This window comes from Acipenser ruthenus, chromosome 17 (genome assembly GCF_902713425.1).
Source record: "Acipenser ruthenus chromosome 17, fAciRut3.2 maternal haplotype, whole genome shotgun sequence".
In the NCBI taxonomy this organism is placed as follows: Eukaryota; Metazoa; Chordata; class Actinopteri; order Acipenseriformes; family Acipenseridae; genus Acipenser; species Acipenser ruthenus.
This window is the reverse complement of record NC_081205.1, coordinates 29,872,764-29,944,852: the sequence shown is the minus strand read 5'-3', so window position 1 is coordinate 29,944,852 and position 72,089 is coordinate 29,872,764. Positions and strand designations below refer to the sequence as shown.

At 37.2% G+C, this 72,089-nt stretch overlaps 3 protein-coding genes across 13 annotated transcripts in view; 2 read left to right on the top strand and 1 right to left on the bottom strand.

Moving 5' to 3' along the window:
- The window catches only part of LOC117423593 (schwannomin-interacting protein 1-like), a 183,984-nt gene extending 143,919 nt beyond the window's left edge, over window positions 1-40,065 (top strand). For 6 of the 8 annotated variants that reach the window (XM_034039645.3, XM_034039646.3, XM_058990349.1 and 3 more), the window contains 6 exons: window positions 30,313-30,431; window positions 32,791-32,908; window positions 34,027-34,224; window positions 37,008-37,131; window positions 38,929-39,022; window positions 39,350-40,065. In XM_034039645.3, the coding sequence (XP_033895536.3) occupies window positions 30,313-30,431; window positions 32,791-32,908; window positions 34,027-34,224; window positions 37,008-37,131; window positions 38,929-39,022; window positions 39,350-39,401 (705 nt within the window). In that variant the 3' untranslated portion in view covers window positions 39,402-40,065. Of the gene's footprint in view, window positions 1-15,309; window positions 15,622-21,780; window positions 21,913-30,312; window positions 30,432-32,790; window positions 32,909-34,026; window positions 34,225-37,007; window positions 37,132-38,928; window positions 39,023-39,349 lie in introns of those variants that run through there. The other 2 variants (XM_034039650.2, XM_034039649.2) reach the window with 2 other exon arrangements.
- Window positions 40,066-47,191: 7,126 nt separating this feature from the next.
- LOC117423220 (interleukin-12 subunit alpha-like) lies at window positions 47,192-51,267 on the top strand. The gene is made up of 5 exons (XM_034038724.3): window positions 47,192-47,323; window positions 47,797-47,898; window positions 48,170-48,211; window positions 48,306-48,431; window positions 50,664-51,267. Exons 1-5 carry the CDS (start codon window positions 47,192-47,194, stop codon window positions 50,811-50,813), a joined length of 552 nt encoding a protein of 183 aa, XP_033894615.3. The 3' UTR covers window positions 50,814-51,267.
- Window positions 51,268-53,227: 1,960 nt separating this feature from the next.
- si:dkeyp-97b10.3 (NACHT, LRR and PYD domains-containing protein 1b allele 3) lies at window positions 53,228-70,024 on the bottom strand. 4 transcript variants are annotated; one of them, XM_058990347.1, is made up of 16 exons: window positions 69,625-70,024; window positions 64,024-64,052; window positions 61,849-61,902; window positions 61,405-61,431; window positions 60,939-60,974; window positions 60,811-60,831; window positions 60,202-60,245; window positions 59,863-59,915; window positions 59,547-59,764; window positions 58,875-59,125; window positions 56,698-56,832; window positions 56,285-56,420; window positions 56,113-56,166; window positions 55,822-55,896; window positions 55,161-55,445; window positions 53,228-54,746 (listed from the first exon to the last, which is right to left on the bottom strand). In XM_058990347.1, exons 1-16 carry the CDS (start codon window positions 69,672-69,674, stop codon window positions 54,700-54,702), a joined length of 1,515 nt encoding a protein of 504 aa, XP_058846330.1. In that variant the 5' UTR covers window positions 69,675-70,024; the 3' UTR covers window positions 53,228-54,699. The 4 variants fall into 4 exon arrangements, with proteins under 4 accessions (XP_058846330.1, XP_033894243.1, XP_033894244.1 ...); XM_034038352.3 differs by having other exon boundaries at window positions 60,787-60,831; window positions 69,625-70,022; XM_034038353.3 differs by lacking the exon at window positions 60,202-60,245 and having other exon boundaries at window positions 69,625-70,019.
- Between the last annotated feature and the right edge of the window lie 2,065 nt (window positions 70,025-72,089).

Genomic DNA, 72,089 nt, shown 5'->3' with positions numbered 1-72,089 from the left:
TGTGCATGCCATACAAACTGCTGTTTCGTTTACTTTTGCTCAGTCAACATTACCATATTATTTTTGAAAGCTAGAAATAATTGCCTTACAATGACAGGTCTGCAAATGTAATTATGTATTAATCACAGACTCAGGTGTGTCACAATGCTTTAAACAACCAAAACTGACCTGGTTACTTGAAATAAGGGTTCTGTTTATGACGGTTTCGTGTTTAGTTTTTTTCAGTTGTAATCCAAAGAAATCCTCAACAGCTTTATTGACTTGAAGTTGTTTGTTTAATTCGTAATAGGATGTTTACTTATTAAATAAATACATGTCTATTGCCTTACTGCAGGACCAAGAGACAATAGGCCAGTGTCTCTTTCAGTGTAAAACAGCGTGCAGAAATTGTAGACTTCAGTAGCTGCCTGCAGATCCAGAAATCTGGACTTCAGCATCTCTGGGAAAATTCCTTTCTAATCCTTTTTCCATGTACAATGCAGTGCCAGCTACCCAACAAGCACAGCAGAGTTTTGTTTCCCTGATCAATTTTGGCGTCTACAGATAATCATTCAATCACCATGCTGAATAATTCTGTGAGTTGTGTTGTTATTTGAAATCCTGTCCTGCAAGGATATTAAATCAGTCGATTTAATATTTTGCGATTTAATATTTTGCAGTTCAAACAGTTTTGGGCTGACTTTTAGCATGGTTATGGTTTCTAAAGCATACAGAAAGGTGCAGGGTGGGTCTTAGGCAGCTCACAAATTTTCAAAATGTTTCAACACTATTGCAGACCAGAAGGTCACTTCAGACGAGCAGTGATTTCTTGAAATATGTCTATGTTCTTTAAAGCACCGCAGACTGAATATTCCAACAGAAAATGTTACAGAAGGTGTTTTATCAGAAGATTGAATCCATCTCCTTTTTCAATTGCCTGTCCACTGATTAAATATTGATCAGCCAGCTAAGAGGTGATGGTTTGGGCTAATGCACTGTAAAAGTTGACGAGTGCTTGTTGAATACAGATCAATAGAAAAGGCTGTGGATTTAACATTAGAAACCCTACTAATTAAACTCTGGATCCAGATGTGCATGCCCACATGTTTTAACCAGAGCAATAAAACACACCATTACCTTACAGTCAATTGGTGTTGTTTTTATTTTATATTAGGGTTTGCTAATTTTGAGTGACAATTGAGAGAAAAAATATATACAGTATACAGTATATTGTTAAACAGGTCAGTGAAAATGACCTTGGTTATACTCAATGCTATTTGAATTACAAAACTAATTAAAGTAGACAAGCTTTTTGGCTAATACAAACCTTTCAGCTAGTGCCTTCACTGGTTCACAATGATGAAGGAACAGTAAGAGATTGGTTTGATAAACCTATATCCTGCCGAGATTAGCCACAGATGTGGATTTTTAAATTGCCCTGGATTCAATGAATCACCTAACCTTGGTTATCACAGGGTTCCCCTTTAAAATAAATGGTTGATGCAATCCAGGGGTCTTGTCTGTTGACTAAAGCAATCTGAGCCCTGCCTGCCGTGTGGTTCTATTAGCATATGAAACCTTACATTTTGACTGGTCCCTCCCCCTAGCGAAGCTGACCAATTCTCTATCTGTTATGCATACGATGTGTTCTAAATATGTGTAGTCTGATCGGAACAGTCTAGCCCAAAGCATCCCTTCTCCTTGGCAGCTTGGAAAAAGGTGGCAGTAAAAGGAGTTTAAGAGGTCTTGAAGATTTTCCAATTTTATTTTTCTTTTTCAAATGTATTTTATTTAACCAGGATAGAACCCTTGAGATATACATCTCATTTTTCAACGGGGTCCTGGCAAGAGAAGGCGGCAAGATATAACATTATAAAATCAATGGCTAAACTGGACAAAAACACTTAAAACAAGCTTTAACATGGTAATACAAAATGAAAGCATAAACAAAATCCATTTTCTGTGTCGTAGTAAAACAAGCAAAATCAAAACAAACAAACAAAATAAAATCATAATTTAAGTCATCCACAAAATTCTCTGTTTAAATATTATGATTAATGGTCTATTCCGTTATTACAGATTTTTGTATAAAAAGTTTTTCATGTGCCTGGAAGTATTGATTTTTTCCTGTCTTGTGTCTTGTTTTTACATTGGGAAAGAAAGGCTCTTAAAATGTTTTTAAAAATGTACGTTTTACACAAGAATTTGGTGTTTGCTGAGTGCAGCATACAGTAAAATATATTTAGGGCATCGTAGCAATTGCAGCAGATATGAGAAAAAGTAAAACATTATTCCAGGTAATTTAACACACATTTATATCCATTTATTTTTCTCGTCAAATCAGCTTTTTTTTTGTAAAATATGGAATGTTTATGAAAATGTACGTAATGGTTTCTGCAGAAAATCATTTTCTGTTTAATTTATTATTTTTTTTAAATGTAGTCGTCACCAATGGTTTTTATCCCGGTTCACTGCTGCAACCCCCCGGCAACTTGGGAAACGGAGGCTGAAACACGCGTCCTCCGAAACATGTTCCTGCCAATCCATCATTTTTTGCACTGCGGATCCATACCGAAGCCACCAGACCTATAGTGCCGGAGGACAACACAGATCTGAATGGCTCCACTGCAGACCCGCAGGCGTCCTATCAGCCACAGGGGTCGCTAATCCCTCCCTACCCGGGCGATGCTCGGCCAATTGTGCGCCGCCCCCTAGGAACCCTGGTCACGGTCGGCAATGACAGCCTGGATTCAAACCTGCGATCTCCAGGCTATAGGGTGCATCCTGCCTTTACTGGATGCGCCACTCGGGAGCCTGTTTAATTTTTTAATAATGTGAAAGGCCCATGTGCACATATTTTTTATTAGTCAAACAAATGAGAATATGCTGCTACTTTCTTGCTGCTTCTTGTCCAAGTGAATATTATTTTGTTCATGTAACCAATTTTTGTAGTGTTTTAACCCCCACCCTGCTTTTGTATTCAGAGTCAGTAGGTCATTAGCTCCGCTCTCTGGTGAGAGAAGACAGCAGCAGATTCTTCATGGTCAAGTCAGACCCTTTGCTTGGTTTATCTATTGAAGGTACATATACTGTAGGAAACATTTGTATTTAGAGATCTGTAGACACAAATAAGACGATAAATAACCCTCAATCTCTCACACATATCTGTGCTTTTAACTAAAATGTAGTATTTGTTTCTAGGGATCATAGTCTAGTATTGACAGTATTGTCTATCAAAATTGTCTATCAAGTGTAGTGGCAGTTTTACTGTAAGTCTTCAGGACAGCTATTCTTAGGGCAGTACAGTGTACCCATTTTAACTACCTTCTGATTTAAGGTATTTGAATGTGGTTGCATCAGGACACATGAATCCTTAATTCTGATTGGTTAACTGGTGGCCGTGTTATGGGCAAGTGCTCATGTTGTCAAAATGGGAGATATACCACAGTCACTTCGGCAAGGGTCAAAAGGCTTGGCTTCTCAGACTGCTTATATTGCACGTGTGCAGTTCCTATGCCTAATGAGTCTGTTGGTTTAAACCTTTATGGGTGACCTTGTATGTTCTTACCGGTAGATTTTATTATTAAAAATAATGCAAAACATGGATGCAAAAAAAACATCCAAGAGAAAATAACCTGCAGCATGGCTATAGAAGTAATTTCTGTCCAGTCCTACTTGACTGTAGTTAAGCATTCTTCAAGGCTGCTGCTTGCTGCTGTGATTCATGATTTTCACAGTGGGGGTCAGAAGGTGTGGGGGGTCTTGTTCTTTGCTAAGGATAAGTTGGAACATCACGTAGACTCCTACATTAGTCTACCAAATCAAAATTGAATGCACTACAGCATCAGTATGATGAACCTCCATAGCAACCATTTATTAGGCATACAGGGAAAATGTGATTAATGATACTTTAAAATATGAAATGTGGTAAGTTTAATTAGGCTGGTGATTAATCCTTGACAAGAGAAGAAACAGATGCTGTTCTTCTGTGTAGGCTGAAGAGCCTGTGTGCAGCAGGAAGCATCCCCACACTTTCCCATCCAAAAATCCACATCGTGGTCCTTAACTGCCAGACAGTGCCCTGTGGGGGTGGTTGGGCAGGAAGCCCAAAGGGCTGAGGACCCTCAGCAATCCACAGGGCACTGCCTGCTATTTAAGGATCAACAAAAAAGGTCATAAACTGCTTATAAACCATATTATAAGTAAAAGTTACCAGTGAGGTAAGACAATATAAAAGGAGTGATCTTTCTTCTTCTGTGCTGTGATATACAACATAGATTGAAGGTCCAATTCTGTTGTTAAATGAATATGATCAAATCCAAGAAAATGGTTCAAGGTACAAGCTCCCCATTATCTCCATTATCAGGGATATGCAGTCCCACAGGGGATAATAATATTGTAGAAATGGCAATAATAATAATAATAATAATAATAATAATAATAATAATAATAATAATAATAATAATAATTTATGAACAATCAATCAATAATACATATCTTAAAGCTCTATTAAATGTTAGTTCAACGTCCAAATTTACATCAAGCCAATTAACTAAAGTTTAAAGTCAGTGCAGTTCTCTGACCTGTTTGCATGTGCGACAGAGATGAAATGTAATTCTTTGAAGCAGGAATCTCTCTCATATTGTAGATAACCAGGAATTACCACCTGTTTTTTTTTTTTTTAACAAACTCAATGAAAGAAATCTAGGGGGGAATCTAGGGGGAAATACTCAAATTTAACAAATCTACAATAAATCTTGTTGAAAAGTGCATGCGCCTTTTACAACAGCATTTGTCCAGAATGAATTCCCTGAAGGAGCCCTTGCATGGCTTTGATCTTGAGAGCAGCCCTGGTGTTCATTTGCCTACACAAGAATCGGCCTGAAAAGGCATTTAGTACTCAAAACAAAAGAACAATTATTTGATCACGCTTTTCCAAAAACTTCATAAACAATGGTATGCATTTTTTAAAGCTTGAAGAAATGAGGGGGAAAAAAACTACATTCTGTATCATTTGTGCTCCCTTACATTTTGAACTATTCATTCACGTTTTTACTTGTTATCGTACAATGTCAGTAAATAAGGCATGTTACCCATGAAATGGCATCGGTAATCATTTAAAGCTGCCAGTTCTCTACCCTTCTACATTGTATATTCTATGTGCTTTTGTAGGGTTCGCTGCAAATAGGAGGCAAGCTGAAGCAAAGCTCTTTTTGTCAGACTGTAAAATGAGTGTGTCCCTTGAGATGAGAGACCATTACCGGAGCAAGCAGTTTACTAGAACACGAGCAGCCAAAAGCATAACTGTTAGTTTACAGCGTGCATATCTGAGTGGGTCTTGTACAAAGTCAATACCCCAGCATCATAAAACCCTTCTTTTTGCCGCATAGTTTGCTGAGTTGTAAAATTCAGATGCAACATTACTAAGCATGTTTCCTTCCCACCTTGAGTTTCCTCTCACCCAGCGGTCTAATTTGCTGAGGCTGCCTTTGCGCTCCCCATGGTGATTTATAATTGACTGCAAGTGCTGGCCAATATTATGACTAAGCAAAAGAACAGTTACCTGGGAGACTGACCTTTCTGACGACAGGGATTCTGGAGAGGAGGATTACATCGGTTTCATTTGCTTTTGGCAACATTTAACATTTGGTTGATTTTTTTAAACCTTAGAATGTTCCTGTCACACACTTTCCCAGAGTACACAAGTGATTTGCTTTCACATTTTGGATATATTTGGATATGAGCAAGTTTCTTTTAAAGGACAAGGGCCTGTAACATGGGAAACAAAACCATCTTTTAATATTTGTGACATCTCGCAGTGCTAAATAACATCCTGAAGACAAAAGCTGTTTAATGATACCAAAATGGGTGCATTGTGAGAAAAATGACATTTGCACAAATACTCTACATTGGATTTGAAACACAGGAGAAAAACAAGAATGTGGCAATAGACAAGTTAATTTCTGCCAATACACCCAATGGTAATTCCATAAAAGTTGAAACGAGTTCCATAGTAATTATTTATTTAAGTATAGCAACATTTTTCTTAATGGAATCTCTATACCCCCTCTCAAATACTGTACCTTAATAGTCACAAGACTTTATTTTAAAAGAAGTTCCTCCATGCTGTAGTAGCCTTGAGAACTACATTCACAAACTACCCACAGAGTGGCATACATCATGGTTTCATTCCCTGTCTGGAAGGAGACCCTACTACAAACGCATGTAAATAACACAGATTGTTAAGTAATAACATCATACTTGGCCCTTGCGGTCATTGGCATTACACAATTTCCAAATCATTTTCATACATGACTAATGTGCAGCTCAGCAGAACTTGACCCTGCAGGGCATTGCTTTTCAATAGGGTGTTGCTCAGCGCACACACAAACGCATTACACATCCCCTGAAGAAACACTCTGAATGCTGCAAGATGATGTGTTGAAACACGTTTCAATACCTGAAGTACCTTGTCTTTTTCGACCTTGTCTTTTAACTGGAATTTGAATTGTGTTTTTTTATGCATTCAAATTGCATTTTGTTTTGTTGTCCCATAAAACAGAATACAGTAATTGTTTTACTACTGCTGAATGGTCTGGCTTGAATGTATAATGCACTGAAATAAGATTTTTTTTTAAGATGTTTAATGTCAAGGACTTTGAATTAGTGAAGAGTCCTTTTATGGTAAAGTAGCAGTGTATATTAATGCAATGTCAACATGGACTAACCGTGAATTATTGAATGGTGAAATGACCAGGGAAGTGCTGCATTATCAAACACTGCCAAAAAATGTCATTCAAACTATAATTATCATGCAAATGGAAAAAAGGGAGATTACAGAGGGGTCTGAACGGCTTCCAGGAATAATGCACACTCAGCTCTCCATCTGCTGTTTACAGTATTTAACGTAAGTAACAGTCTCAGAGGTTCATAATAGTTTATCATTTGAACCAGGATTGCTTTCATCTTGGTCTGTGCCACTCAGTCTGCAGTGTGTAGGAGAGGCATGTTGTCTGGAGGCCAGAACAGGGGAAGGCTGGCCTCTCCAGGTGTGTGTTTTTTTAGAGAGTGGAAGGAGGCTCTCTCCCTGCACTGGCTGACAGTGTGTTCTCCCTGAGTGCCTGTCGCATTGTACTGTACTGTACAGAGTACACACAGCATTGCTGAGCCCACAGGCTAACCTCACAACAGGGCCTGACCTGCGTCGGGTTGGAATTTCCTGTCAATTCTTCAGTCAGCTGTCTGCGCTTTGATTCTGTCTGGCTTCAAGTTTCTGTGATTAGACTGTGATCCTTCGCTGTGTATTGGGCAGAGACAGCAGGTAGTAGGAGCATTTGCCTTAATGTTCTAATACATTAATTATTTTGATTGATAATGATGTGTTATATGTTTAGAATTTGAATTAATGTCTATTTTTGTTTAATAATGTAATAATAGATTTTATGGAGAATAAATTTGAGTGTATGATGTACAGTAATGTTATGGACTTTTTTAAATATGTTATCGATCGAGCATTATGCCATTTTAATACTATTCAATCTGTGGGGTTCTGTTTTAAAAAAAACAAATATACAAACTTCTTTAACAAATCCAATTGCTAATGAAATGCTGGCATGCCTGGGTTGCACAGACTTTATGTGATAGTTTACTGTCTTCAGCTAGATTTGTTACAGCTGGTTTACCCTGTGCATTCTGTCTTGTGCTGGAGGAAACAGTAGAAAACCTGTTCACCTGTTCATCTGGTGGTTACACTAATGCGAGAGAAAGAGAGAGAGGAGAGAGAGAGAGAGAGAGAGAGAGAGAGAGAGAGAGAGAGAGAGAGAGAGAATCTGAAGACTTTCATCCACCCCTGACCTGTTTATGGAGAGTTCTAAGCATGATTTAAGCAGCTCAGTTTATTTAAAGTGTAGACACCTAAACAATCTACTGATAATAGCTGATTTGCAAGAACTTTTTTTCTGCTAATATTTTTAAAGACGTAGTTATTAAGCTTTAGAGCTGTGTCGTTTGTTTTGGAATGATACGTTTTTCAGTAGAAATTAATACAAATATATATATATACAAATATATTTTCATGTTTCCAAAAAAGACTGAATAAGTGACATATACGCCTAAGCTCCCATGCATGCTCATGTTATCTGCTGTAGTAAGAATCCCTGCTGGCAGCAAGGGCGAGGCTGTGTCATGTATGAGGCTGCTGTCTGCTCTGTTCATGCTCACTGTTATCAGTTAAGAAGCATGAAAAAATCCAGGCACACCCTGTTAATACAGTCTGTCATCATTTATTTTAAAACTGTTTGCTTTAAAATTAAGGATTCATTTATACCAGTTTTTATTGAAAACAAATCTGACACACTAAAATCTATGATAAAATTTCTAATATGAAATCAGAATTTACCATGCTTTCCTGGGACAGTTCTTGCGTCCCATAAAATACTTTAAAAGCATTCAATCCAACAATAAACTAGTGTTCTATTTTGTTTTATAAATGTAAGCGTCGCAGAAGATGAAAGGGGATCCTTATAGTCAACGTTTGATTTGTATTGAATTGTGGCAGATTCACTGAGTGAAGAGAGAGCTCGGCTTGTTACTGTTCCACAGCAGGAATGTAATCTGTATCATGTCTGACTTGGGAATGTGCGCGATTTTAGAGACATGAAGACGATTACTTCAAAGGCCTGAAAAGCTCTCACCTAAACTTTTCTTCACTGGCGATGTCTTCTGTAAATATTCAAGGTATGAATCAACATAATCAGCACTTTGTGTTAATGAACAGTGCAGGTAAATGACTTTCATAGACAACAGCGTTGTGTTTTGTTTTTAGGAGAAAGATAGCCTCAGGCTAAGAATTACTTCACCGTCTGCTGTGCTTCCCTGACCATTATGCGTTATGTTAGCTGAATCATTTTTACAAACTGCAGGCAATATATGATTCATTCTAATCATGCCTTCAGTGGCAACAGTATTGGCCATTAAGTATTGGGGGACTAGGGATGTCTCAGGATCCCTACAGTGTCAGGTGTAATACTTAGTTTTAAACTTAACAAATATTGGTAGAATAGTTCAAATTATCATCGCCTGGTAAGTTGTGATGGCATCAACTTTCCGTGAATGATCTGATTTTGCACCTATCTGTCTTGGTTTCCCATGCATTACTTGTTCTTTGGTTTTTTTTTTTTATTGAACCCCATTCTCTATGGATCTGTCTCAATAACTGTGTCAAGAATAGTGTCCACCACTGCATACTGGTGGGAGGTCAGGGGTTAATGAGATCAAATTGCTCTCCTAAGGTTTTTCAAGGGGAAACGACTGTGGCATTCTGGCTCATGGCATGTTCTAGCATAGGAGAAAACAAAAACAACCTAGAAATCGGGTAGAAATAAGAACTAAATCTGTTGAAATGTGACTGTGAAAGGAAGAAGAAAAAATAAACCCCAAGTATTTAGGATTTTGTACAGTTGCTTGTCTGGAGTTATTCTTGGAGGCCTTTGGGCTTTCTTTTCTGTGGTTAGCCATGTTTGTTGTCACAGCCAATTAAACTAAACTACAGGGTGAATCTGATGCCTGGATAAAGTGAGGGTTAGAAAATGATAACTTAAAAAGCTATTTGTAGAGCACAGCGAAACTGGGCTGAGCTTCCACTGCCTGTTTATTGGGCTAAAAATAAACTCCAGACTAGTGAGACCACATCATGACACTATGCTGATTAAAAAGACACTATGCCTTTAGCCTTAATATTATAACAAACATAAATGTAGAGCAGTGACAGATCATTGAAATTCATTCAAACTGACAACTAACCACATGTATTATGTAGGCATCATGTAGGTTGATTTGAATGACGTGGTGTTAAGATCCATCACTGTTCAGATCAATTGAATAGATCTGATTGATTGATAGAGGGCACTGTTGATCTTCGTTTCAGTCAAACTGAACCCCTGTAGACATGGCATGACGCTTGCCACCCTGTAGAGAAAGCAGTAGGATATTAGGATATATATATATATTACAGAGTTCAAAACAGTTAGCCTTGTGGTACCCATTTGTTTCCAGCTTGGAATAGAGAATGTATAATGCATGTGGAATTCAGAGTGGACACCAAAGTCAGTGCAGCAGTGTGGAGAAGTGGATAGGGCTCTGGACTCTTGACCAGAGGGTTGTGGGTTCAATCCCCAGTGGGGGACACTGCTGTTGTACCCTTGAGCAAGGTACTTTACCTAGATTGCTCCAGTAAAAAACCCAACTGTATAAATGGGTAATTGTATGTAAAAATATCTTGTAACAATTGTAAGTCGCCCCGGATAAGGGCGTCTGCTAATAAATAAATAATAATAATAATAATAATATTAATATTCACAAGGCCCTTGCTGCTGTGAATTCAGCAGCGTCCTCACATAGCATGCTTTGTGTTATTAGATGGAACAGCGCCATGTTATCGTAGGCAATATATGAACCTTTGACCTACTTATAAAGGCGGTACAAGTAAAGTAAATGTCTGGTAATAGTCTAGATTTTAAAAACATGAATCTGACACCTCATGTCATGTGGTATTATAGGAACAGACTAGCTATATTTCAACTGGATTTCTTATTCATTGAAGCTCAGGGACTAACACAAACTTTTTCATAACATATCAGTGTAAAAGCTGTGAAAATGTCAGGGTTAGAAACTGAATACGCTCTTTGATTTAACCAGACATCTGGCGTGTTTGTAAATCTGTTAAATAAAACAGGCTTTGCTTGAGGCTGCAAGAACTCGCTGGTGGATTGCACCCACCTTGTTTTTTTTTTGTTTTGTTTAGTTTTTTCTGTCAGCTAAAAAATGAGTCATACACACAGTCCAAAAGCTGGTTAAGACCCAGCCGAGGATTGTAGATGCCAGCTCATCCAAGAAGCCACATAGGGGTTGCTCATCATTATAAATGGTATAATGGATGTATTTTTAGGTTTAAAACTGGTTCCATGAAACCAGTCTAATTGCACTTCAGTACAGTCTTTAATCTGCCTACTTCCATCCTCTCCCCTTTCCCAGGAGTGCAGATATCCTGAAGGGGTTGGGAGTCACTAGTCCACCTGTGAAACTCAGAATGCACCTTGCTAAGTGGCTCACGGGTGTGTCTTTTTGTTTGGATTACCACAAAGTGATTCGCTCAATACAACAATTAGTCAGTTTATTATTATTAAACTTCATTAACAGCATGCAATATGAAAAAGGTATTAATGCGCATAATTACCAATTTCGGAGACACAGAGTCTGGCCGTCTTCTCTTGTAGTTCCGTCATTCTTCAACAATTCTTTCTTTTTGTAACTGTTATCCAGTAAAGCTTGGTATCCTCACAATCCATGCATTTGACACACACACCTAGCTAATACGATATGTTGCTACAAAAGATAACTGACAACCTCCATATATCATGCCCAAATAAGAAATGTCTTCTTCTCAGTAGTTTTCCACAAGCTCGCCTTTACATTGAGTTAAAGAAAATGAACAGACAAAGCATAGCAACATATAAAATGGAAATACAACACAAAACCGCATCTCATGATGGAACAACCTGAGGCAGTGAAATCCGTCACTGCATGGTACCGATAATTTAACAACAGTTCTATGCCTATTGTGTAAGTCAGGAAAGACTTTGATAATGCAGTGACATGTAGTTGCACTAATGGCTTCAGTTGTTCAGCACAATCTGAGAATTTTAATAGGCATTAACACTATTTTTTTTCCACAAATGCAACAGGAATTCTAAGCAAATGAAACTTAAGCCTTGTTTCATCGTGCTGCCTGTGGTTGGAAAGCTGCCACAATTAGATTCCCATAGCTGCATATTTCTCCTTCTCAGTCTTAACACTAATCTCATTCAGCTCTGATTTTATACCAGACAAGAGCATCCAAAAGGAAACAAGCTTCAAATTAAAAACTTGGGTTTTTTACTTTATAACAGAAGTTTTCTTGAGTAAGGTAACTTCAGCAATGTTCTGTGTGCAAGGGGCTGTTTAAAGTACTATACGTGGTAGAGATTTTATTTAATATTTTTGGATATACAGTAGTTGTAAGTATACAAAGTAAAAACATGTATTGTTTTTTTTTCTTATAAAAATAAAGAAATAAGTTATATATATATATAATAAGGAAACCTTGCTGTAGTGTAGATATTTAAATGACTGTTTTCAAGTTTTCAAATCATGGTGTTTCTTTGAACCAGGTCCAGTATAGCGGCTAACCTTGTTGTGCTCTGAAGGTTATATTAATTGACTGTCTAATGCAGTGTTCTGGATAAAAGCTCATGCTGTGATGCATCTTCAAGAGGTTTATTTATACTTTTTTTTTAATGATTGATGATAAAGTGACATTAGGAAAGTGAAAAGATTGATGTCCTCGGTGGCAGCTGATAATGAGGCAGGATTCCTTTCCACAGGCCAGGTGCAGTATGGGGCTTCATTACTCGGCTGCAGCTGGATAAATGTGATAATAAAGGCAAGCAACGGAAACCAAATTAGCAAATATACTGTATGTTAATTAATGAGTGTTTCACCCTTATTAAATACAGTAGCATACTCACCTCAGTGTACAATGTACTGCACAAACACACTCTGTCTGCACCCTGTTCATTGTAGGAATGTTCAGTGGGCAGTCTAGAGATTAAGTGGGATTTCCTGGTCATCACTCAATGCTGAGAGTATTAATCCTCGTGCCCAAGTCAAATTGGACACAATTATGGTCAAAAGACGCCATGTATTTCAATAATTATTAGACCAGTGTTTGGGCTCCTAGATCCGCGTGTAAATAATTACATCACAATGGGGGGCTGATACCCATCAAGTTCAAAATGGCAAAGGTTATGCATACATATTATTCTTAACAAACACAATCCATCACCTTCACCATGCAATCGTTGTAAAGTCAAGGTTCGTTGGACTTTCTGATTTGCACAGATTACCCTAGATGTGCGGGTTCTGAACTTCCCTGACCTCAGTAATATCCAGCTTTTCTCAAACCAAAAACGGTTTTGTATTTGGTGGTATTTGGAATGTGTTCCTGAACATACTGACGGTGCCTCACAGTTGATTTAATTTACGTGCACCTCTCTCATGATCCCAGGCAGCGCTGGATTTTGAACTCTAAGTGTGTCGACTGGGCGCCCTGCTGTGCTCAAATATCCAGGCTTATTTCTTTACCTTCCAGGAAGCATCTTTCAGATTGCTGTGCATCACTAGCGTGAGAATTGCTTTCTCACTGGACAAAAATGCTTTGAACTTATTCCAGCTGATTTCAGCAGCCTGAACTTCAGCGTCTTTAAAATGTATGGAGGATTAAACTGAGATACAGGTCAAATAAAGTGTCATATTGTGTCTCAATGGAAACTGAAAGGTTTGAAGTGGCAAACACGCAGATTGGTTTCAACTATATTGTTTTGATCATTCAGGAAAACCCGTATTTTCCAATCAATGCTATTCTTATAATTGTGACTGTGGGCCTCATGCACTAAATGGCGGTAAATGAAACAACGGTCACTCTATTCACAAGCTAATGATATGCACAAATAAAGCTAAATGATTCAATATTCATTCTATTTAAATGACTCGAACACAGTACTTTTTCAATTCACTTTTTTCCACTCGCTAGGTTGCCTCCCACTGGTTAGTGAATACAGCAGGTGTACAAAGCACGCGGTAAAGGGGCTTACTCCATGCAAAGCACGTTACCACTGTTTAGTGAATGAGGCCCTGTGTTTCCCAGTTAGTTATAATATCACTAGATCAGGTTCAGGAGTATATTAACATGATAACAGAACTGGTGCACTGTGCAGTATGTGGCTCACTCTGCAGTTATGCAATGAGTACACGTAGGGATACAGTACGCAGTTACTCAACTGTAGGCTATCATTGTGCCATGAAAAGCATTGATTGTTTTTTATATCGTTACATTTGCTGGGGTGGATTGTTGTCAGAGACTATTATGTAAAATGTCAATAGAAATTTGAGCAGAAGCCAATCAGTAACTAATTACATTGTTTTTCTGATTTATACATAGAAAACAAACGCAGATATGTAGTTAGCTAGGTTAGCTAAATATCATCTAGGCTTTTTCTATTCAGTATTTTGTAGGTGATTAAATAATAATAATAATAATAATAATAATAATAATAATAATAATAATAATAATAATAATAATAATATTTTGATGATTAACCTTGCAAGAATAACTTGAAATCCATGTAAATTTGTTTTGTTTATTTTTTCAATAGTTAATGTTTGGACAACATGCATCAAAACCTAATGAGAATAAAAAAGATTCTTTAAAGTTTACGATTGGTATCACAAAATACGTGTTACTTGGTAAAGAGTTCTAAGGCCTGTCATGAATATTTCGGTGGGAAGTTTAGGAGGTTTTGCACCCCATCCTGCCTGGGATGATGAATGCTTCTTGCTTGTCCACCGTGTGGTTTCCCAGAACTTAAGCAAGCTCTGTGTACAGGATGATGGCTTCCCTCTGCCTCCTGTCCTGTTCCCTGCTTTCTGGCCTGGAACTGGCACTTTTCAGTGAAGATCTATGAAGCATGCCTTTAGTCACTATCCAAAGGGCAGACACTGACCTGCACAAGCTGTGCGGGAGCTCCCCCACTCCCCGCCTCTCCCAGGGTGACCGGGCTGACTAAGAAAGGAGGTCACATGATTCTCAGAAACAGGTTGACTTCAATCCAACCATAAAGTAAGTGCTAAACAGGTTACTAGAATACTGACTGATTATTAGATAAACTACTTACAAAACATTTTAACCAGTATTTTGAGAAGACAGGAAAATCGATTACCAGTATGGGGGGTCAACATTATTGGAAAGTGAGCATTATTGGAAGGGAGGGGGAAATGCACACATTAATTGAACCGGTAAAACATTAAGGCTTTTTGTTGTTGTTGTTGTTGTTGTTGTTGTTGTTGATAAAAAATACAATGTGTGAACTTCAGAACAGCATCCATTTAGTATTTCAAAACAGTGTTCTTGATTTTCAATAGGAAATTATTGCATTGTATTTGAAAATCATTCAGGTTAGCCTTGAATTTCACAGTAACAGCTCCGTCCTTCATTCTCTATTCGCTAGAGGCAAGCACTTGCTTTTGTTTTTGCCTCCCCCTCCTCCCCTTTCTCTTCCCAAGCGCTGGGATGTTTCTGAATCACCGAGCTGCCTCTTTTGAACACAAGAAGGTCAGCCCCGCCTCAGTCTTGATCTCTTTGCACTCTCCCTTTGACTGTAATATAATTGGCTGATTGTGTTTGTGATGAGATGCCCCCCCCTCCCCCATCAGAGTGCCAAATAGACGTTATTACAGCTCCTGCTCTCCCTGTCCCTCTCTCTCCTCGGTTCCCTGAGGAGAATTTGCACAGTGTTCCATTCCTTGCAGGCAAGGCAGTGCCATTGCGCAGGTTGCAACAGCAGAAGCAGCAGCAGCAGCACAAGCAGGATCCATTTTAATCTGCACAGAATCTCGCCTTGCAGCCAGGCTGCGTGTTCTTCTTACTCCCTCTCTTCTTGCGTGCAGTAAATTGTAACAGGGAGCAGTGTCTCTAATCATCCCAGACAGCCTAGTCTGCTCTCTCTGTGATGCACTGAGATGGTACACCAGGAGAATTGTGTATATCAGGTAAGGTATCCGTTTCTGACAAGTTGATTGGTGCCTTTTTTTTTAAGTCAGTCTTTATTTGTTTATTTATTTTCCTTCTTCATACTGCTTAGGTGTTATGGTAGCACCTGCTTTTTCCTGCTACATGTATTTTTCTTTTAATTGCTAGAGCTTTAGATAAATGTCTGCACACAACCAACCATATGACATTTAAATTACAGTTGTGGATCATTACACTATGGGTAGATGACATACATTAATGAACGTGCTGTCAAGTGTTCAATGGGATGCATTAGGAGGAAATCAGTAATATCTGTGTTTTATATAACAAAATGTGCATTGAAAGCCTTGACAATGAACCGCAATAAAGATCAATAGAAAACATTAATTGTGTTAAAATTGTTAGTCAAATATTGATAGAGATTTTAATATCCCTGTTTGTATCTGCATAGCATTGTCTTTATTGCTGTACTCTACAGCCTTTTTAATGTGTTTGCTTTTTGGGTATGTAGTCTGGAGGTCAATCACCAGCTCCACTATTATTCTGCAGTAACTAAAGAGATTAGAGTTTTTGTTATGGATTAGTTATGGATTGGGAAGAATTCCAATTACATAAATTTCTTTCACTGGTCATTTTTTTTTAAATAATAAAGGGGACGTGGGCATAACCTTTAATGAGCTTTACAAATGACATTACAACAAAAAAGATAAAGATAATTTGATACCCTAACATAATAATCCTGGATGAGTGTATGTGCGTGTGCGTGTGCGTGTGCGTGTGTGTGTGTGTGTTTGGAGTTAATAACTTCAACCAAGTTGTTGCCAAGGTGCTTTTCCGTTTAGTTAAATGAATACATCTGACAAGGAAGATGAAGTGTACCTGACAAGTTCTCCAGGGACACTTAAATTAGTCCAGTATCCGAGCAACAGCAAAAAAAAAAAAAAATTATACACATTTATTCCACTGGGTTGATGTCAAATTAGTTCAGAAAGAGTAACACATATCCAAGGAGAGTCTTTAAACTGTACATGGCATTGTGCTGTATAAAAACTCATAAAACTTGTACTACCTTTCAGGCTTTTTATTATCATAGGTCTGCTTGATACACTAGTTCGTCACAAGCTGTGCTGTCAGCATAATAAAAAACTGACCACCGTTTTTCCAGTAGCAGCCCTCATTTAAAATACATGGAGCTTCTGTAGCAAGCCAGGTAATATGGATGTAACAGATGCTGAAATGCATAAGGCTCTGTATTGTACTTTAAATTAGAATAGGTCTGCTAACTGATAAATCCCCCAGACTTCAATTATTAAAAAATAATCAAATTCTTAGATCAGAGTACTCAGAGGAGAAACACACTGTGCACAGTAATGCAAGCCTCCAGATATTGTGAAAATGGATTGCCTGAACATTGTCCCATATTTCATGAGCCTGAAGGGGGATGGTAATGGGAATGGTATCACCTTTCATTCCATTAGCAGCATGAAACTGGAGCTCTGTCCAGTCCGAGGAAGGGAATGCTGTGCTGGTTTACTCTCCTCTGGTGGAATATGCTGTATGATTAGGCATACCAGTATCTGAGACCTACAACGATGATCAATACCTGTAATACAGCAAATAAATTACTGTACGATATGGGATATGTTTGATCTGTGGTCATTTAATGCTGACTGTCTAAACTGAAAGGTACAAAGAGTACAAGAAATACTGTCTCCAGGGACAATAAAGAAATACTTTCACCTCACCACATCTAGTGAAAATGTAAACAGTTAAGCTATATCCAGGACCATAATAAAGTTACTTGTGCATTTTACCAAGACAAAAAAATGCATTGTTTTGTCAGCAAGACAGTTTGATCTCAAATGTTGTCCAGGCATAACTGTGTAAAACAGATGTCTATTTCAATGACTCCTCTTAACAGACGTGGTTCTTAATACCATTTTCCTAAACTTTAGAAAGCTGATAGGAAAGATTTCTATAGAGTTAAAGGATGGCAGTATTTAGATCTGTCATTGTTTAGATCAATAAAATAGACCTGACAGATGCTGCCGAGATCCCTAAAATATTTCAATCTATGGTACAACAGCGAGACTTTAAAATGACCCCAGTGGGGGCTACATACAAGATATGCTTTCAGCAGCAAGTGTCAGATTGCTTTCTCATCAAAGACCGGTGTTTACTGTGAAGTCTGTGTTTGAGTATTCAGGCTAGTTTAGCCTTAGAAGCCCTGCATCGCTATGACCTCACTAACAGAGGGCATTTTTCTACGGGCAGCCGTGAGTCAGTCCCTTACCAAGGCATATGTTATGTAAAAGAGGCTATAAAAAGAACTGGCTTGTTGCTGCTCAAACAAAAAAAAAAAAAAAAATGAAATGCTGTGCCTTTTTATTTAAAGTTTTCTTAGGAGTCTTGTCCAAAGTTGATCCCGCTCTTTCACAGACAGTTTATTTCAATAGTCTAGGTTTCATTTTCTTCATGTTTTTTGGATAACCCCACGGTGGTCTGTGTTAGCACAAATAACAATTATATCGTAGGCTGTGGTGAAAAGCTTGCTACCCATTTTTATGCTGGCCCTTAAAACTAAAACCCAGGGGTTTGGGGGATGCCAAGCACATTTTTATCACAGAGGAAGCTGCTATCTTTAGCATACAATGAGTCATTCTCTCTCAGCACAGATGTTTCATTGTTACTTTAGGTTATAAAATAGCTTTTTGTGTTTTGAACTGTAAAGCAAGTATACCTCCAAAACCATTTGCTAAAGGATTTTTTTTCAAGCCTCTGAATGCTGCTTTGTGACATTGAGGTTATATTTATACCATCTATTGAAATGATTCACATGATGCATTTATATTCAAATTACAGGTAGACCACTTACCAGTTAGAAAATACAGACGAAATTAATCAGACTTTAAGGATTATACATGATATGGATGAATCAACATTTTGTATCTACAACACAGAGCCTTCACCCGGTGATCCTATTAGGAAAATGTTGTGTTTAATCAAGTGTTGGCTGCAAAAACTGTTTGGAAAAATAGTGACTGTAACTACAGTAGACTGGATATGTTTAGTCAGAACATCACTTGGCAGCTAGAAATCCCTTAGTAATTATTTATTTTAAGCCTCAGGAGGCTGTGTGGTCCAGTGGTTAAAGAAACAGACTTGTAACAAGAAAATTCCCAGTTCAAACCCCAGCTCAGCCACTGACTCATTGTGTGACCCTGAGCAAGTCAATTAACCTCCTTGTGCGCCATCGTTTGGTTGTTTTAAGTGACTCTGCAGCTGATGCATGGTTTACACACCCTAGTCTTGTTTCTTGTAAAGCACTTTGTGATGGTGGTCCACTATGAAAGGCGCTATATAACGATTATTATTATTATTTTATTTTGGAAGATTCTGTGATATAATATGGCAATTTGATATGATTCTTGCACCCTTGCATGTATAGCCGTTATCCTTCAGGCACCCTCTGCTGCAGCAAACCACAACTCAACTGCTGCTATTTTATTTGAAAAAATGTCGCACAACTCTCGCTAGAGCTTTCGCTAAGATGATGCAAATAATATTTAAATTAGTATATTGGGCTCTCTTCATTAACATATTTTTTCTTAGTACATATGATAAAATGTGCACTTTGTGAATTGTCGTAATGAAAATGCAAATTGCGGTATGTTTATGCTGCGATTGGCCCATCTTAGTACAGCTACCACTTAATGTCATGTTAAACAGTATGTAATTTTATTTAACTAAATATGTGCTTTTTCTGTCATTTTCAGTAAGCAACAAACAATCAAAGGGTATATTGTTTGTTGAAATAGATCTATACCTTGAATTGGATGTTTAAATTAAAAGTCAAATTGACTGTAGGGAGGTTGTGAATAGGTAGGAGGCACTCAGTGAAAGTACAGTAAAGTTAGTAACCACTTTTCCCCCTCAAGATGATGAAATTTGAGAGTATTTTGTTGTTCTGTGTGACTAACGTAGTTCACAGGTTGCTCTTACTCCTACATCAGTGCTCATTGAGTCAGCAGTGATTTCAGCTCTAGATGAAGTCAGACTTCATTATACATACTGTACCAGTGCATCGTCCTCATTGGGAGGAAGAGAGTGGGACTTCAACCTGCTAGGGTAAAATGTGAAATGACAGGAACTTGGCGCTGCTCACTCACTAAAGTCAAAGGAGCTTGGGAAACGGTTATTCTAGATTTATATTAATTACTGAAAAAACAAAACAAAAGTGGGTCAGAATTCCAATCTAATTCCAGAACTCTTGTCTTTTACATTCAGACCACAACTCTGTTGAGGTTTGATCTGATAATTGGAGCTGGAGTTTGTTCTGATGCATCAGCCTAGCTTGTCAGATTTGCTGTGCTCCTTTCATCTGCAGCGGTTGTATAGCGCTTTCTGATGGAGTAGATGGATGGATAAGCCCATCTGCTGTCTAAATAATCCAGCTGGATCAGCTGTGAAAGCAACTGTACTTCCTGTTTAGTGTGTTTGTGTTTTTAAACATTAATGAAGAAAATGTTTTTAACATTTTTTTCTGTGGGATATGGAGAATAGCAGGTTACAATTCTGATGAAAATATTTTATGGTAGGTTGTTAAAATGTGTCCACCATTTCGATTTACTGTACTTTCCAGGATGGTCTTTTTCAGCTTGCTGGGTGTGTATGTACTGTAGTGAGTTAATGGCACAGTTATGTGAAACATGTCTTGAGAAAAGAGATTGTTGTTATAAGAAGTTGTTATTCTGCAGCTCTATTAAGCCTGGAACAGTTGTGCCTCACAGAGGTCCATCAAGTTATAGATTTCAGGACATCTGAGGGTTCATTGATCACATGAAAATGTTTTATTACCATGTGCAAAGTTGTTCTTACGTAAAGTAAATTAACTTCATTGCTTACTTACGAACTGTATTATTTATACAAGTATGCTCCACTTGCAGATTCCTGTAGAATGCAGATTAGTTATTTTCAAGTTAAATAAGGATACCAGAAGTATTGTTTTTCCAGTGCTGTTACTGTATCAATTTGCCAGTTGCCAGAATATACATACAAGTGATAAATTTATATGTATAAATGCACTACATTTTATTATACATCTGACATAAATATTTCATTGAAAGTGGGATTTAAAGGTATTTGTGATGTAAATGGCGGTGCTCTGTTTCTGACATGAGCTCAGTTTATTTAGCATACAGCAATACACAAGGCTATAGTTAATTTCTTTCTGGCATATTGAATGTTTTGAAACAGCCTGAAACATTTTAAATTGTAAAGTGGTGACAGTGTCAGCGCACTTGAATAACACTTCCAGGGAGTAACACTGTTAACATTTCTGGTAATGCACGTTGTATATTTGCATGTGAGAGACACTTATTAAAGAAATAAATCTTCCGCTAGGAGATAGTGTGCCAGTTACAGTTAGCCCAAAAGAACATGGCTGATGAGATACATCCGTCATTTTGCTTTGGAAATTTGGTATGGTCTGGATAAGATAAGGCTTCAGTTAGACTCCTGAGTTGGTTACATTTATCCAGGGCCCTCGGGGGAACAGAACAGTCATGCACTTTGCAAAATATCAATGTTTATTTGTGCTGCAGCTTCCTTCAGACAAATGGGCAGGTATCTTACATTTTTGCTTACTTTGGCCGTGTCATCCAGTCATAGATTATTTCAATGATCACATGAGTCGTCAGGTCTGTGCTACCCTGGCAGTTGCTACTAGCTGGTTACTGGGCTATTTTTATCCTCCAGTAACAGCAGTGACCCACACTGCCTGCTTGTTTAGCTGTGAATTCTGGCTGTAATCAGCTGGCCCGGGCTCAGTGTGAGTCTTTTCCTTTAATAGGAACAATCTGCACTGTGTGTAGCTGGAGATTGGGGCAGAATCTGTGGTAAGGAAGGTGTAAGATGACAGTGGAAAGACAGGGTCCCTGACAGGCCTGAGCATCAGGAAGCTGCAGCTGTCCTCGCGTCGGGGTGTGAGAAAATCAAGAGAACAAACACTGGAAACGAGCCTCACTCTCCCACCCAAACGAACGGCAGATAAGCAGGAAGCAGGAGTGCTGATGCTGCTGCTGAGGGGGCTCTCTCACAACATAGCTTGTCAGCAAAAGCCAAAAAGGACCGGGAGATATGTGAAGTAGCCTTCTTGTTTTTATGGCAGCAGTGGAGTTACCTCATACTCCGCGTGGGCTGAGTGTTCATGTGGCATTGTAAAGAGCTGCCCAGTGAATATGGACTGTGATGGAATGGATGATGTCATCAGTAAAGCATCCTGCCTGAATCTGGTGGATAATTACAAAAAGGTAAGAGAGACCTAGCAACAGAATATAGCAATAAAAAAGCATTTTTTTTTGTTGTTTTTTTGAAGGAGGCACTTAGCACAATACACCGTGTCAGTAGGATTTGTAAGAGGCTTTTTTCTAACATTGTGGAATATGTGAGCCACTTACTATTTTCACTCTGTGTAGTTTCTGAACAAGCATAGCACTATTAAAAACAAAGTTATGAATTAAAGCTGTTGTGTTCTACTCTTTCTCTTACAAGACGGGATTTGTGTTCTCCAAAATAGACAGAAAGTATTCCTTTTGCTTTCCCAGAATGGTATGGTAACCATATATTACTATTGATTCTTTCTTTTTTCCATGAGCATTAATAAATAAAAGTTCAGTGTGTATATCAAAGCTGTACAAAAGTGAAGTGACAATGTAGCTACAACAGAGCAGAAGTCAGAGGAAACATGAACAGCTATGGGATAATCCAGATTTCACAGTTTCTTTAATCACTAGAGGTCACCTTTTTTTTTTCATCAGCACTATAAGATTGACTCTGTCAGAATCCTGATCAGGGGTCACGACATTAGCCCTGTTGTTTTCAGACTGTGACCAATGTGCCATTATCCAGTAGCACAAGCTGTCTCAGAATAGTGTATATTTCAGTGTAATGCTGGAACAGACGCTTTAAAACTTCTCTAAAGTTAATACTTTAATGCCATTTGGAGGTGTATTGTTTGCTTGTTTGCTTCTAACTAGTATTGCATGTTGACACTCCATTGATGGTTACACCTTGTATTTAGATGCAGTGTCTTTTAGTCCTTATTCATTTGTCTTTTCATTTGTCTTTTGCTCTTACAGCAGTGTGGAGTAGTGGTTAGGGCTCTGGACTCTTGACTGGAGGGTCGTGGGTTCAATCCCTGGTGGGGACACTGCTGCTGTACCCTTGAGCAAGGTACTTTACCTAGATTGCTCCAGTAAAAAAAAAAACAAGTGTATAAATGGGTAATTGTATGTAAAAAAAAAAAATAATGTGATATCTTGTAACAATTGTAAGTCGCCCTGGATAAGGGTGTCTGCTAAGAAATAAATAATAATACAAGAAACCTAGCTAGGTAATGTAACAATGATATAACAGTGATAAACTGATAATGCCCTTTACTCATTATGAGGCTTTTGTGCAAAACATCTTTGTTCTGAGATAAAGGGCTACACGGACCATTGCATTGTGTAACAATGGCATGGGTGGTAGATGCATCACAAAAGTCACATTTTTTGTGGTTGCTTTAGACCACCCACAGACTTAGACTGACCAAGTGAGATGAATTCAGACCTTTCACTGTATTGTGTTAGTGAAACTGAGTCTGGTTGAGGTTGTCTGTTTCGTAGCGTGAAGTCTTTCTATCTATGGCCTGTCAGTTAACATCATCCCAAAATAAATATCTAGATTTGCATTCCTGTCTCTGCACTTTATTTAAACCCAGCGGATCGAAGGTCAGTGTCCTTAATAGGAAACCAATCCTCCACCCATCCCTATCATCAAACAGCAAGGCGCTGTTAAACTTAGGAAATCTGAATGGAACAAAATATCCCAGCAGAAGAAGAGATTGTACAGAAGAGACTTGTGCAAAAGCAGATAAACTGATATGGTACAGTTCCAAGAATCAATGGGGTTTGCACACCCCAAGCGCCCCTCGTATCCACACTGAAGCAGCCAGGGTAACCTGCATTCTTCACCGCAGTCCTGATTTATCAGTGTCATGACAGAACATCACACCATTCTGCTAAGCTATTGGAGCCTGTCGGAAACTCTGTATTCACAATGTGTTGCAGGGTGATGTTGCCAATCAGTTCATAGAAAAATGCAGAGATTTTTTTTTTGTTTTGTTTGTTTTTATACTGCCAATGCTGTCAATAAAGAGAGTATATAAATTGCTATTGTATGGTAATCATACTACCAATATAAGGTTTAAGCAACTGGTTTAGCCATCCTGGTCCTCACTCTTTAAACTATGGTTCACTGGGGCCGGTTTTTCAAAACGTAATCTGGATAAGCAGTGATCTGGATTTTGTAATCGAGATTCCTTTAAAAAAAAAAAAATTGTAATCGTAATTATTTGTAATCTGGATAAAAGTAATCCAGCAGTGACATTTTCTGAAAAAAATGATCAAAGCAATCCATATAATGAAAGTAATCTCAATCACAAAGTATAGGATTACAAAATCCGGATCACGTTGAAAAACCATCCACAGGTCTAGTAATCTGTGGTTCCACAAATCACCAAAAATAACATTACAATCCGTATGCAGTTTAGACCTAAGGATTAGACTACCCTTGTAAATCCACTCAGTTCAAGACAAAATGACAGGATCCATGTAGTACATACCAGTACCGTACTTGCAGTCAAAACATTGGCACATTGTATGAAGTGAAAGCATTGGGTTAGCATTGAATCATTGGTAGTTGTGTTGTTTTTGGTAAGTGTCCCCTGATCAAGGTTTGAAGTAGTTTGTGATTTTAGACCATGCTGCATTAAGAAGTTTCTGGTGGAGGGCTTTATGGCTGCAGCGCTTGATAAAACTATCTAAAGTTTTTGGCAGGTTACTGAGTAACACATTAAGGTGTTTTGTTCAGTACCTCCTTGATTACCCAGCCTGTGTTCCCTTAACTTTAACATGCTGTCAGCCCTGTCACTTTCACATGTGCTTAATTGTTCACCAGAAGTTATTCCGTACAAAGCAGAGCTGGTTACTGCTTTTACCAACAGGAAATGCATGGCTGTGTGAAAAAAGCGCCTAAAGGATTGTATAGCCCTACTAAAGTTTTTTGTGTCTCTTGTTCTAAAGTATATAATTATTCAAACAAAAAGACCTGTAGTAACTGTTGGATTGGTAGAAATCCCTGCCTGTACTTGGGCTGGATAAACTAGCATTTTGACCAGCATCGGCTAATTCAATTGAAAAGCTGGAAACAGAAATGCAGAAGAACTGGAAACATACGGCATGTATTCTCTTTACACTCCCTTCCCTTTCCACCGCCAAGAGGAAACCTGGGTCTCTTCCATTGTTGAGTTTACAAGATCAGATACAGAGTGTAGAGATGGTCCTTTAGAAATCCTATATTCATCCAATAGGAAACACTGATAATATCACTACTATAGTATTAACAACCAATTCATATTGTGCGTCTCTTGCAGTAATATTGTATCCTGATTTATCTAACTAGTTCATTTATTGTACTGGCATTTAGTGTTCTGGGAAGGCATATTGAATTCCTCGAGCACCTTCCTCTAAACTGGGATGATCCAGGAAAAACAGGGACTGGTGTCAACCCTAGATAATAATTGAGCAAACAGACAACAGGGCAAACAAACCGATTAAGTATATGTAATGTTATTTAACATGTTCCTGTAATCAGCAGCAATCAGACATATACTGAAGTGTATTTAAACATAGAAAAAACACATTGTGCAGACTGTAGTATTGGGATTCAATCACAGGCTAGAGAAATTCTAAGCAGCTGGTAAGGCAGGATCTCAATAGAAAGCACCCCCTGCTGCTTTGCTGGGAAGCAGAATTGACATTGCCTGCAGTTTAATGCGATTATGCAGGCGTATCATTTTCTCACAATTTACATAAGTTGCATAACACTATGTAACACAATTTTTGTTCCTGGGTAGTAAGTGTTATTTCCTAATTGCTTATGCCTCAAAAGTATAGAAAATGGCTATTATTCCCCACAAACTTTGCTTTTGTGACCAGGATAGTGATATTTTGAAATGTACCTATTTCCAATGAGAAAACGGGCGGATTTGTGTCTTTTCGTTCACATAAAGTCAGAAAAAAACAACATATGAATCCAAATTAACATGTATTTATACTAAAGTAATACAAAAATGACTACAAAAGATTTAGAAGTGAGTAGTCTTTTTGGTTGGGGTAGTATGGGTTTCTCTCCTCAGCTCCACTTCTGAAATTGTCATCTGGATCTACAACGTCTTCCTCACTCTCTGACTTGCTGCTCTCTTCTAAAGACGGCTGCTCTCTCTCCGGAGGAGTGGGTACGGGGAGCTCATGGCAGTGTGGCACCGGGGCGATGGATGAAGGAAGGTCCGGATACGCGATAGCAGGTGCATTCTTGCCAGTCTGACGTTTGGAAGGGTCCACCATGCAGAAGTAGCAGTTGCTTGAGTGGTCAGTGGGTTCCCGCCAAATTCTTGGGATAGCGAACTTCATGGCTCTCTTTTCCCCTCTGTACCATCCTACAAAAATACATTTATTTCACCCATGACTAATGTGTAAGAGATTCTCGCAACATTTTTCATTTATGATATATTTTCTCAATAACATTGAAAATTGTAAAACATTTTAAAATTAAAAACTTTTACAATTTTAAAAATTTTAACAAATTTTATGACATAAAATTCCGAGCAACAATTGTCCATCTTACCTTCCTGAGTTTTTTTGCAGTGCTCGCAGGTGAAATGAGGTGCCCAGGGTTTGTCTTGATCCCCGACAGGCATGCCAAAATATGCCTTGTAGGCCTCACACATCTTAGCAGATGCTTCCACGGAGTACTTTTTCGCTCTTGTCTTGATAAATTGGCCGCAGACATAGCAAAATGCGTCTGCCAGATGCTTGCAGCCTCTTGATGCCATCTCAGAAAAATGCAGATATGTATCCACTTAGGCAGCTGGAACTAAACTGAACTGGTGAGCTTAAGGCCCCTGTATTTATACTACTATTTATATTACTGGAAAGTTCTAGAAAGTTCTAGAAGTTACTCCAAGTTTACTCAGCACTGAATCTATCTGGAATGTTCTGGAAAATAGGTAAATTTCAAAATATCACTGTCCTGGTCACAAAAGCAAAGTTTGTGGGGAATAATAGCCATTTTCTATACTTTTGAGGCATAAGCAATTAGGAAATAACACTTACTACCCAGGAACAAAAAAAAAAAAAAAAATTGTTACACGGTGTAATCATTGGTTTCACTCAGACTTCTCAAAATAGCTTCCAAATAGTGTTATATTTCTTTTTTTTTTTTTTTTTAGGCAATTTTGTATGAAATGGCTAATGCAGGCCACGGGTAGTTTTCTGTACGACGTGGACCACGAAATTAAACTAGGAAATGAGACTTGAGAATTTTATAAACATTCAGACATCAATTGTTTATTAAAAAAAGAAAAAAAAAACATTTCCACTCTGAAGGCTGCTTTTTTGAGTTTGACCTCAATATTATCCAAGTTTAGTATTATGCATGCATAGCAGATTTGAAACCAGAGGGTAAATGAAGAAATATCTCCATCTGAATGAGCACAATCTACTGTACTGCACATCTGTGTGATTTAATAGCAAGTCAACAGACACAGACATTTTAATAAGAGCTGATAGCAATTCGTTATCTACAATGTGAAATAAACAAATAAAGAAGCGGTAACCCTGAAGTGGTTTGTGAGGTAATGTGTGTGATTGTTGATTGAAGTGGCTGCTGTTGTGAGTGCCTGTGACAGTGCTGCGTTCGTGTACCATGTAGAGCTCTGTGCCAAGCTGCTGGTCCCTGCTGATTGTTACCACTAGCGATGCCACCAGGAATCAGTAAGCATCATTGAACAGGGATTATGCTAATTGCCCCAGAGCAGACACGGTGGCATCAATGTTTTTTTATTTTTTTTTTTATTGCACAATTATAATAAAAAATAAAACAGAATTGAGTTTCTTTTAAGGTACTGGGTGAACGTGTGTGTCTATTATATGTTTATTCAAATTGAAAGAATTGAAATAGCAGATGAACTACAGAGCTGGTGTCATTCGCTGGAAATGTCATGGACAAGGATACCATGGGGCTCGTGTGCACAAGCTTGCTTGTAAGGGATTATTTTGAACAGCAGACATCCTTGACTGAAGTCATTGTGAATGGTCTGCCAGGCAGGTGTAACTAAAGGGTAAAAAGCAGCCAGCTCTGTATTTCCCGGAGGATCGCCTCTGTCGTTTGCTTGACTTGCTGCCCACTTGTCTGTTTGCTCAAGAACAGTTGCTGGTTTGTCTATTCTGCTTCTTCATGCAGTTTCTAGCTGTGGTGATGTGGCACCATGCCTTTTATCCGCTCCAAACAATAATTGCTGGGGTAGGTGTATCCCTACTGCTGTATATAGTAGCAATCTAGAGAAGCTTGGTCCGGATATACGCTAGCACAAGCTACTGAGTAAGAATCTGGGGCTATATGAAGCATGAGTCCACCTGGGAGTATGGCAAGCTTGCAGTTTTAAAGTGCATACAGTGGAGGTAGATCATGGTGATCTACTTTCTTGTGCTACTTTTAACTTTGAAATTACAGCTCTGTCTACAGCCTGTGTCTTCTACGCAGCTTCATGTAAATCCCATCCCCATCGGAACAGCTTCAAATCCCAAGGCAATGAATGATCTGCTTTCAAACTGAATTCAAGCCGTCCACTGGAAAGACATTTAAAGCATCAGGTAATTCATATTTTTAAACTGATAACCTGATGGCTTGTGTAATTAGCCGCTGTTGGTCTGAAACAGTAGCTGATATTATTTTTTCATGTATGGGAGTTGCATGCTGTATTGATCATTACCGTTTATTTTCTTGTGCTGAAATTACTCCAGTCTTTGCACAAGAACTGTGGCACATGATGGTGTGCCTTCAGGGCCTGTAGAATGTGCTTTTCTGCAGCATGAGTGATTGACCTTCTGTTTAGACTCCCAGATAAGCCTGACAGACAAAAGTACCCCCAAGTGTCATTTTTGCATCTGTGCTGCTGACTTGCTCGTTTGCCATTGCCAATAATTGACAAAAACGTCCACTGTGGCTTTTCTAATCAATTTATATCTTCAAAGAATGATACTGAAAACTGAAAATAAATCTCAAAGAGAAAATTGCACATACCTATGTTACTGTAAACCCAGCATAGACCACAGATAAAAGTAAACAAGTTTTGATTAAGTCACATACTAGCACACAATGTGACACCTCACTACAGGTAGCAAATTGAAAGAGTTTGGAATGTGGCTGGCGGTTGCCTGCACTGGGTAATAGAGTCTGCTCTTTTGATAAATACAGTTTACCTGGCCTCAGTTCAATGTTTCAAAAGGAAACCTGCGCTGTCATTAATGAAAACTTACAGTATGGAAGCATTGCCTTTTATAAAGATTACTGGAAGTTGCTGTGGAGTTTTATCAGCATGTGAAGCCTTGTACTCAGTTGTGGCTAGCTGACCACTCTCCCCGCTGCAGTTCATATGCCAGTGACATGACGTTACGTTTGAGTGAACTTCGACCCTGCTCCCCCTCCCCGGAGGCCCCCTGTCTGACAGTCTTGTTTGTCCAAATGTCTCCGTAATGTAGCACTTTACCAGAGAAAGGGCGCATGTTGTAAAATTGACAAATAAATCATAATTTTACTGTCATCACCAGTGCATTTACCAATGTAAAATCTATTTATTTAGATACTTAAGGTTTTGTTTATTCACTGATGTGAAATAACAAATGTTAATTTAATGAGCAGCCAAAGGATAAAAAAAACAAAAAATGTTTTGTTCAGACACTTGCTGAATTTTAACTAAAACCAAGATAGTCTGGCACTTTAGCTGCGCTTTGAGGCTTTGCTTAACTGGTGTGTAAGACATGCATCAGTCATGAGGTGACTGAACATTTAATAAACGATGTTGCTCTCAAACACTACGATTAACCATGTGACCAAAGCCAACGTTTTTTTTTTTTTTTTTTTTTTTTTTTGGTTCCTAATTGCTCCAAGGGCAAGAGGTTGAAGGTCATTCTGTACAAAAGGTTTCTTTGAAATGAGTTTTGACCTCTGCTAAATGGATGCCTCTTGTTAAAAGCTATAGAAAGACCAATGTCCATTAGTGAAGGGGAAAAAAATGAACAAGCACAAAAGCACTCATTGCTTCAGGTCTTTCTTCTTCTGAAAAAAGCTTTTTGGAGGGATTGTGTTTTTTTAGTAATCCTCACAGGTTAAAAGTAATATTAAGGCAACCTGACTCTTGTCATATTCTGCTTTGGATCTCAGGACAGGGTTCTGCCATTATTTCAGTTCTCCTGTATGTTTCCTAGTGTACATTGTGGTCTGGTTTTCATAGAGAAAAGTGTCGTAATTCTTGAATAAGCAATGCCATCACCTTCAAACGTGTGTCAGTATATTTAACAGCTTGGTATATTCTAAGCCCCATTCCACCCTCATCCTGAAAACCATCAACGACACGGTAGAATGCCTTAATGACACCATCGCTCATTTGCATACTGTGTCTGAAAACAGTATTCACAGCCTGCTGCTTTCGAGCGGTGACCCACTATGTTAAAGAACGTCACTCTTGTGTCCCTGAAACTGGAAAAGCAATAGTAAAGCTCATGCTATACCTCTACCTAACCATTACTTCTTCATGTATTTGTTTTTAGGCCCAAAAGAATGAAAGAGAATCGATCCGACAGAAGCTGGCACTGGGCAGTTTCTTTGATGATGGTCCAGGGATTTATACCAGCTGCAGCAAGAGTGGGAAGCCTAGTCTGTCTTCACGGTAAGAGTGAGCCACCTACAAGCCGAATGATCTGCTTTGAAACAGGGAGGAATACGCTGCACAGAAAAGGCTTCGTTGATTTTTTTTAAATTTAAGGTTAATGGTTAATGTTTAGTTTTGCCTACATTAAATGTATTAAAAGGTAAGAGAGATTGCAGTACAGAAATGTTGACTGTCATGCTGAGGGTGGCCAGTAGGTGGCAGTACAAACTAATGAGAGCAGCTTTTTATTCAGTTCATCCCAGATGAGAACTGCTTCATTGCTGCATCTAATGGTTTTCTGTTCAACTGACGATACAGGAAGTAAACATGTTAGCTCCCACCGACAGCTTGTTTTTGGAGTAACATTTTCAAATAAAACTAAGATAATACACTGCTTAGTTTCTAATAATAATTACATAACCAAAACAAAGAAGCATGGACTGGAAAATGAATTATGTGAAGCAAATGTTTTATAATTATCTTCATAACCTAATTAAAGTCTGGATCCAACTGGAAATGTGCTTCTGGGCAATAGAACCTTAACATAAAATCCATTCATGACGTGTTCCTTGTGTTTGCCTTGGATATTACTTATTGTTACCATGGGGAAAGTGCAAAAATACTGTGGTCAACTTTTGATCAAAATAAAGTTATTATCATAAGATTTCATTTTAAGATAAAACTGAATTTTGAGATTCTGAAACAAAATAACTGGAACACTTTTTTTTTTGTTGAGTATTGCTTAATACATTCTATATATGTATGCAGCCACAATGTGGAACTTTTTTGTTGTTAATGTTAGATTAAACAACTCAGATGCACTCCGGAGTCTGTACAATAACCTTTGTGGTTTTATAGTTCCACAAAATAGTTTCAATTGCTCGCTTCAGTGAAACATTTCGCTTCCAGTTGGAGTGTAGAACCTGCAGAAGTCAGTTTTCGCGGGGTTTTGAACCATTAAAATCTAGTGTTTGCTGGAAATTGTGGTGTTTTTTGGTGAGACCCCTTTGAGTAATGGGACAGACAGCAACCAGCACAATGTATGAAAATCCCAGAGACACAGACATCACTAAATATGAACCAGGGAGACCCATCCTCAACATTCCCACCTCCTGAGCATTCTGTACAAAGTTATTTTTTGCATGCGTTTTGATGAATATTTATACAGTATATACCGATACATATTTAATAAATAAAGCAGTCAGCAACTAGTGATGCCTCCTAGGGAAAGGGGTGAAACTACTTGAGAGATAAGACTGAAAATAAAAGCCCATGTTTTTGAAAGGAAATTCCCTTTGTTGTAGAAATGTATAACATAAGCCTATTTATTTGTTTTGTATTTTGTATTTTTTTTTTCTTACAGTATATTGTATAACATGAGCCTAGATGTAAGGCAATTGTTCTGAGCCTTGGTGTTCTTACTCTGCGTTGACAGCCTAGCATGTGGCAAAATGGTGATTTACATGAATAGATTCTCAGGCATTGTGGTCCAGTGGTTAAAGTCCAGGGCTTGTAATCAGAAGGCCACTGGTTCAAATCCCACCTCTGCCATTGACTGACTCACTGTGTGTGACTCTGAGCAAGTCACTTAACCTCCTTGTGCTCCATCCTATGGATGAGATTAAACCAATGACCACACTCTGAAAGGCGCTATATAAAAATAAAGATATTGTTATTCTCTGATTCCACAAGAGGGGGCAAATATATTCCTTATGTTAATGACTGGCATAACAACAGACAGCTGAGCAATACCCATCCATTTACATTTACATGAGTATGGTTCACAGTAGAAAGGGCTTGGGTAGGGGTCAGCACCAAACCATGCAAACTTCCATATAAAGAACATAACTTGCATGGCCCAAAACCAGATTTCTTCTAATAAAAAGCATTATTGTCAAGCCTGTGTGTTGTAAACCTTGTGTATTGTCACAGAGTGAAACGATCATTATTCTATCCTAGCAGAATAGTCAAACCATGCAAACCATGCACCCTGCAGTTTATTGTATTAATGCCCTGGTCTTTTGTTAGGTGGATCGGGGCATTAAACTGCCACTGCACTACATTATCTAGCAGGTAACGTCCACTCTATCAGGCATTGGTGCTTATTTATATGACAAGTGGAATCCCCTTATGTACTCAGTGTGCCCTGTAATTATTGCTTCAGTAAATCACTCTGAGAAATCACTGTTAATGTTTTTTTTTTTTTTTTAATTACAGGTATAGAACTATTAGCTGCTTTTTAGGTGGTCTCATGCCATTACTAGCTTGTTCAATTTTATGTGATTTTGGGTATTTTAAAAAGCGTTTAACAGTTAATAGATTTCTAAGACATCATTTATATTCAGACATTATATTTATATTCAATTTGTTTGTGCAGTCTTCAAAGTGGGATGAACCTGCAGATCTGCTTTGTGAATGACAGCGGCAGCGACAAAGACAGCGATGCCGATGACAGCAAGACTGAAACCAGCCTGGATACCCCACTCTCCCCAATGGTAGCTTTTCAAACTGATTATGTATTAATGTGATAAGAGTACAGCAAGGGAGCACTCACTTGTGTAAGGTTTTACAATACAGAATACTAGACTGCAATCACTTGACCCAGTTTTAGGCTTTTCATGACTTTGTATCTAGTTTACACCATAACTGCTTTTCTAAATTGCTGAAACCAGTGTTTTTGTTAAGTCATTTAAAAGCCCTATTTGGACGGGATGAAAACTCACCACATAAGCAGGTGTCCTGTCCTCTACGTCACAGACAATCCCTGAGAAACTGAATCCTGTGGGCACAGGGCATGTTGGTTTCTCCTTGCGAGGTTTCACACCACTCACTCACAGGAAGAGGGCTTGTAGGCATTACAGAGGAAGTATGTTAAAACTGCAAAGTATGTCTAGTTATTCAGATCAAAACAGGAAATGCTTTGTCAGCTTGCTGTCCCAGATCACCCCTGGTCAGTTCTGCAACACTGCTGACCCTTCAAAGATTGAACTGAGCGGAAAAGTCACTGCAGGGTTAGATAATTATGTTTTTGTTTTTTTTAAATGTGCATTGTTTTGGGTTCCAGTTGTGAAGTTCAAGTCCACACGTGTGCTGACAGCAAAAATAATCAAATAAGTAAATTGATGTATCCATTCTGGGGAGGTTTTAAATCTGATTTCAAGTATAAGGCGGTACCTCTCTGGTTATCCATGAAGTAATCCACCAACTGCAATGAACTGTGTAACAAATGACTGTGAAATAACCACAAAACATCCAGACAGGGTGATATCTTGCCCCATCAAATTTAGATCTCTTAATATACAGTACATTGACTAATTGCAATCAGATATTATCTGCCATGTCTGACACTGTTTGACTCATATCTGATATAGTATTCTCAAATGAATATTGGAAGAACCACTGCAGTCAAATTTAATTAACTGAATTACAGTGTTATTTTAGCACAATTAAAGCTATATTAAGATGAATAGTTAGTGTCTTCTGATAGAAATAACAATGACGGTAACTTACCATGTATATTAAACTGAGTTTGTACTTAGGAGTTTGCAATACAGTTCATGAATATATGCACAAGACTGGCCCCAGTTTATACAGCATGTCATCCCTTTTCCAGAGCAAGCAGAGCTTGTCCTACTCTGACCGTGACACTACTGAAGAGGACTCAGAGTCCTTGGAGGACATGGACTTCCTCACCCGGCAGAAGAAGCTACAGGCCGAAGCTAAGATGGCACTTGCCATGGCCAAGCCCATGGCTAAAATGCAGGTGGAAGTAGAGAAGCAGAACAGAAAGAAGTCTCCCGTAGCAGACCTTGTGAGTACAGTCGCTTTATAATAACACCTGGGAGGATTTGAAAGGCTAATCAGCACTTTAAAAACCATGTTCTTCCTTTAAATCCATTCCCCTCTGTTTTTTGTGCTGAGACTCTTTTAGTCCCTCAGGGTTTTTTTTTCTCTTCACGTTTAATATGAATATGCTAATCTTTTTCAAAACACAACAAAGATAACCTGCTGCATTCTGGTAACCTTTGCTGTAGATCACATGGTCCAACTGCAGCTCAACCATTGGTGGGATTTTTCCCGAATTGAAACAAAGAACCAAAATATCTTTAACAGAATTAAAAGAGAACAAATGATAATATTTGCACTCATTTAAATATTTTGTTTATAATTTATACATTAAAACTACAAACTGTTGGGGGCTGCTGTCCCTTTTAAGTATTTTCTTAAACAAAATCATGATGTTATTTAGATGAATCTAACATAAATAAACACTGAGGTGTACTGTTTGAACAGTGTGCACAATCACCTTCACAATGACCTGCCACTGTCCAAAAGACGTGTTTAAAATTAATTGAAAACTGCTCTGCATTTCATCATTTAATTTTCAACAAGGTGGAAGGTGGAAGGTGGAACTCAGACATTGCAGGTCAAAGGCTGTTTTTCAGTGTCTGATCACTCACATTCCTCATACTTGATCAAAATATGTTACATTCACTTCTTCGGGCTGTTTGAATTTGCCAGCATTTTTACAATTTGGCGCCATGTTTTCACAATGTACAGCAGTGTATGTTTATATACAGGCTGGTATCAAAACCACGTGTGTTTTGAGTCTGGTTGTTTTTGAGCCTCATTTTTAATAAGCCCTTCCTCGCTGCTCAGGAATGCTCTTCGTTCGCTCTCCATTTTCATATCTTTTTGACCTGGTACCATCTTTACTGATTCAACAAAGACGGATCTATAATTTATGTTCTGCAATGTCGTTGCTGACTTACTTTAGATCTAGTGGTGCCCAGCTGTCAGAAATAATGAAACTCATGAGTGCACTTTAAAGAGGCTGACCTTTTTACAATTCAGAAGGATATAGTTTTGTGATCATGGTGCTTTAGCATAGCAGACAGGCAGGGTTACAGGGCAAGCACACCTGATGAAAACATCATACTTTTACTGGTTACTTGATAGCTCTTGTATATAAAAAAGGAAACATTAATCCTTGACTTATTTTGTCTTTGGAGAAGGGCATTGTTATGTTATTTGATATACTACCCTGAATACTTAAATGCAGTTACTTTTTTTAATGACCTGTTACAGTATTCTAACAAGCCTTGCAGGCCTAAAGAGGTCAAATAGGACTAAGCAAGGAATTACTTATAAAGAGGCAAGACACCATCTGGAATTCAACAGATTGTTCATTACTAGAAGTTTAATTCAGTTGAGTATGTTTACCATTCATTATAAATTTACTGCCACCTCCCTCTCCCCCAACACATTTCCTTTGCTTGTAAGTGAATATTTAATTGCATAACCACACTTCCTTTTTTTTTATCGGGTCCGGACCAGGTGTATGAAATAAGCATAGAGATAACCAGACCAGAAAGAATGTAACCACAGCGGGTTCCAAAGCAAACTGCTCCAAATGGGGGGTAATCAAACAGTATCACAAAAATTCCACTGAGCACTACCATACCACCTCTGCGAGAGTAGCTAGCTAAACTGGGAAGATATACTAAACATGATGACAGGATGACTCGTATTCATGCAAGCATACACTCACTGTACCGAACCAGCAGTCTTACTCATGGCAGAAACGGGAACTCCTTAAAAAAAAAAAAAAAAAAAAAAATACCCCAAAGAGATACAAAGGACATAAGCAAACCGTGGCACAGTAGAAAATAAAAGTGAAACACATCATGTCACTGAAAGAAAACATTATCCAAACAGATTAAAAAGTCACCTGCATCCAAACAAATGCTAGCAGAGGATAGAGGAAAGGGAGCATAGGGGAGGGGGGCCCAGTTTATCACCTGAAGAATGGATGAAGTAACCAGAAACACCCTGAAAGTAAAAGCTTACTGGTTCAGGGAAGAGTGGGTGGAATATCCACTGGCACTTGGGTGTTTGAGAACGTAAAATGTGTCTATGTAAATTATGGATATAGAAAAGATTTATTTGAAATAAATTGCTCCATCCACGTTTATGATTTTTTTTTTTTTAGACAATGATCCTTGATAACTGAAGAGATATTTTAGTATTGCAAGTCTGCCACCTGCTGCCAAGTTATGAGAATGTTATTATATGCAGTTGCATACAGTTCACCAGACCAGAAATACATCACTGTGTGTTTGCATGAGATGATTTGAGTTATAAAGGAGTTGATGTTGTCAGCCTTCCTTGCCTGTCGGGTATAACCAACAGTGATTATTATACAGACACACAGTGAAAGTGGAAATGAGGTTACTTTTATTTAGCGATCTGACAGTGTTGTCACTCCTTCACGAAGAATATAAATGTGCAGTGCTCTTTTAGAAGTGATTGTGCTGCAGGAACTTAAACACCACCACTTCACTACCGGTACTGAAGCAGCGGTTTCATCAGGAATCAAATGGAAATGTGCTCCCAAACCAGTAACCTGTATAATTTCTGTATAAGTGCAATTGTGTTTCTGGACCTTGGAGCTCTTAAACACTGCCTAAAATTCCAGTGTGTTGCGCTGCTCACTTGATAAATGGCATTAACTGTATAGAGCAGCATTTAAATTGCTTTGAAATAAAGGAGAGAAATGTTTTGTGATTAACAAGGTTGCTCTCCCTCTCCTAGCTGCCTCACATGCCTCATATAAGTGAATGCTTAATGAAGAGAAGCTTGAAGCCCATAGACCTGAGGGACATGACAATTGGTCAGCTGCAAGTTATAGTTAACGACCTCCACTCCCAGATTGAAAGTAAGTGGGTTATTTTGCAAACCATTCTGGGGGGCTAGGTGGGGGTGATAAGAGACACGAGTTTAAGTTCTTTGGTGGTCTTTTGGACAGTAGTCACACACAATGTTTTGGCATCTTTATAGATAAGGAGAGAAGCCAGGGACTGGGTGGATGTGTATGTGTGTAGAGGGCAACATTAATAGGCTTTATCCAAGCAGGAAACAAGGCAGAGTCAAATCAATAAACTAGTCTACAGAAAGCCATGGGCCAAAATGTGCAAAACATAAAAAGCAGATTGGAAAGTGTTATAAAATATGTACTCGATGTAAAGACACAGTGGCAGAAAATCTTGCAGATGTGTGTGCAGTCTAAAAAGCAAGATACTTACCAGAGAAGACAAAAGACCTGATAACATCAGTTAGAAATCAAACTAGCTGTCCTGACATCTCCATCTGGTGAAAAGAAGGAAAATGGATGTCAAAGTAAACTGTGAGGCAGAATATTGTATTTCTGGGTGACGTGCTTTCTGAAGACATGGGATTGACAAGGAGAACGATGAATTCCGAGGCACAGCTGACAGAACGTCAGCCACCAGACACTGCAGCCTGACTGGCAGTCACAATGATGGAGGCCACCGATTTCATTTTGGGGCTAATATTGTTAGTGTAATTGAGTGATGTAACAATACATTATAATAGAATTGGCTAAGATTTGCAAACATACCTGATGTTCTGGTGCTATAATACAGACGAATGCAGTTTATCCTCGTAAGGTTAGCATGCCTTAAAGTGTATGGCAGCCACATAGTCATACTGTTTATAACAAAATCTGGTTTGTGCAAAACACACAAATTAAATTACCAAGTAAATAATAACTTAATACTACCTATATGGTTATGAAACAGATCAACGCAAGCAATCTGTGGTGCATTGTTTTAATTATTAGCTGGTAACAGGAAAATGAAAACAGTAAGGTTGAGAGTATAACACATTATTTGTAAGCACAGCTTAAAGCATCTTACTGTTAAATGTACGCTAATAATATGTTTAATCTGGCATTAAATGTAAAATTCTCCTATAGCTCTTGGCTCGCTTTCATATACTGTTAAGGTGTTTTCAGGATTTTTCTGCTATTTTTTTTTTTTATATTAAGGTACAGGAGAGCTCTTCACATCTGTTGAGGGTTTAATCTTTTTATCTCTCCTTGGCAGTCAGTTTTGAAAAGCTTATGCATTCGGCACTGGAGATTCCGAGTGTGGGGGTCTGGGGACACAGCCATGCGGTTCAAATCCAGCATATGACCCCCATACTCATCTTTCTCAGGAATACATTATTGTCCATCATCTGGACATTTGTACAGAGTGATTCATAGACACACCACATTTAAAAAAAAAAGAAAAAAAAAAAGCATTGGCCAAGCACGTAGTAACCTTTCCCAAATCCACCAGACTGTCATATGACTTTAGCTTTGGCTAGCTGCACTCATCTCTGAATTGCCCACAAGGTTTGGTGGTCCAGTGCTTAAAGAAAAAAGGCTTGATACCAGACGGTTCCCGGTTCAAATCCTGGCTCAGGATCCTGAGTCACTGTGTGTGTGACCCAGAGCAAGTCACTTAACCTCCTTGTGCTCTGTATTTCGGACTAGACATAAAACCAAGGTCCAATTATAAATGACTGCAGCAGCAGTTGTAGATGCATAGTTCACCCCAAATCTCTAAGTCGCTTATGAACGCTGAGTCCACATGTTCCTGTCCGCCACAACATAACTGATAAACCTGAAGTGAAAAAGACTAAATTACATTTTGTTCTGTTTGCACAGGTTTGAATGAAGAGTTGGTGCAGATGCTGCTTATCAGGGATGAGTTGCACATGGAGCAGGATGCCATGCTGGTGGACATTGAAGATCTGACTAGGTAGGAACTGTGTCACAGCTCATGGACTAGAACATGGCAGTCAAATGCAATGCAACACAATGCAATGCCATACCTTGCCATGCAGTGACAGCAAGCCACTCTCTTCACTGATCTTTGCTGCTTGAAGTAAAACATTTTCATGTAGAGGGCACAATCTGACAAAATGTCAGGTTTCTAAGCTTTAAACAATTGTTTAATAATGTACAGTATAGCTATTGTCTTCATCTTATAGGCTTATCTGTAAATATGGAAAATGTGTTTTATCGGGTTGGGGGGAATTCACTCCTGACAGGTCAATGAACTTCTACCCAACTCTTGTCTTTCTAGGCATGCTGAAAGTCAACAGAAGTACATGACAGAGAAACCCCCATCCAAATAAAAAAGAGATACCACCACCAGTTTATGGGAATGAAGAACAAGGCTAGATTTTAATTTGCTTCTGTGGTTGTAAAAAATGCTGATGCTTAAGATGGTGCACTTCAAGAGAAAAAAAAAAAAGTCGGTGTTATCATCAAAACTGTCTGAAGCTTTCTGTGCAGTGATTGGCCTTGCGTCTTCATACTTTGTTTTAACTTTACACATTTACCACTAATATTGGGCATTTTAATGTGTGTGTGTATATATATATATACACACACACACACACACACTATATTGGTGGAGACTATACAACATTAGTAACATATACAAGGGAAAAAAGAAAACAAGGTTGTTACTTAACTAACTTCTGAATTTTAGGAATTTTAAGTTGAACAGTATTTTACAGTCTGCCTTTTTTTATTCGGCACAAACGGTAGTTTTAAAATAAAGAAACTTTTATTTGAAGGTGCTAAAATGAGTCAAAGGATACATGCCTGCCCTGTAGTAAAGTTGTAGCCTTTTGGTAATGAGTTCACTTTGATCAGTTTTCAACATTTTGTGAATGTTGATTTTAAATAAGTGTGTTAATATCATTTCATCCAATTGTATTCAGAAACTTATTTGGGGAAATTGTATGTACAGATATGTAAAATAAAAAAATTAAAACTTTGTTTCATATTCAATGTCTTGGTTTTAGTTCATTTTACTCTTAAGCAATGATTTTTTTTCACATTTTCATTAAGCAGTTTTGTTTTGCCTTCAGAGAAAGACCTTGATGAACTTGTCCATATATAAGTCAAGCACACAGACATGTTGGCTGATTTCTGAACATTTGTCTCTTTACAGGTCATTGCATGTTGGTGTTTTCTTTCCCCCTGTGGTGTAGTTTGTGTTAATCAGAGCAAACGGAAAGTTACAATAATATATACAGCAGAGGTACTTCCCATTTTTTCCAAATTATCTTTCATATTAAACTAATTCCTGTGTGCAAATCCCAAGCAGCTCATAATCCTATCATTTACAGAAAGAGTAATACGGTTACATTTATAAAACTCTCTGCCCGAGCCTGGTAATTATTTAAACAGTATTTTGTGGAGGATTTATAATATGATATAGTTAAAATCCATATATTCTCTGACACGTTTTTAGTTTTTTTTTCAAAGCCATTTCTGCATATTATTTTAGTTTGACCTCTATGTTCATTTATGACTCTGGGTTTTCCATGTTCAGCAAGTGCATTAGCATATTAATACCATCCCTATCCAAGATTCATAAAGTCTGTTAAACGAAATGCCCTTCTGACCAGCCTCTCATATAGGATTCCTATAACACCAATTAGTGTTTTAGCAACTGTAAAATGTCACATTTCCAGCATGTGGAGGGGGATTGGTTGCTTTTAATCAACAGCTTGAAATGATCTGGCATGTTTGTTGTATTGACTCACATCACTGACTCAGGTTTAAGGCAGAATGACTGACCATTCATTTGATTTCTTTATTTCTTTATTTGTATTTTTATAGCGCCTTTATCCAAGGCGCTATACAAATTTAAATAAAATAATACAATCAAGAAAAATGGGTGAAGAAAGTTATTAATTTATTATTAAGAGATGCGATTCATACCTGTCCGAAGCCTGGTTTAGATGCCTACACCACAACTATGACAAATAACAAGGGCCAATGTTTACCGGCAATTTCCCAAAAATGATTTTCCTAAATCAATCAGCATTTCAGAAATTGTTTGCTCCGAGTCTGAAGATATTAATTTCTTGTTTTAATTTGAAGATAGCTAAAAGAAAAGAAAAGTGTTTACAATTATATAGTGCCTTTCATAAAGGATTATCATAAAGCGCTTAATGAAGTAAAATAGCAATAAAAACAACGCATGGCTTATACAGAATTGGATACAAACTACCAACAACACTAAAAATCAAGAAAATAAAAACAACAATGAATCTAAAAGAATACCAGTTTAAATAAATGTGTTTTAAGGCGAGATTTAAAAGCAGACAGAATCTTGAATCTCGAGCGGGAGTGAGTTCCACAGCCTTGGTGCACAGGACAAGAAAGCCCTGTCCCCTGCTGTTCACAGCTTGGTTAAGGGAGCAGTTAAAAGACCAGCATCGGCGGACCGTAGAGCGCGACCAGGAGTGTAATTTGACAGCAGGTCAGAGATATAAGGGGAAGGAATTCCCCTTAAATGTAAAATATGATTCCCTTGCCTTTAAGACATTGATTCCTTAAACTACCTTATGCACTTGCTATACTGGCTCGAGAAAGCTTAAAGCTCCTAAAGATCCAGTGTCACGGGGACATTTTATCAAATCTGGTTAATATTTGAATTCAACATGTGTTAGTAAGTCTTTTTTTATCATTTATTACAGTTACATTACAGTAACATAAAGAAAGAACAAATGAGTAAATAGCTTAAACAGAAAATGCTGGAATGATAGTTCAGTATGACCAGCCTTCTAGGAACAGGGCATGAGATGACAACTGAACACTACGGGTGCAGTAAGCATTTTACCCATTGTTTTAAATGACGTTGTAATGGTACTAAAACAATACAAAAACAAAACATGTCTAAAACTGATAGGCCGTTGAGTTTGTTCATCAATTGTATCCCAGATGACAGCAAGAGTTGGTATTTATCAGGAAACACATATCTGGAGCACAGACTGCTGCACTTGACGCCAGGCAGACTGCAGCCACAGCTACTGTTTGTAAAAGTTAGTTCTGGGGAGCTCTTGAGTGAGAATAATGAATAGGTGCATCTTCTGACTTTCATCAGGGTGCACCGTGCTGTTACCTGACCAGAAAGAATGAAGATGATCATTCCGGGACTGCAGCCAAAGATGTAAACAAAGTCACCAAGCTTGATTGGAGCAGCAGTTCATAATTCTGAAAAAGTATTGAAAGTTATTTCAAGTGATCCAGAAATATAAGAAACCCCACTACAAGGTTCAATACATCTTACAGGTATTGTTATAATTTATATGGACGTGATACTGGCTCTTCACTTAAATCTAGTGCCACATGTTCATTTTAAAGCATAACATTAAATTGTGTAAAAATAATTCAGCATTTTTATGCCTTTTTTTCCCCTCGTTTTCACAAACAAGCTTTTACTAAGAATGCCCTCAAACCATAATAAAAAAAATCCCCCTACAGAATAAATGATATTAATGAATAAGATTTACTGTAGTTAGGTAGTAGTTGCATATAGTAGGAGTTCTGCTTCCATGAACAGCAACCGACTCATTCTCACACTTAACAGCTTCCTTTTTGTCTACCGCAGAATATTCTAAACATAGAAATGACAAAAACAAAACCATAGACCAGGCCTCTAGCAGTGGAGGTACCTGTGGCAGAAGGGCATTCTCACACAAGCATACAGGAAAGACAGACAGCCACAGGCACGCATACACATGCTGTGCACTCCAGCCTTGTTACCATAGCAGCTTGAAGTAATGGAAAGATCTGAAGCAGCGTCCCCACACACGGCATCATCATGGGAACAAGTGACGTAAGGAATCCGTTTAGTTTCAGTTTCAATAACCCTGCCTTACTCTAAAACATTCTTGACACACCTGTTGTTTGTAGCTCATTGTGCCATACTTTTCAATTTCAAATTCCCAACAGTATGAGATATTACATAATGTATTGTCCTGCTCAACTGGGTCTTACAAGCAGCTAAAGTGACTCCACCCTTACCCAGTTCTCACAGTGAGTCTGTGGCGAAGATGATTTACTGAGGGTCCTATCAGCAGGGGGATGCTGGTGTGATTAAGTAACTTTTCTTTAACACCTTTATCAGGCTATTCATCACTGACCCACTAGACTGACCCCCCATCCAAAATGCAACACCTACACAGTCATCAAATATTTAGAAAGAATGAGTATGTATGTATATACATACATACATACATACATACATACATACATACATCTAAAACTAAAAGCACATACTGCACATGAATTGTTACAATACAATCTCTTCGAAAGTACTTTAATATAAAGGGATATGATTGCTTTATATATATATATATATATATAAAACTATGTTATTTACTATTTCAATGATATAATGATTATTTTGTATTTAATTTCCAAGTTTAACATCCTACTAGGTGTGTGATCTGCATGGTTCCCTGTCGAGTTCCTGCTTGGATCCCTGTTTGCCATGCTTGCCACCTATTTATTGTGAAAGACAAGAAGAAAAGGTTTGTCATTAAAGTGAGTGGTACATTTATAAATACTAAAAGTTACAAACTGATACAAACTATTCCAGCAAAGCATACTTCTGAAAAGACTCCGCAATGCTAACTGACAAACAGAGATGGGAAGCATAAACAATACACAGCTTATCAAATGGTGAGCTTGAAAATGTTCGTGTCTGTAATGCATCTCATTAGGGAAAGCATTTTAACAAATACAAATAAACATTGTCTGTTGATGTAGCTTGTGAATTCCATAGAGATCGAATTTGAATGTCTAATTCTTCTTTTTCAAAATGCCTAATCTAAACTTTCCCGCTAAGAAAATGAATTAATTTAGAATTGATGACAAATTCCTTCAAAACCACAAGTGGTTTCTTAATCTTCCCCCACTTCATATACTTGACATGTTCCAATTCACTGTAATGAAACTTGGCAGAGTCGACGGTTAAACAGGTGCATTCATTGACATGTAGTAGCAATGTAATTCACTAATATTTACATGTACTGAATACATTACCAACAGGTAGCAGGTAAAATGACTCCACCCCTACCCATGTCCAATAATACATACAGTGCCGTTCCCTCACAGGCTTATTTAATTACAGTGTATAATACCAAGAACACCCCCCATTTATAAGAAATCCTAATTCTGTGTACATGGGTTTTTGTTTCTTTTACAAGTCTCATTAGGTGAGGTATTTTTTGTTTGGTTGTGAGTAATAGTTGAAGCCCCCTGTGCAAGTACCTCCATGCCCACTACCAAGTGACTTGTTACTGGACAGAAGAGTCAAAGACACACACGTGATAAAAACACTGCTGACCCTCATTAAACAGCAAGGCCCTCTGTCATTGGCTGTTGATGATTTTGAATAAGCCAGAGGAGGGCATTTTTTTGTTTATTTCCCACTGGAGTAAAACATTTAGAACATTTTTTGAGCTTTTAGCTTTTCACAGCATTTTTAACATTGGGCTCAGGCTTTCCCAGCATGTTTTCTTTGCCCTTAGAAAAGTGGAACATTAAATAACTGCACAGTGGTGACTCCATAATCCCAGCTAGGAATAAAACTGCCTTCCATTTGAAACCACTTGCTACCGCTACTCTATTTTTAGAAACGTATCTGTCTCTTCAACTGGGATTCCGTCATGTATAGTGACAGTAATCTCTGTATGACTGAGGAAACAGAGAGCATGGACTCCCCAGTTTTATTGTACGTGTAAGGAACTATACCCTGGTTAGAAAAACCACAAGGTCTTGTTAGTTCATGCTAGATTTACTGAGCCTCTCCTCTGGTGTATGTAACTCGGAACCCAATATATTAAAACATTCTGTAAGATTACACAAAATAGCACTGTAAAAACATCACAATTTAGTACAGTGCATATACTCAAATTTATATTTGTATACATAACCCCCAACATTAAAACACAAAATGTTTTTTTTTTTTAGTTCGCATACCACATTTTGGAGTGTATATGGTACTGTACTGACATACTAGTTGTCAAGTAGTGTCAGAAAGAGACTAGCCAACAATTAGACTAGGGCACCAAATTCTCACTTACCACAACACAAGTACTGCAATGCATATATATTGCAGTTGTGGTGACAATTGCTCTCAACTGAGAAACAACCAAATGAAAAAATCCCAGCAAAAAACAAAACAAAACAATAATTACTAAGCAATTCTCAGTTTCTGTTTCAAGAGTATTAACATTATTGCTAGTTTTGGTATTGATTTTATTAAGCCTATATCTTGGACTAAATTGGTATGATTATTCTCATTTTAATTCTTAATCTCCATGGATTTCAGATGCAGCAATGAATAACTTCTGTGCCCTTTATTCCTTTTCTTTGACTCAAACTGAATCTTTTCATAGAGCAAGTCATAGGCTTACTTCTGGCTTTCAATTACCTACACTGCAGGAAAAAATAATGCGGCACATGTTTCTAAATATTGCACTGTATCCTAAAAAGAATCAAATAAATAAATAAATAAATAAACACCTGTTTTAAATAAAAGTTTTTAATGCAGCCAAAAACACGTTGTCTTCACTTATAAACACAAAAAGCATGTGGTAAACAGTAGTGTGCATCAAAGCGATTTCAATGCAGTAATAAGCAGGACCAGTTTAAAATGGGAAAGGCATACTGGGATTACACTACTGCCAAAACCATTATTATGATAGCTGTATGATAGTAAAATACACTTTGATTTTATTGAGGACCCACTGGCACAAATGTAGACTTTAAGCTATAGGTATTTGTGTTGTTTTTTTACTGGTTCTGTGTCATATATTTCCTTTGAAGTATGTTATTTTATGCAGTTTTCCCATGCTTTTTTTACATTTATAATGCTTTCCGTGAGCGAGGTTTTTAATATTCTTTATCAGACTTGACTAGGCTTTCTTCGTCTTGATCATGAACCTTTGCTTTTGTAATGGTAAACTGTGCATGGGTTGCACTCACTTCTAATAAAAACCACGAAGTACATTAATAATAATAATAATAATAATAATAATAATAATAATAATAATAATAATAATAATAATAATTTCATCTCGTGAATCTGTGAAAAAGGCAAGTAATTACAGGAAGTGGTAGTTTTATTAGTGGTCATATTACAAGAGCACAATAATATAATGCTGCAAGAATAATTGTTTTTTGTTTTGTTTTTATGAATGGTCTTTCATAGAGCCAGAAACATAAGCTAATACAATTTAAACATGTCAGACTGTAATGTTAAATGAGTTTAAATTAGTTTAGTTCACTAAATCCAAAATTAGAAAAGAACTGAAAAAAAATCGTTTTTTTTCGGAGATTGAACATATTTCTAAACGTATTGTTTTTATTTAAACTTCATCTGGATAATACTCATATTGAATGTAAAGAAAAACTTTTTTCCCCCCAGTTTCAGTGGCTTCCACAGTCTCATTTATTGAACAGCTTTCTAATAAATTCAGGAAATTACGTCTGGTGAGAGTTTTAGTCTCGAAACTAAAGCGTGGTCTTTGTTGTTGTTATGGTTTTTTTTTTTGTTTTTTTTTTTATCAAGTCTTTCAGGAAACCCCCAATACAACATTTCCATGGGCTGGGCACTGTCCCAGTATATATTGGTTGCAGTAACAAAAGGTTCTATACGAAGAGCTGGAAACGACCAAACACAGAAGTCTCAAACATGGCTCTACGTTGCGTTAAACTTTGTAAGTATTTTGGAATCTATTTTAATTTGTACTATATGGTATTGTTTTTAGAGGTTAGTCTTAACCATTTACTTCGCGTTCTACATACTCATAAGTTATCTAGACAGAGCTAGAAAATTCAAAACGTATTTGTGTAAACTACACGTTATTTCTTTGTTAGGTTTGTGAAATGCTGTTGTCAGTTTTTGAACAGCTTTGTGCTATGTATTGTTCTGATATATGGATATAATAAAACAAGATGAAACACACCTTTGCACAACCGATACGCATGCCAGCGTCAGTGACACACTGTAGCTGGCGGTGAAAAGCGCTCAGTGCCTACTGGCCCTGGTGTATAACACCTGTGTGCATATCGGGTGCTTTGCAAGCTACACTTCATATAACTAAAGTACATGGCTTCTCCTACAGTTGTGGCTTCGTGGTTGCTGTTAGGATGTGTCGGAAATGCAGTTGATCTGGATCTTGACAAGTGTATAAACTTATCAAAAGAACTACTTGACAGTGTAAACGCAACCCTCAGCTCGGTAAGCATTTATTCATTTTAAACCAGTAAATATAACATGTACAACAGCACGTTTGGTCGGGAAGCTCTCAGACGCAGATGTTTAATAGTTAAAACACACACACACGGAACAGATTAGAACACACATTTTAATGCTGAGAATTCTAAACGTGTCGACCATCCTAGAATGGTGTAGGTACCTATACCACCTGATATAGTCATTTTGTGTGCATCACGTTTTATAAATATTATTATACCTGTCTGTATATTTCCCAGTATCCAGGTGCAAGAATGGACGGCTATAGCAGCAAACTAGTTTGCATTTAGCTTAGCATCTGGCAACTTATTTCTTTCACCTGGACATAAATACAATTTTGCACTAACCCCTTCATTTTATCTCAAAAGGGTTCTTAAACTACCCTTATTGCTTATTGGTTTATGTGCGTTACTTCGACTAAATTGAAGTTCGTTTAATATTGTGTATTTCATTTATAGGAAGAAATCAATAAAGGATTTAACTGCACATCTGATCTAATGAATGATATTACAAAGGCTACGACGGTAATCGCTTGTGAGCCGGATCCTTCATCTTTGAAGGTATGAATGAAATATTCACGTGTGGGTTTGAGATTCTGAGATATACCAATTGGCTACACCTTTCCACTCTTTACAGATCCAAATTAACATGAATCGATTACTAGTTTACCTTTCCCCAGAATTAGTGTGTATCCCTCTGTGTGAATTCATCAGTATTTTGGAAAACAAATTTCTTGTTCTTGTCAAAAAGAATGATGCCTTAAAAAAAACGTTTGTACCAAAGTAGTCTACTACAGTTCTGATATTTTATTATTATTATTATTATTAACAGAAGACGGGGTGCACGAGGCAACGGAAAACTGCATTTGATCAGGTAGGTTTGTATGTACACATGTATATTATATATGTACTTTTTACTGTATTTTAAAATGACCCTGTCTTAACAAACTGCCAATGGCTTCCCATAGGTTACCTGCTTAAGAAATATCACGGAGGACTTATTGAAATACAAAGCCGAGTTTTCAAAATACCAGCTCAAAGGATTATCAAAACAACTGGACAAGACGCTGTCTAAAATAGATGCTCTTATCAAGGTGAGGAGATTCACCTGTTACACCTCTGAGGGCATTACTGTTTTCTTGGGTAAACGGGTCTGTCCAACAAGTTCTGTAACGTTACCTTAAAATTACAAACAAATGTGAGGTAGCACAGCACACAGTAAAGTCGATAAGTAACCAGAAAAAAAGGGGGCGTCAAATAGATCAACTATTACATTTGCAGAATTCCATTTTCAATAAATGTCAAATTATGTAAAGGTTTGAATTTGAATATATATATATATATATATATATATATATATATATATATATATATATATATATATATATATATACACGAATCCCCTCTTGAGATGGGGATATTTATTTATTTATTTATTTCAAGCACGTGTTTTATAAATCTGTGGTGTGGTGACTTTGTTTTTATGTATGTATACCAGTCTTTGAATGCAACACTTGTTTATCAATGTAAAACAACATGCCAGGTCAAGTGTTCGGTATTCAATATTCGATTCCCAGAATGTTAGCATGCATGACACAGTAGGAGTACATGTAATAAAAAAAGGTTTTTATCACCTACTTGCATTGCATTGCTAACAAGATTATTCCCCAGTCCCTTCAAGGAAACTCAATAAAACCCGAAGAGATCTTTATCGTCTAGTAAGGCCCGTCTCGTGTCGTTAAATGTCTCAAGCCGAAGGCGAGGGCAGCCATTGAACATAACCAGACGATAAAGCCCTCTTACGATGGTTCTATTGCTATTTAAAAAAGTAACATTTACAGTTTTTTTTCAGCAATTTCGTGATTTTATTTTTGTTTTGTTGCTAATGAATAGGCCTTCAAACGTTTGCCTCGTTAGTGTAAGTAGTGATTTGCTCAGAATAGGCTTCATCCCAGCTGTGGACGTGCGTATTTCCAATTGCCAAAATAATAATAAATAAATCAATCCTCTGCTTACATGGAGCTGTTATTCTGTTCAAGTACCTCGTATAGAAATGCAGACAGTGAACTGTTTGTAAAATATGTAAAGAATAAAAAGTACGATTAACTTATTCTTTTCTCTTTTTTTTGGATTTGAGTGCATGTTCGTGTATTTGTGTACGTTTCAGTATATAAGTTAGGTCCTAACATTTATAAGCGAAATAAATAAAATAGAACGTTTTAGTAATTCAAATATCTAGTTATCTGCAGTATGTGTTAATCCTGATCGTGCTGCTTGTTCAGTAACTTGTTCTCAGTGTGTGTTCATGAATTCAGAGCCCCCTTCTGGTTTACAGAACAGATGCGGCGTGCCTGTTTTGTGATTGCTTCAATAAAGTTGCTGAAAGTAGCCAGACTGCGTGCAGTTTGATATCAACTCATCATTCAAACCGGAGACCAGTTGCTATGGTATTGTGATTACTGTATTGCCGCTGACAGCAAACCATATTCTCGATTAGTTATGTATTTTACTTTATTTGCTATACAAAAAGTAAACAGATAGATAGGCCAGCGGGGAAACAGAATAGTCTTCATTGACAGACAAGAACGGAGATTTTCTTTTAACATGCAGAAAAACAGGTCAAATACACGAATACTATTTAGGGGCAGATTGATTTGGAACTCTGATCATTTGAAAGATGACATTGGAGGGCCTTTATCAGATTTAAACCCTCGTATTGGCCAATCAGGTTAAAGGAAATCTCCGATCCATTTTCTAATTAAAAAAAAAAAAAGAGAGAATAGCGGTGTTGGAACGAGGAAGGATAATAAGTGAATTACTGGCACCGGTAGCTACAGCGATACAAACACGAAGGTTGTAACATCTGCAAATCTAAATGTGAAGAGTATTATCACCGTTAGTTTTTTTTTCCCAAAATTTCAGTCACCGGCTATTCCTCCGCCACTGCGGACAGCTGTGGTGATTGTACAAACAGTAGGCTAATTCGAATATGCAGTGTTTACAAAACTATGAAGGCATATACGTTTTAATATTCGTACTTGTAGGTTCAATTGTATTTAAATCACAAGCAGCTCCCAGTCTGAACTGGGTCTTCCTTGATCAAATAGAAAATCACAAACCACATGAACTAAAATCTGTTTGTTTAAGTGCACCGCCAAGCCTATGTTTTCACTTGGTGGGATTCCCGTGTAGATTACTGTAAATCAGGCACACATAGGCCTACTGGCTCGATTGCATGCCTGAATCATAGTAGACAAACATGTAGGATTAAATGCCACCTGTGACAACCTTACTCTACATTCATTGTTATTATTTTTTTTCTCTAGGTTTTACCGTCATCAGCTAAAGCAACCTTCCGCAAAAAGAGGGAGATCTCCTTTCCAGATCGGATGAAACTCTGCGAGGTCCTGCAGGCTTTCAGAGTGCGCACTGTAACCATCAACCGGGTCATGAATTACTTGAAATCCCGCCACTGAACAGCTGCGTCTGTGGAGCGTGTTACCTTTTTCAAGGATGCCTGATCAAGAGTATGACTTAGTCTACATTAATTGTGATGTACCAGACCGCCACGTATAAGCTAGAAACATAAATCTATGTCTAGGCAGAGATATTTTTTATATTATTTATTAAGATATTTATGTGTTATGTGTATACCATATAATATAGGGTGTTTTTGTATACTGGTATAGCCCATTGTTAAAACGTGCTGTAAAATTATGGGGAAATGCAGGAATTTATCTAACAGACGTGTAATACTAACACAACAAAAGCATAGGATGTTATTTATTATTATGTGTTATTATTTATTCATTTAGTACTGCTCAAATGTTTTTGGGGGTAATTTTAGGCAACAATGTGCTGTGTCTTTTGTTTTTAATTAAATATTATACGGAAAGGACATAATGGTTATACTGACACCTTGATATAACGCACATGCTATTTATTTATGTAACTTATCTATGGTTAATTTATCATATATATCAATAAATATGCATTTATCTTTTCAATGTTTTGTGTTTTTCAAAATTATTTGGCCAAGAAATGTATCACTTCTATGTAAGAGTTTTGCACCCAAGGATTTTAGAGATCTATCTAAAACAATAGTTGCGCAGGTGTATTTTAACACACAGCAGGATTTAACCAAGTCTGTGCCGAACAATCACGTGTGTGTTCATCTCAGGCTTATGAACATGAGTTTTATGCAATCGTACCAGGATGTACAGTATCTTTGAGACGCGATTGCTCACAAGTGGAATGCAGCAACATAAATTGCAGTCATGTGACCGTTTTCGCACTGTTGCTACTCCACCACAAAGGTATTTTACTGAGGATGTGACTTTAGAACCATACAGCATGTAGGAGCCATTTAAAATAAACCCATCCTAAAAAAAGAAAATCCAATTTTCATGTTTATTTATGGTCATTTTGTTTGTTTGCAATTACCCTAGAAACCTTATGTGGATTAAACCCACCACTCCCAAATTCTGGGGTAATTTCAACTATGCTTTCCTGCCAATTAAAAAAAAAAAAAAAAAAAAAAAAAAAAAAAAAAAACTTCAAAAGAACAGCCTCAGGTGTGCAGATAGTGTGTTACTATATTTACCTAATTCTGTTTACCACTTCCCAGCACTCCAACATCATTCATGTGGTAGCCCACACAACTAAATTTATTAAACCATTTAGAATTCCCTCAGCTTCCCATACAACATATACAGACCACAAATTCAAATCATTTTGCTGGCTGGCCGATGTTTAGCATAGATCAGAACCCCAATGTTTAGTTTTCTCAGCTGCTGTGAAAATGAGCTGCTGTGAGCACCTTGGGGAACGGTATCCTGCATTCAGTTTCCATATTCTGTACTTGGGCTTTTTTGACATTTTACTTCAGTAGTTTCTCAGTTGCTAAACTTTGATTCCTGACTTACTGGTTAACTCCCCACCACATCCCATCAGAAACTTCCTGAAACTACATTGGGATGAGTGGGTGCAATTGAACTCATACCACAAATATACCCTTCAAAAAGAAGTCAGTCATAAGAATGTATGAATATTAGAAGACGTTCTCGGGCATAAGAGAAATAAACAAATAGCTTAGCAATTGAGTTTGCAGCTGTCAGTTCTTGAAGTTTAGACTTATGCAGCTGCTGGTCGGGATTTGAAAAATGATTGGCGGTTGCTTGTCTGTTGAGTATTTGTCGAGGATCTAGGAAAACTGAAAGGTGTGAGTGAAAGTGGAGAGGCAGGGGCTGTCAAGCCGATCTGCTGCATTACATTATAGCTCCGGGGCATCAGTGTGGTTTCATTGCATTACAAAGTTATCAACTCAACAAGATCTTCATGAGATACTTTTCGCCTTACACTTTGTTGCTTTATGTTACAAGCTGTCAATGATTACAACAAGTTATTTTTTTCAATATCAGTCATGCAATAGTGAAAAGGTTCATATTAACTGGAAACCACTAGTTAATGCTTAACAGGGAATATCTGTTTATTACCATAACTGTTTTATTGTCAGGACATTTATTAGCACATGTATTGATGTTTTATAACAGCTGGTAGATTGTAGATACTAAAATGCAATTTATCTTCACCTATGTGGTGTAAAGAACATTATAATTGATTATTTAAAACAAAAAATAAACTCAAAATCAGCACTTAAAAGCCCTACAAAGGTCTGACTTTTTAATTGCTGGTTTGGTACCATTGTTGGGTGTACTTTCCCTGCTACAAAAATTAGCTTAATGGCCATTTATAGCAAATAGATTTGAGGATCTAGTGTGTCTTGTTACCGTATAGGAAAGCCATATTGAAAGATTTAGAATGAACACTGTGTAATGTAACAGTTACTGGGGATACGTTGTTTTAGTATTTGATGTGTTTATTAGGTGAGAGTTATTCAACAGCAAGAGGGTTTACTTAAAAAGAACACAGGCTTTCATCTGTGCAAAAATATCCCCACAAGGTGCAATATAAAATAAACCATTTACAAACATTAAAACTGACAGGAAATGAATTCCCAGTTATAAATAATGGTTTAAATGCAAATTAACTATTTCAGACAGTAAGCAAGAATAACAAAAACAGTTTCATACAGAATTGTTTATTATCAACAAGGAAGAATGTCATCCATAAATTGATTCATTGAATCATAACTAAGAATATACTGTTGCCCTGTCTGGAGTTGGTCAGGTTTGCTCAACAGGGCCAAAACTGGATGGAGGTGGACTAGGAAGGCGTATAGGAGTGTCAAACCTCTGCTTTGTACTTTAAACTAGCCCTCGACCCCACAGATAGGACACTTACAGTAGTATCCACACCAACTGTAGCCATTATATCTGCCAAAGAGCAAACAAGTTTAGATGTATTAGCTCATAAACCTACAGTGGCAGCATCTTTTTCAATAAGCACGTAGGTAAAGCCGAAGTAGCATAGTGGTTTACTCAGCTATAAACCATCGGCATATGACCTTGGCTTGTCCAACAGCCACACCTCTATGTGAATGTCTTCCCAGCATCAAAATCTCACACTCTTTTGAGCTTTGTAAGACGAATGAACCTTCCTATATGCCACAGGAGAGTTTCATTCCAGGAATAGACTTGCTACTGGTGATCATGGGGTTTGGGGTGGGGGAGGAGAAAGCCAGCTTATTGAAATACAGTACATCATTATCTTGCAATCTATATATTCTTTTACCTACGTAAAAAGACAACAATATTCAGCATTCCTCTATCCTAATAGCTGTGTTCTTCACAAAGCTGCATACAGTTTGTATGCTACCTGAAAATAAGTAAAAAAAATTATGCAGTCTATTGATACAAATGTAGCCGCTTAGTGGCTAGAAAACCATTAATAAGAAATGGCTAACAAACCTTTGCTGAAATCAGTTCTTTGATTGTCAATGTTACTATCCCTTTGTTTTGACTATTTACCAATATACTTCCTATACCCTCTCAAATCTTCTGTAGATCCTCCCCTTGGAAAATAGCAAATTCTAAACTTCAGAAAACTTCACTCCAGGATATTGGTTTGTTGCCATCAAAAAGAAAAATAAATGTTTTTGTCATGATGGATGTTTTCCCTTCTATCCCTCTACAAGTGTGGGGACAGTTCACCGCTCACAGTGGTTCTCTAATTGGCAGTCCTGGTGCACTTCATTCTTACACTACTACACTGCATTATTTAATCACTAAATATTAGCAAATCCCTTTAGGAGCTAGTGTAAAGTATATATTACAAGAAGACAACTATGCCTAAACTGAATAAAAACCTACAAGAAAAGATCCAGTTAAAGTGTATAAAAACAGTTCACATTTCCAATCAAAATGAATACATGATGTGCAGCTTGATTCTTCTCTCGTGTGCTCATAATGCCCCTGAGACTGGCTCCTCTTCCATTTCATTCACCATGTCTGTAAAATATGTGAAATGTAGTCACTAAACACGTTTAAAATGCCTGCTGTGCAGTTTACTGATTGTTACAGTGCCTTCAGCTCTAAACAGCCAGCATGTATGTATCGGTCTTCAAACAGTTAAGATCTGCAACCATGATGCTACAGTGCTACATGTCTCATTGACTTAATACTGTAAAATGTGTCTGGCACAGATTTTCTGCATGTATAATTATGATCTGAAGCACTATTAATAGGTATTTTATCGATGAATAAACTGACATGTAACTCTCTTACACAAAACCTGTGAAAAAAAAAAGTTCATTATTCTAGCCAATGTATTAATCCTGGAATCCACAAGTAAATGTATTTTTTAATCAAAAACATGATAAAAAGCACAAGCTAGCAGAACATTACATGTTTGAAGCATTGTACCTTGAAGGAGCTTCTTTACCACATATGGAACATCTGGATCATGAAGGCTATAGTAGAGGTATTTTATTGTTGCATTGTCCTTTGCCTTCTTTTTCCATTCCAGAAGCATGTTAAACTTTTGCATTGCTAGGTCCTCTTTGTCTTCTTCTTGAATCTGATCGATATCGTTCTTTGAGATATTCAGGTAGCTGATGCCAAGCTGTTTCCACTCTTTACCAAAAACCTTTGCAATTCTCATAAGCTGTTGCTCAGTAATATATGATTTCTTGCTGGACCTTGATCCATCTGGAACAAAATACTTTATTAAAATTGTTTTAGATAAGGAAGATTCCGGCCCTGTTTTCACTCTGACCGTTTGTTTAGGCATGAGCCCAAATAACCTGCTACTCAATGCACAGATTTTTCCATATTGTCCAATGCAGAGTCCTCTTAGCCCACTGCATAGGGTGCAATCCCCCATATACATCATGGTATGGAGAACATGCTATCAATACATCCCTGCTGCCCCAGTTAGTTATAATGTAGACATACTGACCTCAAATATCCTTTCTGGGTCTATCAACATTTAAAGTGAGTGGATATTTAATCCTTTAAAATGAACCATAATCTTGAATTGTAATACAGCCATTATTACAATTCAAGCAGCAAAAAGCAGCAATACCTGTTGTGTCAGCACATTTGAATTTCTTATTGTCGTTTTCCTCTTCACTGCTGCTTGATCTCTTTCTCTTAAACCCTGTGCAAGATCAAAGATTTTCATTTCAGATCTCAAACCGTTCCAAATCTTTGTCATTAAAATGCCAATTGGTTTCTTTTTAATATTATACTGTTAAATGTTTTTTTTATTCCTTTTAGAAAACACACCTTTGCATTTTCTACTATAAACAGCACATTACTGACGCATTTCCAACTGACAAAGTTCTACAAGTATCTGTTTTTAAAACAGACTCACCATTTTCTGCTCTCTTGACAGCTGTTTCTTTAAAATTGCTTGTATTCCAATCACCTGTCAGGAATAAAGCATAGTTACCAAGTTTAAAATGTCACAATTTGTGTATCCTGAAGAAAACAGTAGCCATACAGTTTGTCTACTTTAGTCTTTAAATAAATAAAATCAAACATACATTCTCGCAGTGTTGTAGTCCAGACAGTGAGATCAGAGTCAGCTTCTACCAGTGACAGTTTAAACGGGACTGGCTGTTCAAAATAAACCTCAAAGTAGCCTTTAAATCTGACTGCATGTAATGTGAACTGTATTTCCTGCAAAGACAAAAACTGGAACATGAGTGGCTGCTGCATTCTAGTACTGTAATTCATTTACCAGTAATTAAACTAACAATAAATCAGGCTTTGAAACAAACCACAAAAAACAAGGTTAAACAGAAAACAAACAGCCAGAGGTTTTAATGAAATATATAAATATATTAATTAATTAATTGAATAACAAATGCAATTGTTGTACTTGATCCCCTGAATTGCAATGGCCCAGATAAAAAAAAAGGAATGTTGAGTTTCTGATACGCTGTGAAAACCATACCTCAGGGGTTATGTCTGCTTCTGGCTCACTGATTAGTCTGTATTTCTTTTTTTCTTCTAGCAGTTTCAGACAGGTAGGAGGCTTATCAATTTTTATGTATTTTTTATTTGACTGCTTGACATCTTTATATATATCCTAAAAGGCAAGACAAAAGGATTAGACTCAGAAACTTTTGATACGTACAACTCAGAGATTTAATGCATGGGCCTGTAGGTAGTTTAACAGTAAGTTATTAATCGTTGTAGAATTGTAATTAGAGCTGTCCCGTGTTATACTGCCCCCCTTTATAATGCCACCCTCGCATACCGCCAGCTATTCTCTCTGAACAAATGTCACCAATATAAAAACAGTGCTATTTTTACCCGTTATATCGCCACCCCGCTGTCCACCATCCGCCAACTTCCCAAGCCAAGCAAACGTAAATATAAGCACTGTAGTTTCTCTCATTGTAGCGCCAGTGAAATAATCATGGCCAATTAAAACAACTAAGTTATGCAGTTAACCTTTGACTCGCTTTCCTAATTCGTTGTTAACTGAACGTTCATAGCAATGTCATCAACATTCCCGCTCCCAAAGCAAAACAGAAAGTACAAAATGGTGAGTCGACCCTACATTTAACAACAGAGCAAAAGAAGAAAATTTGCATGTATGCATCTGAAAATAAGAAAGCAAGACATCACAAGTGTTTTTTCGTCTAAGTGAGGCATATACTGTTAATCAAAGGACAATTGGAGACATTCTAATGGATAAAAACAAATGGCTTTGAAAAAGGTTTGATGCAGTCTAAAATAAGTGACTTTTATAACCACAGTAAAAAAAAGTATGGTAAGAGGTTTGTTTGTTAACGTGCAAAGTTCTGCACAAATGAAGGCGGACTTAAACTAAAGCATCAGTTTTGTAAACAGCAGAATAGTTTTTTTTTTTTTTTTTAAACTTTGTTTAAAAAAAGTGTTTGCCTGTACATATTCAACGTTTTTTTTTTAACTGCTTAAAAAAAAAATGCTGTTGAGCTTAAATTGCTTTGTGAAATAAATAGACAGCATCGTTCAATGGGGGATAGTATTTAGCAAGCTTGCAGTCGCGCCACAAACACTAAAGTTCAAATGACCAGTACAGTAAAAAAAAAAAAAAAGAAAATCGTACTTTGTTTTTATGGAATTTTTGTTTGGGTGATTTGACACTAAATGAGTGTTTTTTGTTTTGTTTAGTATAAACTGTTCCTCAAATTGTATAACTAAAAAAAAAAACCTTTGAATTTATTGCAAAAATAGACGGTTGTGTGTGTGTGTGTGTTGTTTTTTTTTTGGACCCTCACTATAACGCCACCCTCGCTTATTGCCCATTTTTGCCCATGGCCCTTGCTAGGCGGTGTATAGAGGGTTGACTGTAGCTTTTTTTTCTGAAACTAAATTATGCTTATTGAAGAACATATGCTCATCCATAGACTATTCAAATGAATTGAATCTACTTGATTTTCTGGAACAAGACTGTCCCAGACAGTTTGAATTCAGCGCTGGTTTTCAGCAATGATGATAACAGTTGCTCTCTGTACTGAATATGTATATTTGTAAATGTTAATGTTCCCAAATGCTGTCATTAATAAAACTTGAGGTTCCATGAAGTATCATTTTTAGGCACTGCATTGTTTCTGTGGTCACAAACTTCCCGTTGTGAGCTTTTACTGTAATTGTAAACAGGAAAGAACCAAAACCACGGATAGCCTTTAAAACTGCATGCTCTTCTCTTGTACATATGACACGAGGTGAAATCATGGCTGCTATGGTTTCAATGACCATGGAGGTTAATCCCCGAAGAGATAGATCCCTGCCTGGGGATATACTGGAGACAGGTGTACATATACACGCATGTACATATTGCTGTACGTTAGTGTTTTGAATAAATAAAGACAATTGTTTGATCAGGATCTTACAGAGTTATACTGTTTCTGCACAAGTTATTTGACATTTTACAAGAATCGTCTGGTTGTATCATGAAGTTTACATATGAATATGTCACAAGGATTTAAAGCTCAGCTGGAAAGTTCTTTCGGTTTCCGGTAAACTTATACAGCTTAATCTTTTCGGGCAATGGTAAATTTGTTTTTACTGAACACTACACAATGCGACAAAAAAGATTGAAAAACAAATTTTCAACTTATGCTATTGATCATTGCTTACCTTGACATCCGAGTTGTTGTTTGTAGCTAAATATACACGAAATGATGCAGAGGGATGATTGTCTAACACTTTGTATACAAGAACCACGCCATGATGTTCTATGCGTTGCGATGTCTGAACAATGGGGCCCACTGGAGACAGAGAGGTGACATTCCATTTAATATGGGAAGTGGAGTGATCAGAGGAGGATTCTATTACAGGGGCATTGTCCTTAATGTGCAGAACTCCAAACTTCATGTCACTTTCATGATCTGTAAAGAAAAGATCCGTCATCACCATAAAAACAAATCAATCACAAGAAACAGAGCACTGATGATTAAATAGTACAAGGGTTACAAGCAACAATGAATAGATATGTAATAAACAAAATACTCTCCATGTGGTAGTTAAGGCCTCCCGTAGTTAAATTACAAAACAATGTATGGCATAAGAAACAATTACATTATTTTATAACGCACGCTTTCAACTAGTAGTTTAATGAATATTGTATAATGTACCATCTAAATTATATTAACAGCTTTAATACCTAGTTCTGAATGCTAGTCATAGTTTTAACTGCTTCTTTAATTAAAGTGGGATTAGTTCACACTGGTAGAACTAGGAGTACATTTCCTATTGGTTTCAAAGCACAACACCAAGTGGCATCAGAAAAAGTGTATCATCCATCCTTACCACCCAAGCAGAGTGAATGGGGAAAGTGGATGGCTTTGAGAATGGTGGGGTCACATTTCACGTCAAATATTGGACCAACAAACTTCCATGGTTCTTTCAAATACGTTCCATACTTGCTCCAGGACAGCGTTGCATACGTGATTTTAACCTTGTCTGAAACTTCGAACATCAAACCTGTGACTGAACACTGGTAGGAGCCTTCATTATCCAGTATTAAGCTAAAGTAAGAAACAGAAAGGAAAATTGAAATCGATCTGAAGTTTTGCACCATTGGTAGTACTGATTGAATACCAAGAAGTCATGCATCTGTACTCACAGTAATCGTCCCTTTGATATATTTCTTGGAGTTACTTGTTCGTAGGATTGATTCTGAGGAATTTATCATAAAAAGGCCCAATTACACTCTAAATATGCATGTTTTTTATTTTTATTTTTATTACACAACAGTACCTTTTTTCAATTGTCATAACTAATAATTGTGACCAAATATACAATTTTAACTGCCTGGTATGACAATACTGGATAAAGACTGTAGTGGCGTCTTTGTTACATTAGTTACACAATAGTGTGCTTAATATTGATAGAACTCTGTTAAAGTGAAGAAATAATCCACCTTGGTAAGCTGATTTGATCATGGTAACTATAAATATATTACCTGCCTGGCCTTGCATTTTTCACAGATAGGCTTAATATAAAAGTCTGCAAAAGAAAGAGTGCATACATTATTTACAGTGTATATATATATATATATATGGATAAATGTGTATCACATACTGGATAAATGTGTATCCAGTATGAAAAATGCTATTTTGAAAAGACGTACAGTACATGTATGCAATGCCTACAAATAAACATGCTAAAGGAAGAGGAACACCAGGAGACAGACACACTGATCCGAATTCTCATTGTTTCAAAAGGGTAAGGTTACAAAATCCATCACAGCATAATTGTTATCTTACAGTAGCATTACTTAGTGCTGAAGGAGTTCATATAAGCGCGACTAAGGGCCCAATCCAACTTACTTTCAGCTTTGAGAAAGAAGCACAGACAAATAGAAATACATGCAATATACAAAGTTAACTAGGATCAATAGTTTGATTTGATAAGCACATTATCCATAATGAATCAAAATTAAAATGGATACAGAGTTGCTCCATCAAGTGCATGACTTTGTATTTTCCTAACTCACAGCTGAAAGTTCATTTGAGAATCGGGCCCTGCCCCAGTGTTATACATGTACCTGATTTTGGAGTAGATAACTCACTTTCTCCATCAGCACTGTGCTCTGCAAAACAAAACATTGCCACAACTTGTTCTTTAATAGATCACATTTTCAGGTCTATAAAGTTGTGTGTTCAAGTGTATGATTCTATTTGTATAAGGGTTTCTTACCAGAACTGAAACTTCCTACGTTTGGTTCTTCTTTTTCTATTAAAAGAAAGGGCAGTATGTTATGCACTTCTCCCAGTATGAAGCGAGCGGGCATTCACTGTATCTGTTATCATTTGACATTAAAGGAGTGCTAACCAATGCTTTCAGGGTATCTTCTGTTGTGTACTTTAGCAAGGTAACCAGGTAGATCAGGTAACAAGAAGCAATAGTGCTGTATTTGAATAATCCTATAAACAAGAAGGGATCCAACAAAGTGGGATGGGTGATAACATCGTCAGCATTACTGAGTTCAGAAAATTCATTTGAAATATTTGGTTACTGTGTGAAATTTGCAAACGAAAAAAATAGTTTGGGACCCCTGGGAAAAAGAAATTCAAGCAGTGGCTCTACAGGATATCAAAAACATGTTTAGAATTGCAGAAAGGCATAACAAATAAAATATTTTTAAAAAATAAATGTTATTTACCCAATTCATTCTCAGCTGCACTTTCATCTGTATAATGATATAAAAATGGTGTATTATAAATAACTAATTAAAAAAAAAAATGGATGTGCCTCCTAAAACATGTCATAACAATTACAAGATCATTAATTCTACACAGTCCTCTTTATAGCAAAACCATTGCAGAGCAATAAAGTACAAGGATCTAACCAAAAAGATACTGATTATAAAAAAATCCTGTTCAAGCAAACAGGTTTTTAAATAAGATTTAACAGCAGACACATGTCTAGTATCTCTGATCCTTTACAAGGCAACACAGACTCAGGAAATAATAATTACTTAATCTACCAGCAGACACTCGGACGGCAGGACGCTTTGGAAAAAGGTATAATGGGAGTGCAGAGTGCAGATTGGAACATAAGCTGTATAAGGCTTTGGCACAACATCTAAATGTGTGTATGCCCTTACCAGAATCTTCATCTTCTGAGCTCTCTTCTGTGGAAGCTTCACTCTCTACGTGGTCTACGGAGAAACAAAAAATCAATAGATTGTAATGTTGGCTGTTAAATGTCTATACCGTAACACTTTTCTGACTGTGTATCAAACTCAACTCTAGGGGTCAATGGAAATAATTTTAATTACCTTAAAAGCAATAAGATAGATAAGTGAAAAAAAATAAAAATAAATCACATCCCACAAATACATCTGATCAATTAGCCCAAAAAATAAAGACCAATTTGAGTCCTTGATCGCCAAATGGGCAGTCCCAAAAAATACCAAAATGTCAACAAAAAAAAATGTCCCCTGGCTTAAACTGTCCATGCACAGGGCATAATAAAGAAAATAAACTAATAAACTTGGGCTTCTGTCCTGAGGCGCTTGTTGAACCCCAATGAAACAACAACAAAAAGCTATTCGACCAGAATAAAGGTATAGAACCAATCCAGGTGATTAAGGGGGAAAAAAGCAAGTAACAATATTTTAAAAGGTCAACTAGAAAATCTAATGTCAGCCAGTGATACTCTTGAAATACCAACTAAAACCACCTTTTTATGGACATGTGTCACCAGTGTTATAAGTTCTAAGTGACCCCTGCCTGGACAGTAAGGTTTAATGACAGTAATTCCTGAATGTAGAAGTGTGGTTACCCACGTATTTGGTGGAAACTGTCTGAAAGGTACTGGAAAGGAGTGTAGGAGGAGGCTCTGCCAGTAAAAGGAGTACACTGACACCAGTACAGTACTTACTTATTGAAAACCAAGTATAATTCAAGGAAAACCACTGTCCAGACTTCAGCTGTGGATTTTTATTTCTGCTTTCTATGGACTCCCTTGTTACTCACTCTTTTCGTTGAGTCTTTTCTTTTGGTTTCTTCTAATGGCACAGGTTCACTTTTAGTTTCTGTAGTGCAAAAGATGTCTCCTGTACATTCAGAGCGATGCTGTTCTGTGCAATGTGTCCAATGCAGCACGGACATGCAATACTCTTGCTAATTTGTATCAGAAAGAGCTGCTTTTGTTATGTCAGCTGGGCAGTGGTTCTTTTCAGAGGAACGGAAGCAGTGCTTTTTCTGCCCTGACACATCCTTTAATCTGACCCTCAGTGGCCTTTCTGTCTCATCAATTTATTCTACACCACATTCACAGCTCATGTGCAAGTTTTAAGTTCCCAAAGCAATGGGGTCTTTGCACAGTCAAAGGGACTATCTTTAACACTGAATTAGGTCCCTGGTCTTCACTGTCATGTCTAGGCTATCGGAGATCCTTTTTTAAAATAAATTCTGGTTTGTCAGACCCAAATTCCTAGTGTATATAGTACAAGACCCCTATATTAGGGTTAGGATCTGTAAATAATATTTTAATAATAATCTACTTATTATTAGCAAATACTAGTCAGATAACAATCACATTCCTGTTGGAAAAAAATGGCTTGCTATTTGGGTGAAAATTTAAATAAATTGGTATAAGCATAATATTTTGTGACTTATATGAATATTCTTTCTGGATACCCATTTATCTTGGAATATTTTATTTTAGTTTTTTTCCAGAAAATTGTATTACATTGTATGTGAGTGTGGTCATACAATACATTTTATAATTGTATTTTAGTCAGTCGTAGAAAGCCTAACCACGTTTCTTTCATTGGGAGATTTTTGTGTGTGTGGGATGTACTTGCACATGTCAAGAAATGTATTTTCTCCGTATTTCATAAAATAAACTGCCCTTATCTGTTTTTGGTACTGCGTGTATGAGAACTGTGAACATGAAAAAAAAAAAAATGTTCACACACCGACATCTAGTGGACACAGTGGGATAATTCAGACTTAATGAAATTTATTTGAAAGACTCTGGAGCTGTTGGGTTGCAGACTACTCAAGCAACTTCTGACTTGCCAAGGAATGAACATGTAACTATAATAATATCGTGAAGAAGAGTATACATTTTGAGGGGCTTTGCCTAAGAGTCTTTTTATTCATTATCCTGTGATAATATAACTGCATTGTGTTATACTGTATATTTTATCACAAGGATAACAAGATTCAAGACGTTATATGACCCTATCAGACAAGTAAACATAGAGTTTGTACATATAATCAAACTCCCTCTCTGTGTTTTAGGGCAGAAATACTTCTGTTAATCTTACCTTTTTGCTCTGATGGTGAGACGTCGCCACTAAAAAATAAAAATAAAAAAAACAGTTTTGCAATTGAAAGTGACATAATGTGCATCTATATGCAAATGATCACAGTGAAGTATCGGTAGAGTCATTGGGGTGGGCAACTGAAAATGCGGGCGATGTGGCAATGTTTCCGTGTTTGGGAACACAATCATCTACGAAAGGATATTTCACAAAGGTTAAGCATGTTATCTTGCATGCAGTGTCCTGTGACTTTAGCTGTAAACATTGCAAAATTCTACCCTGCCCGTGGAAACGTGGTTGAGATTGAGTTTAAAGCACCTGTGGACCAAATCAACAAAGAACAGTTCCCTGCAGATGTACGGAAATTCACCTAAAAACAAGGCAGTTTTCTTCCAGCCTGTAACAATTGCTTGCTTCCTGTGAGCAATCCCTCCGGTAAAGATTATCCCAGACCGGCGCGCAATAAAGAACAGGAAGAGAAAAGCTTTGTGTTTTAAATACTCATTTTCAGGACATACAATACTATTTGGGCAAGGGGCTTAATCCCCCCTCCCAAAAGCCCTGCATCAACTAGTGGTTGTTAAAGTGACCGGTTTCTATGTGTAAGCCACACACATCACCACTAAACCACAGTGTGAACCTTCCCAGGCTCACAGGTGGCCTTTTGTGCTGTTCTGAGTTATATGAATTGCGAGGAAGGTACATGGGGAAGTTTTCATTACTTTATGTGCAAAAACATATCCAGCTTTCACTCTACAAAGTGTAAAGAATACCAAGACTGACAAACCACAACGAATATCAGATTCTGATTATGATCGATCACTCGAGTTGAGAGACCTTAAATTAAATACAAAGGAAACATAATGTGGTTTATGCATAAAGGTCTTGAAAACCATGAAGATCAGGGAAGTTTATTTTAACTTCAGTGTCATTGGTATTTTATTACTTGCTCAAATGCAATGTAAAGGGCATTCACTGTAGAAACATGGTTCACCACAAACTGAAGAGTGATTCAATCCTAATATTCATATACAGCTCAAGTGATTTACTGTAAACCAGTACACACAGGGTCCAGTTAAAAGAGAAAGCATGTTTTCAAGTAAATCATGTGTAACTCAAAAGCTTTTTAAACTGACTGAATTTTCCATAAATAGGCTTCAAATAATGCTGGAAGATAAGCATCTGAATAATTTGACAGAAGGATATATTCTCCTATTGAATTAGTTGATAGCCGTCTGTGGGTTTCGTAACTTTGTTTAATATTGCATCAATATACTCTCTGGCTATTGTCAGTGCTTCAAATTATATACAACTTGACTGCTGATGCTGTAAAGACTGCATGCGTTTTACATGTAGTACATATTGTAGTTTTTTCATATTGTTCATAGTTATCGAGCTATGCTCTTATATAGAGAAAGTATGCAGAAAAACAAGGGTCGCTTGTGTGACTGTGATCAACAGAAACAATGCTGTATCTAGAAGCTAAATCAGACTGGTGGTCAAGTCACTACTGTACCAGCAATAGTTCTCTTTAAACCAATTGAAATCTTTCTATTAAAGTCTTCCTCGGCCCATGTTCGGTTGTGCTGTATAACTTCAGTGTGGACTGTATATCACTTCTACAGTGCAATAATAAACCAGCAGAACTCTAAGTTTCTTTTCTTCTCTTGAGTACTACTAAATGTAATATGTACAGATAAAAAAAAAGGCAAATGACATTCATGACAATAAATTAGAAAATAAAATATGCATACAAACTGAAATGTGCGACTGAGGTCTTGGTCTGCGTGCTTGACAAGATGTACACCCTGCAGAAGACTGAAGGCGCAATGTGCTTACAGATCTTCTCCATAATGAAAAGAGATATGTCCTAGTGACGTTCTTTCTTTTAGTTCATAGCCCTATTCACGTGTACCTATCAGTCAGAAAACCGTTCACAGACACACATTAATGCATTCAAGGTTTCAGTTATTTGTAAAACTCTTAATTTGCAGAACTTTAAACAGGAAATGCAGCATATGTATAAAAAAAACTATGCAAAGACTTCAGTAAACAAATTGAGCTGACCACAAGCATGTAAACATGAACAAGACTTTGTTATTGAAAAACAGGCACTACATAGCAGAGGTCGCGTTAATGAAAAAATTGGGTTCCTAGATGCAAAATAAATCCATTGGACAGAAAAATATTCTGTCTTGCGTTCACGGGACACACGGAATGGAAAGGGATGCAGACATGCATATTCACAGTAATCTATTACACTGCAGCAATGACCGTAAACTACTTGCTTGTTTAAAAAAAAAAAAAAACTGTTCTGCAATATAACAGCACTGATTAAGTTAGACTCCAGTCCTGTAGGTGGCAGCAATACGCCACATATGTGGCTTTGCCAGCAATATTAAGGATATTTACTTTTAGGCCTTGTCCACACTACAAACTTTTAGCCTCCACACTGAAGTACCGTTTCATGTTTAGTCGGGCGTAATGCGTAAACACTAATGCTATTCGAATAGTTTGGTTACAGTTCCTAGCAGCGCATTGAATATTGGAAATGAATACAATAGTATCCCACCATAACACTGTATTTTATTTTGAAATAATGTGTTATGCCACATATTAACAGAGGTCCATATTGCTAAGAAATAAAACAAGTATTTTGGAACAAAGTAGATGTGAACACACACAAGTAGGGCTTGAAGTTTAGGGGGTTTATTTTTAGTCAGGTGACAAATTTAATGATACTGTTTCATAATTAAACTCAGAAAAAGCTGTTAATTGCAAAACAGTCTTTGTTTTTACCTTGGTATCTTGCCTGAGTTTTTCAAGAATCTTCGATTAAAAGACACGGCGATGCTGTTGCTGTTATTGGAATGCAGAAAAATATTAAAACACACAGAGAGGAAAGCAACAAAGTGCTTAGAATCCCGTCCTCGTTGTCATGCAAACGGTCTACTGTTAGTATATATAACAAAGAAAAAAGTGTGTCTGTGTTTATATGTATATCTATTCACAGACAGATACTTTTTAAACTACTACATGCCATAGCGTTTATACGTTCATAAAAATGTACCAACACTATAAAACATATTGTAGCCTTTTTTTTAAATTACCAGAACAGTAATTACACATCTAGTACCATGTAAATACTTAGGCATTACTATGCTACTAGAATGTGCTATGTACAACTGCTACATTGAAAAAAGGGATGAAGCATATATTGATGTGAGACCTACAAAAGTGGCCAAGTAAAAAAGGCCTTTGGTTAATGGCCTCTTAAATCTAATGTAATTATTTATTTATTTATTTATTTATTTATTTTTAAACACCATTTTGTTAAGTTAGGCTTGTTGATATTATGCTTTTTTTTAATTAGCTTTTTTAGGTTTTTTCTATTCTATTTATCGCTGTTCTTGTATAATATAATGCATTTTGTTTAGTTATCCTTTTCACTATAGTTTCATGCAGTCACAGTAGTGCCATGTTCCTAAATAGTAGACTACTTAAAAAAAAGAAAAAAAGTGTTCTCATCTATTTAGGTCAATATGTGCTACATCTATACAGTTTCTATTCCTCATTAAACATGAAATTTGCTTTATTATTTCCTTGTCTGAATCTTTTTATAGGACTATAATGTTTATGTTCAATATTCTGCTTTCATGGAGAAAACCAGTCAAACAGGCTTAAAACACAGTACTCCAAACCTGTAGAGAAATGGCAAGGCTCCAGACTCCATTCAATAGACCATGGAGCGCGCAGAATACAATACAAGTATATTATTCATAAACACACAATAGTCAGACATCTTGTGATAAATCTAGGGGGGGAAAAAACAGCGAAAAAATAAACTCTGATAGTGGATCACAAACAAACAAACACCAACAAAAAAACAGCTGAAAATAAGGTTCAGGAAGGCATTTTATTCTAAGATAAAATGTAAATGATCTAGTGAAGTCTTTTTACTATGACCATCCAAGGAACTACCTTGGTCTTATAGTGTGCCGATTTAACATGGGAAATACACACAGACAGACACAGCAGGTCCTTCTGTAGTGGTGGTCTTTAATACAGCTTTGCCTGCTAGAGTTTGGAGAGTGCAAGGAAACAATGGCCCCTGCTAAAAACCAAAGACCTCAGCAAAGGCCTGTTTATACCAGCAAAGGAGGTGTTATTTTCATACTAGAATGAATGTCATATCCAAGTACAGTATCTAGATATAATCAGGTAACTTTGAAAGTGCAGGTTAGTCAGTTTTATTCAGAGGAGGCTGGAGTCTGAGCTGTACAGAGATTTATAACAAAAGGGTTAGCCTTTATGGCATCTGGTTTATCACGACCTATTCAATTATGTAATCCTGTAGAAGTAAATGGCACAGTCCATCCAACCGTCTTATAATAGGTATTGAAAACAGACACAAAAAAGTCACCTGTGTGACCATCAGCGATTCATTATATTACACTATTTTCTTTACTCTTATTTTCCTTATCAAATGCATAACATTTGTGTTTTGGTTTCATAACTGCTTATCTATACAAAACATAAGGAACAGGTTGAACAGCAATGTTATGGTTATGTTTCTTTTTCTCTTCTTAATTAGCCTATAAATACACATTGTTGCTAAGGTGACTTTATCTCTAGGTCCTCTACAGAAATACAGCTGCTGCTGGCACAGGCCTTTATTTGCAAGTGAAAACTTGACCTGAGCTGGAGGCTGAGTGTGGTGAACACAACAGGAACTCTCTTTCTGAAAAACAGCACTAACAACCAAATGCAGTAGGGATTCCTGCCTAGATCAGCATACTAACTTCCTGAAAGACATACAGCGCTCATTCGCATCCAAGTTCGTGATATTTTTTCAGAGGTGTGCTAATTACTGAAAAATAAATTATCTTTATTTATGCCAAAGCCACCCTTGTGTACATTAATGTATGTGTGTGAGCACTGTCTGAAATAATCGAATCATTTAAAATGTGTCACATTCTGCCAGAAGACTGCAGGGCACCATTGACTCAAAGCCTGGGCTAGAAATGTTGAGTCACAGTATAGTAAATGTGACACATTGTAAACAGAAACGATGCTGTAACATTCGGTGTATGTAGCTTATAAATATGGTTGAGATAGTTAAACAAAACCTTACATCTAGACAGATCCGTAGCCCGACTAGCACATAGCAAAGAATAAAAATAAATAAAAAATATATCTATACGTTGTTTTTAATAATTGAAAATATTATTGACTCTATTCCTTTAAGTTAATAGCATTTTTAATTATATTGCACAATTTACAGTGTAATAATTTTTTTTCACGGTGCTTATCAAACAATGGAAACATGGCGCCTTTAATACTAGGTTTCAAATTCACGCTTCTCTAAGCAAATAAATAAAAAGAGGTCGGCATAAAAAAAAACGTATTTTTTACAAAAAAAAGCAAGTTTTACAATTCTTTAATGTGGTCTCTATTATTATCAAAACTACAAGGTGTACATGCAGAGCAAATTGATCATCACCAGTTAGTATTCAGTGTAACGTTACAGTATATACCGATCGTCTCTTTTTATTTTCTAGGAGCTTTAAAATATATATATTTAAGATATTCTGCGAAACTTACCTTGCTTCAAGTTTTTTCATATCCTCAAAGCTGGTCATGTCTGCGACCATTTTGTGTAACTTTCACTTCTGTGTGTTGTTTGTTTGCTTGTTCTCTTGTTTTAATCGTGAAGCTTGCTGTATAAACGCTGCATGTTGCTGAACAATACCGCACACCTGCAGAAGCCAACGTCACTCGGCAGAGCAGCACTTCCAACGTTTTAATACAATGAGCAAACAGTCTGAGGTGTAACTCCTGTTTATTCTCAGTGTGCACGCGTATTACCGTGTTCCCTTAAAAACAATATACATATATATGAGCGTCCTTTCAGGTGCAATAAATAATATATAAAATAGCTTGTGCAAAATCCAAAATCTTGCATGGTGACAAAACAGTTGTACTTCAGGTGCATGGAAACACTAAATATGTGAAATAATTTAACTGAAATTGATATATATATATATATAGTAGTGGAAATCCCGCCCAAAAAACGTTACTTCCTTTTTTTATATAAAAAAGTAGTAACATGTCTTTCGCTTTCACAAAAGCAGGAAAGAAGAGTAATACGTCAATACTGACTATCAATGCATGGCATTGTACAACATATCGTTCCAGTCGAGAGCAGAAAGCATGAGGAACTTTTATGTATATGTATAATTGTTGATTTGTGACATGTTAAAATAAACGGCCTTTATGTCATCTTGCACACCCAGTAGATGGTCTCGCTCCTCCCTAGATCATATTTCAGACACAAAATGATTCACCATACAGGGCAAGCATGCTACCCTTGTCCTCTGATGCATTTCAGTGAGTTTTTCCTGGTGATTTATTTACTTATTTATTTAATATAAATAAAATGCATGTGAAATAATACTGGCCTCTGAACAACAGCATATTTATCGTGATGTAATTGGTTACCATGTGTCTTTTTGGGCACATTTCTAACTGCGACATGACCCCTTGCTGAAAATTACAGCTACAGTAGGCCTACTGCTTTGTTCTTGCTGGATAGCCATCAGGTGGGTGTATTATATTTCTTGAGTCAGCATGATAGCATCTTGAAACAACTATGCCAGTTTAGTCCAGCACGTTTCGGTCATTTGAATTTTAAACAAGGGCTCTTGCTACTGTATCTGCAATATTGATAATGGTGTTATTTGCAGGCATGCTAAATATATATATATAAACTCAAATTGCAATCCACTCATGGTAAGCGTTTTTAGGATAGAAGGTAAGACAATTGATTTTAAAACCCTTGGTTATATCACTCCCCTAAAATGTCTAGGTGATGCTGTGGGTTAATACACTAGCCTTTCACTTCTGAAGGCATGGGATTAAATTTAATCTGCTAAATGTAATTTAAACTCAATTAGTGCAGTGCTTAAAATCATTCAATAAGTAACATCATCATTAAAGTAATGTAGCTATCAGTGTGAACGGTAACGCCTGTACAAATCTGATCTATTAAATTAGGCATCTGACAGTTTGTTAATCTAAATTCATGTTTTAGTTAGGTTCCTCCCTCTCTCGGCACACTTGTAATTACCTATATTGGCCACAAGATGTCTCACTATGCATGTTTTTTTAGACTCATGGTTTTTCAACCAGGAACCAAATTTAATTTTAAACGTGCATTGTTTTCCAGTGCACTTAAGACAACTCTTACAGCTTGCCTCTGAGGCTTTAAACACTGCGCAGCTGCAGAAATTGCACTGCATGTTCACATGTTAATCACTAGACCACAATACCTTTTCAAAAAGAACAATAACACTATCTATACAACTATAGTAATTAGTCTGTCCTTTGCTTTCTTTTCACAAGGAAAAGAGAAGGGGGGGGGGGGGGGGCATTTCAAAGCATTTCTTGGTTCAAGTTATTTGTTAAGCTATAGTGTATCCTGCCTGCCTGCCTGCCTTTGCATGGCCTGTATCCTGCCTACCTGCCTTTACATGGCCTCAGTGGAATTGATAGAGCATGTCAAACAAGAGCTGGACTGCTGACCCATGCGTTCTGCCCTCATTCCCTCATGCAGAAATGTTTTCCCATCTCAGCATGGGGACAAGATCCCTTGGTAAATAAGCATGAATGCACAAAAGCCTGCCCTGTATGAATAGCTCTTAATAATTACCATTCTGAACCGAAAAGGGGAATTGAGGGAAAGCACAAAGGTGGCCCACATAATTACAATTTCTAGAAGGATACTTGGTTATTATTTTTATTTTTCAAATACAGAGGTGATAGAAAGCAGCTCTGCCTGATCCAGAGTACAATACTGTAGTTAAATTGTACGTGTCATCCTTTGTTGTTTAATTTCATCAGCTTTCGACTTCAACAGATGTATTGCTTTGCTATGCTATTTTCTAGGGTCATTAAGCCAGGCTCCAGTTAGATCCAAATGAGTTTATAGATGTACAAATCAATTACTAGACAATACCCATCTTAGGAATAAAATGAATAGTAGCCTACCCCATGTTGTAATGTCTGTT

Coding starts and splice junctions, on each gene's coding strand:
- LOC117423220 (XM_034038724.3), top strand. CDS start 47,192: ATGGCTTCTCCTACAGTTGTGGCTTCGTGGTTGCTGTTAGGATGTGTC. Junction 47,324..47,796: donor TAAACGCAACCCTCAGCTCG/GTAAGCATTTAT, acceptor TTTCATTTATAG/GAAGAAATCAATAAAGGATT. Junction 48,212..48,305: donor GGAAAACTGCATTTGATCAG/GTAGGTTTGTAT, acceptor GGCTTCCCATAG/GTTACCTGCTTAAGAAATAT.
- si:dkeyp-97b10.3 (XM_034038352.3), bottom strand. CDS start 69,674: ATGGTCGCAGACATGACCAGCTTTGAGGATATGAAAAAACTTGAAGCA. Junction 59,765..59,862: donor ATATCAAAGGGACGATTACT/GTGAGTACAGAT, acceptor TTCTTACTTTAG/CTTAATACTGGATAATGAAG. Junction 56,421..56,697: donor AAGCAGACATAACCCCTGAG/GTATGGTTTTCA, acceptor TTGTCTTTGCAG/GAAATACAGTTCACATTACA.